This window comes from Anser cygnoides, chromosome 25 (assembly GCF_040182565.1).
Source record: "Anser cygnoides isolate HZ-2024a breed goose chromosome 25, Taihu_goose_T2T_genome, whole genome shotgun sequence".
NCBI classification, from domain to species: domain Eukaryota; kingdom Metazoa; phylum Chordata; class Aves; order Anseriformes; family Anatidae; genus Anser; species Anser cygnoides.
Window position 1 is genome coordinate 1,967,491 of NC_089897.1, and position 67,702 is coordinate 2,035,192.

The 67,702-nt window shown below is 54.6% G+C and overlaps 3 protein-coding genes and 1 long non-coding RNA gene across 14 annotated transcripts; 1 reads left to right on the forward strand and 3 right to left on the reverse strand.

Annotated features, from left to right (window-relative positions):
* Positions 1-4,952: 4,952 nt before the first annotated feature.
* On the reverse strand, positions 4,953-6,942 carry LOC106046151 (uncharacterized). 3 transcript variants are annotated; one of them, XR_007165854.2, is made up of 3 exons: positions 6,649-6,942; positions 5,615-5,720; positions 4,953-5,528 (listed from the first exon to the last, which is right to left on the reverse strand). It is a non-coding gene; the product is annotated as an uncharacterized lncRNA (long non-coding RNA). The 3 variants fall into 3 exon arrangements; XR_007165853.2 differs by having other exon boundaries at positions 6,738-6,935; XR_010826587.1 differs by lacking the exon at positions 6,649-6,942 and adding an exon at positions 6,411-6,547.
* On the forward strand, positions 6,387-36,710 carry BRPF3 (bromodomain and PHD finger containing 3). 6 transcript variants are annotated; one of them, XR_010826583.1, is made up of 14 exons: positions 6,387-6,524; positions 11,826-13,228; positions 14,188-14,344; positions 15,950-16,081; positions 18,129-18,257; positions 18,636-18,948; positions 20,222-20,488; positions 20,658-21,134; positions 23,514-23,607; positions 26,359-26,456; positions 28,504-28,601; positions 30,530-30,684; positions 33,390-36,141; positions 36,516-36,710. XR_010826583.1 is itself a non-coding variant. In XM_048070903.2 (13 exons), exons 1-13 carry the CDS (start codon positions 10,852-10,854, stop codon positions 33,571-33,573), a joined length of 3,549 nt encoding a protein of 1,182 aa, XP_047926860.2. In that variant the 5' UTR covers positions 7,675-10,851; the 3' UTR covers positions 33,574-36,449. The 6 variants fall into 6 exon arrangements, 1 of the variants encoding a protein (XP_047926860.2); XR_010826584.1 differs by lacking the exon at positions 6,387-6,524 and adding an exon at positions 6,553-6,673; XR_010826582.1 differs by lacking the exon at positions 6,387-6,524 and adding an exon at positions 7,675-10,893.
* Positions 36,711-38,949: 2,239 nt separating this feature from the next.
* On the reverse strand, positions 38,950-54,577 carry TBC1D22B (TBC1 domain family member 22B). Of its 4 annotated transcripts, XM_066983139.1 has the most exons (14): positions 54,391-54,576; positions 50,049-50,105; positions 48,740-49,056; positions 47,777-47,956; positions 47,211-47,281; positions 46,650-46,778; positions 46,152-46,217; positions 45,214-45,328; positions 42,350-42,456; positions 41,838-41,913; positions 41,408-41,535; positions 41,128-41,223; positions 40,626-40,714; positions 38,951-40,125 (listed from the first exon to the last, which is right to left on the reverse strand). In XM_066983139.1, exons 1-14 carry the CDS (start codon positions 54,444-54,446, stop codon positions 39,660-39,662), a joined length of 1,953 nt encoding a protein of 650 aa, XP_066839240.1. In that variant the 5' UTR covers positions 54,447-54,576; the 3' UTR covers positions 38,951-39,659. The 4 variants fall into 4 exon arrangements, with proteins under 4 accessions (XP_066839241.1, XP_066839240.1, XP_066839242.1 ...); XM_066983140.1 differs by lacking the exon at positions 50,049-50,105 and having other exon boundaries at positions 38,950-40,125; positions 54,391-54,577; XM_066983141.1 differs by having other exon boundaries at positions 40,114-40,714; positions 54,391-54,569.
* Positions 54,578-61,657: 7,080 nt separating this feature from the next.
* PIM1 (Pim-1 proto-oncogene, serine/threonine kinase) lies at positions 61,658-65,741 on the reverse strand. Its single transcript, XM_066982994.1, has 6 exons — positions 65,499-65,741; positions 65,302-65,408; positions 65,169-65,219; positions 64,205-64,571; positions 63,298-63,474; positions 61,658-63,086 (listed from the first exon to the last, which is right to left on the reverse strand). Exons 1-6 carry the CDS (start codon positions 65,578-65,580, stop codon positions 62,929-62,931), a joined length of 942 nt encoding a protein of 313 aa, XP_066839095.1. The 5' UTR covers positions 65,581-65,741; the 3' UTR covers positions 61,658-62,928.
* Between the last annotated feature and the right edge of the window lie 1,961 nt (positions 65,742-67,702).

The window sequence follows — 67,702 nt, forward strand, 5'->3', positions numbered from 1 at the left end:
AGTTTTGCAGCCTGCGCTGAATCTGGCCTACCTGCAGATCCGCTGCTTATTGGTATAGTCACCAGATTGTTCAGCGCTAGGCAGCTGCGATTGTTAGTTGTGATAACTTTGAACTACAGCATGAATATCTCCTTAGTTGGCATCTTCTGCCCTGTTGCGGTCAGACAGGTTCAGGTGGTTGTTTCAAAGTCCATCCCAGGGGATGTGTGCCGAGAGACCAGGGTCTTCTCTGTGCAAGAGCCCAGAGAACATGGTCCCTAAGGCTACATGAACATAGAAGGTACACGAGCTCAGTTATATATGCAATGTTTCTCCACTCTCCACCCCTTCTGTAGCTGCTGAGTCATTTTAGTTTGTTTTAGCCAGGACGTACACTTTCAGTACTCTTCTGATTTTCTTCTTTGCCTATGAGTGACTTCTGGTTTTGCTGTATAGACCGCAAACAAGGGAGAACTGCACCATGAACAGAATTTTTTGAGCTCTGGTCTTCACTGCGAATCAGACGAGGTGCCGGTGCGTTTCTTGCCTCTCTCTGCTGCAGTTCACGCTGTGTAGTGCTCAGGGTAGCCCTACAGCAACTGTAGCTTTTAGATATGACTGTATTGATGTTATCTTGCTGTAGCTGCACAGATGCTCCGCACTGATGCAGTTTCCCTTGGCTTGTATCTCTTTGGGCCACATACAGCCCTGTGCCTCACTGCACCTTTAGGTAAGGACAGCGAGCGCAGAACTGTTGCGATCTTCCCTCAATTCCCTTCAAATTCAACACTTCTGCTACAAAATACCCTGGAAAACTGGGCTGGAAGGCATGCAGGGGAATCCTCTTGACACGATTGTGAAGAACCAAGGTTTAATCGAGAGTAAGGGACCATCCTTTCTTCCTCCTGCTCTGTGTGATGCAATCTGCATTTTCCCTGACCAGTGGAAGGGAGAGGTTTCAGCTGCGTCAAACCCCAGTTGAAATATTGTCCCTTTGAACCTGACGTTTGACTTGGCTGCCGTGTCCACTGCATAATCTTTAACAGAGGTCAGAGAGCTCTGTGCGGCTGCCGTAAACATCTCAGCTGCACGTGTTTAAAGCTGCCCATGTTTACAGCTGCTTATGCCCCAGTAAAAATGAGGCTCGGTGTCTAGCAGAGGAGGTCCTCCATGCAGGAGGGTGTGCGCAAACGTACGGGGAGATGGCTCAGGACTGCAGGTAAGGCACACGGGTCTTCTGATGATACATAGCTGTGGCCAGCGAGAGGTGGACAAGGGTGTGACATGGAGTAAATCTGCAGCACAGACTTCTGGAGTACAGTGCTTTCTTTCAGAAAGGACCCATTCAGGTTGAAGACCACTTTAAATGGGAATTTAGAGCGTGACTTAACTGTCTTGCCACACTTCAAAGGGGGAGGGGGCGGCTAGGAAGACCTGAAAAGGACTGGAGTTTGCTGGCATTCTGTAATGACTGAGGGAGAAAACATTTCTGTGATAAAGTAATACACTGAACATCCTAATGGCAGTTGAAAAGGAGCCTCCATAGCTCTAAATAACCTGAGCTGCCATTCAGGACTTGTGTCTGACCAGAGGATGAGCAGAAGAGGTACTAGGAACTTCCAGTATCACTGGGCATGAGAAGAGTAAATGTGACCACCACAGAGTGGGGGTACGCAGATTTTGCTTTCAGAGCGTGCAAATACTAGTTCACTTGTTTCAGGTGCAGCACGTAGAAATCTCTTCGTTATCAGTCTTTCTACTGAATATACTTCCAGAAAGTATCGCCTGCTTCACAGACCAGGTTTCTGAGTATGTTTTCTGTTTTGTGAGTTTACACTGAACACTGAAATAGAACAATCTTAACAGTTTCCTGTGTGGGCTCCACACGCTGAGAGTCATTCATTCACTCACTGACCCTGCCGAGCACTCCGTTAGTACGCCACACATCCTCCAAGAGCTAAATACTATTTCTCTCTGCATTTTCCAGTATCTTGACAAGCATGGGGAGTGGGTGCTCTGCAAGCCCAAGGACCAGGGAGGTGTGCACGTTGTTGTTGTGTGTACGAGATAGCAGGAAATGTAGCTGGATGATAGTGGAAAGACGGCATTCAGTTACAGAGACCAACTGCCCCACGTATATATGGCACTTAAAGACATTTTTCACTGAAGAAAAATGAGCCACTTGAAAAAAAATAATTCATATTCACTTGTCATGTAAGGAGCTTGAAAAACACTTACTTGACAGAGACACTGACTCAGGCCAAGGTATAAAATACTTTAAAATCAGCACAAGAGACATGGGGTGCGTGACCCTGACAGACACTATTAGTCAAAGAAGAAATGATGTTATGCTGGGGCGCAGGTGCATCTATTAGATGACCCACACTGACACATAATTGATGTACATTCCTTTCGTTAGTTTTTCCTCTTGTGTAGTTTACATACTTTAAAATACAAAGTTGAGTGGTAAGAATCACTCAGCTATTAACTGAACATCCAAAATTCTGTAAATTAGGCCAGTCAGAAATATGCTTGCTATTTCTATTAAGGATGGACAATAAAAAATTATGTTGATACAATTCATTTGTGCCTACCTCACATAATGTACAGATGTCCATCATGAAATACTTGTGTTCATTCTGCATTTATTTCTGAGTTTAGGAAGCATTATTTTTTATTGTTACTTGGAGAGTGAAACCTTTGTCATAAACAATCTTTCTGTGCAAGTTTTTTGACAGCAAATTAGGTCTGTGAGTTGCAACTTTATGGGACAGATCTTATTTATTACGTACTTACTGTTGAGAGTGAGCAAGAAAAAGTGGATGAAACTTTTTTCTTCTTTTTTTCTTAAGAGACACTACAAAGTTATCGTTTTTGTTTTGTTTTTTTTTTTTAATAAGGACACGATATTCACCACATTTTGGCCACTACCTAGAAACGTTTCAGTGCAGAGCTTTGGAAGCATCTACAGCTTCTTAGAAAACCATACACTTATTTTTATCCCATAGGAAAAAGAAAGAGAATCTGTTTCGTATTTAATCTTTTCACATTCTAAATAAGATTAAACAGACGAATCATTTTCAGTTTTTAAGTGTGTGATAATGGGTTAGAAAAAAAAACCACAGGAAATTATAAACACATCTGAGAACTCTGCAATACTGCAAGAAGGATGGTGATGTTTTCATATTTCCATGTCTCACTTGCCTAAGTAACCAGGCAAAGTGTTCCTAATCCTCTGCAGTTGCCCGTATCGTGGGTCAGTGGAGTGCTAGCTGGTAATATGATTATGTTTTTTTTCCCCCAACTAAGAGAAACAAGACATGAAAGAAAACCCAAAATAGCCTGTACTAATTCATTTTTTCCCCGGAACGGATGGACACTTACTTCACTTATGTTCAAGGCCATCAGCATCACTCCACTGTCAAAATGTCAGTGTTTCCAAGCAATTGTGATATATGGGATGTTTTGCCTGATTTCTCTCTACGAGGTCATTTTCTGATCACATGGGTTTATACAGCTTTAAATACCATGTTCAGCCAATGCTGCTTCACAATTGATGCAGTCAGCATTTTGGCTGATTGATAACTCCTTTTTTGTTGGGTTGTGCTCTATTAAATAATACTGAAAGGTTAGTATTTACCTTTAACCCCTATTAATTTTCAGTTGAATGAGAGACAGCTGACTCCTTTTAGCCACATTTGGTTACAAAAATTATAATCTTCCTCCTATCAACCATAATGTCAGATCTTTCCTCAGAAAACTTTACCTGAAAAGGGTTTTAAGACTGATTTGCCTGTTAAGATTAAAAAAAAAAACACCATTAATTACCACTGGGGTGACAGCGCTGGGTGCTTGTGTCACCCCTCTGAAGTTACTGGGACTGAACAGGGTTAAAATATTCCACACAAAAGCAGGGTCTTAGGAAGTACAGCTGAAATATACTGCAGCTAAGGCTAATCACTTTGAGATATCAGGCTTTTGACCTTTAAGGTGCGCAAGTCCTTTTTAGCAATTGCATTAATTTCAGTGTTTCTGAAGAAAACAGCCCCAGAACAAACTGAGGCACAAATATAAAAGCATACTCGTCTTGAGGCTTAATGAATCAACAAACAAAAAAAGGTCACTTTTCAGCTTCCAATTACAAATGATAGTTTTCTCCCCTTTTAAGTGTGTTTATATAATTGAATAAATATGAAGAAAATTACAACTGAAGGTGCCCAGCTCTGTTTGAACTGTCTCAGCTGCTCTTTTTATTTGAAGCGACATGGCTGGTTTTGCACCCGTACCCTTTAGAAAGTAGGAGAGCAAAGAAATTAAATTAAGTTGTGCCTCTGGGATTTGAGATAAGTCCAGGATGTTTTTTCAAATAACACATTAGTTCCACAGCTCTATTTTAAAATTAAATGATGGATAACTTGTTTTGATGTTCTAACATATGGCCCCCAATCTTTAGAGATGTCTGTACATACTTCATGTTGTGCACGAGTCATCCTACCGAATTTAATAGGGCTATTCACACGGTTGACATTAAGCATGTATGCAAATCTTTGCAAGACTGGAACCTAATGTGATTATAATAAGCCAATTTCAGTGCAAATCTAAGAGTATAAAGAGCTTCAAAACTGAGGTCAAAATAAAAGAAGTTGCATAAGTTTGTCATATTAAAAAAAAAACACTGGAAAAAAAAACAACAAGAAAACCCTCTGTTGAAATCAAAACTAAGTTCTCACATAAAGAAGGGAAATGAGCTAGTGAAATTGCTCACTGCAGTTATTAAAATGATTTTACTTACAGTGTAACTGTCTTCCCAACACTACTCAGATGCTGAAACACCTATTTGATAGATTTTTTTTTTGTTATCTTTCATAGATAGGATTGTGCTTTGCATAGTTGTTCTCTGGGGGTTAGGTGGGATCTTATATTAAAGAGTATTTTATTTCTCTAACTCTTATTATTTTTCATCCATAAAAAAATCATAGAATATTTAATATTATATTGAGTCCTGATGCGTTAACAACAGATTCTTTAAAAAATATAGACAAAAAGAGTACTTAGAGGTTGCCATGTAAGATCTGTCACAGCATTACTGTTCCACACTAACATGTTTTCCCGTGTTTTTTAAGCTTCAACAAGCTCTGGTCCAACCGGAGTACTGTGCAGAACAGACTTGTCACAGGCTGTTTGGCTGCTCTCATATTCTGCAGTTAACATACGTTAAAAGACAAAAGATCCATACTCGGACTGTAAACGAGGGAAAATAACATTCAATTTTTCCTTCGAAAACAATTCAGTTAATTCTGTAAATTCAGATGGTAATATTATGCAATACTCTGCATGATCGTGAGTGGGAGGTGGAGTGTACATATGCACAAGTATGTGGTACGCGCTATAAAAAATAAGTGTAGGAGCTTCTGGAGTTCCTATCTCACCACTTATCTCAGTTGCAAGCGTAACTTCTTCCTCGCTCATTCCTCTCGGTCCCTCTCTCTGTCCTTCCACCCTGCCACACCCCCGCACATTAGAAGGCCATCTGGACCCGAAGTATTAGACTAGAAAATAAATACGGACTGTTATTATTCTCATCATTTGTTTGATGTTGCTTGTTTGGTCGAACCGTGGCAGACACAAGGCTTACATGCTCTCTGGGGGGTGCAGCCGTGCGGGCAGAGCAGCCGGGCTAGCCGGCGCCTGGCGTTGCTCCCAAGCAGGCTCCCACGTGTTTTTTAAGCACCCCACGCCTCCTGCAAATAAATAAATAAAATATGTATTTTTTTTTTTTTTTAAATGGGCGTAGCACGAAGGCACACTCACAAACCTGGGACAAAAACCGCGTTGCCCATCTCCGGGGGCACCTAAGATGGGTCCCTTGGGCAAACCCCAAGCTGGGGGGGGACGCGACGACTGTGTCCCCCCCCCCCCAGCCACCCGGAGCCAGCAGCAGCTCTGCAGCCCCCTCTCCACCATGCACAAAGTGTGTGTGTGTGGGGGGCACCACCGACATCCACAAGCAGCACCCCCAGCCATGACCAACCCCCCCCCCCCCCCCACCTCCTCCCCATCACCCCGCAACCCCCGGGGGCCTCCAGCTCGGCGCAGCCCGGGGGTGGGAAGGGACCGGGGAGGGGCGGGCGGTCCCTGCCCGCGGCGGGGGGGGGGGAGAGAGAAAGCGGAGCGGAGAACCACCACAGCAGCCCCCTCCCCCGCCTGCCCGCCGCCTTCCCTCGCCGCTCGGCCGGGCTCCGCCGCCACCAGCACCGCCACCACCGCCGCCTCCATCTTGTGCCCGTGTCCCCTGCTCCCCCCCCCCCCCCATCCCCTCCACACAGCACCGGGGGGGGCGCTGGGGGGCCCCCGGGAGGGATTTTTTTCTTTTTTTTTGGGGGGTGGGGGGGAGCAGGGAAGGAGGGGGGGGGGAGAAGAAGAAGCGGCACCGGGGGGGCCGGAGCGGCGGCAGCGGCATGAGGAGGCGGCGCTGAGGAGAAGGCGGCGGTTGCCGGAGAGGACGGAGCCGACATCTTGTGCCCTCCCCTCCCGCCGCCGGCTGGGTGAGCCCGTCCGCCCCAACGGGGGAGGGGGGGGGGGGGGGGGGGAGGCGGAAAGGTTTGCTTTTTTTAAAAAAAAAGACGGGAGAACCCCCCCCAAAAAAATCCTAAAAGGAGGCGGCAGCACCGGCGGAGAGCGCTGGAGCGGGCAGGTAACGCGGTGCGCGGCAGGCCGCGGCCCCCCCCTTCCCTCAGGGGCTCTCCTCCCTCACGCACCCCCCGCGCTGGGGTCGCGGGAAGGTGACCGGGCAGGGCGGGAAGGAGCCGGGGGGAGCCTCAGGCAGCGGGTCCGGTCCCCCCGGCTCGGTCTCCGCTTAACGGCCCGCGGCCCTCAGCGAGCGGGGGGCGGCGGCGGCGCGGCCGGGGAGCGGGGCCGGGCAGCGCCGCGGCCGCCGAGCCCCCCCCTGGCCGCCATCTTGGCTCCCCCTCAGCACGGCGCCGGTGGCGGCCCCGCCCACCTTCTCCCACGCTATTGGCCCAAGGCGGGGCCGAACGCGCCCTCCTTTAGGCCCGCGGCGCCTCGCGTTGGGATTGGCGGCGGGGCCGGGATGGACAGCGGCGGGAGCCAATAGCGCCTTGGCGTTTCGTGCGCTCTTTGTCGCTCCCCCTCCCGGCCCGCTCCGTGTCTCCTTGGGGACTTTTTTCGCACCCCGGGGTGCTGAGAACGGGCAGAGCTCATCGCAGCCGGCCGCCTCGCCCCCTGCACCCGTGGGCGAGTCCTTATGGCTGTGCAGGGTCCCTGCTGTGCCCTGCCCCAGATCTCTGGCTGCAGCTGGGGCTGCCTGTGGGGCTGCCATGGCCCTGGCAGCACCCAGGAGCTCCCTAGAGTTGCCCCCAGCTGGCACCTGCCACAGCTCCCCTCAGGGCGCTGTGACCAGGCTTCCCCTTAAACTTCAAACCCAGCCTGCCATAAACGTGTTGCACCCAACCATGTCCACACAGAGCTCCCCTCCTGCGGCCTGGCTCAACTCCCGGCGTGTGCCGCGGCTCCATTAGGTTACAGAAATATTCAGGGAGCGATAACGGTGTGTTGGAGCACGCCCCAGCTCGAAAACTCTCAGCAATTCCTGAGGCTGCTTCGTAGGCATCGGGGTGGACTCACGGGGTCTGGGGTCCGTGTGGGTCTGTGGAGAAGCATGGACATTGCGGGCACGTGGAGGAGTTTGGCCCTCTTGGCGCTCTGGGTTGGCAAGAGAAGGGGACATGTGGTGGAGAGGGGACGTGGCTGCCTCAGGCGGTTTCTCTCCTGTGGCATCTGTTGCAGTTATTTCACGGATACGTTTCTTAAATAGCTCTGTAGGTGCTCGTTCCCCGCTGCGCGGGAGCAGATTTAAAATCAGGGCAAACAGCAACAGGCGGCTGCCCAGGGCTGGGGCGCTGCCAGCGTGGGACGGCGCTGAGGAGCGGGAGGACGAACATCTCCAGGCCTCGTGTCTGACTTGGTGCCCCGGGGAGAGGCGCTTGCTGCTAACACCAGGCTAAGCCTTAACTAAACCTGGGCTGTTTAGGGCTGTAGAAGCTGTAGTCAACATGGTCAGGGTGTTTTGGAGTGGAGTGAGAGCAGCACTGTTCCCATCTTCTGCCTCCTGCCGAGGTCCAGGCAGCCTTCCTCTCTAAATCACTAAGATCTTCATCAGCAAGGGACCGAGCTCTTCTCTGGGATCCACATGCCATGCTGGAAATGGCCCAGAAGCACCCCCAGCATCACTGCCTTGAGCTCCAGCCTTGTGACCTCTGCAGGTTAGCAAAGAAACCTGGTGCTGGAAAGAAAATCCTTGGCCATCTGCATGGCGAGGCCAGAAAGAAGGGCTGCAGCAGGAGGGAGGGCTGGGAAGGAGACCGAGGGCTCCTGAGGTGTGAGCGGGTGCCTCTGGTCCTCAGAGGAGCGTTGCATGGGTGTAAACCACAGCGACATTTAGCCCTGTTAGAGGATCCACTTGTGCTGGATTTTTCCAGGCTGCATATACAATAGGGGCCTGTATTGCAATAAAATGTGGATCTCTCCCATTTTTTAAGTGGAGCTGTCTACCCCTCTGTAGTCATTTAAGTCTCCTGATGGGGCTTGTTTTCGTTAGTTCCCTTTTTAGACCCCAGGCATTTCTGGGCCACAGGTATGAAAACTGCTGCTCGAGAGAATTGAGCCATTTCTGAGCAAACTGGTGGGACAGAATTAAATTAAGCTCTGGCAGCTTTGTGCGTTTTAGCCACGTTGTTTGTTCAGTTGTGCTCTCTAGGAACCTATCCCCCTGTTCCTGGCGCAATACCCAGCGGAAATGGATTATGGGAGGTTTTTGGAAAGCCTTGAGCACACTGGCGACAGCAAGAGGACGACTCTTTGAACTTTCTGCTTTTACATCAACAACCTTTGTCCATGGTAGGACAGAAACAGCGTGGGTCGAAATAGCGTTTAACCCTGCTGAAGTCAAGTCTCTTTAGCATTTCAGCGTGCACGGATGCTGTTTGCAGAGGGATTATTTTTATATGCGGCTAGGAGATGTTTTCAAGTGTGCCAAGAAGATCAAAACATTCCTAGATTGCTTCTTAGAAGTTTCTGTGTTGCAGACAAGGTCTCAGTGTTCAGTGCAGTGTGTCTGAGTTCATTTCATGGCTGCTTTCAAGGCATTTTGGAGGTGGGTAGCTGTGTCTCTCCTAATATCTAGATACCTTTTAGAAATCAGCTGGCACGTCTTAGACCAGGCACTCAGTTCTTGCTGGCAGCAATTTCCATACCGTTTTAGATCCTTCTGTGTAGCGTTAAGTAATTGTGTGTTTTACAAATGGGCTGGTTTGTAACAGTCAGTTGCTGTGGTAGAAAACCCACTTGGGGTAATTTCTCCAGACAATATACTGATTGTTTCACTAAAGCTACAAGAATGCAGTACCCTTGTTGTTTCCGTCAACAGGTAAAATAACCCTTCCTTGGATTGCTTGGTTTGCTGTGTTTTTTTTTCTTTTTTTTTTTTTTTTTAAATCTCTCGTCTCTCTGCACTCCCAGAAATTGGCTAATGCTTTGTTTTTCCTGAACACAGTATTAATAATGAGTGTGGTCAGGTCATTCAAATTCCTTTATCCTCCAATATCTTTTTGTTCATGTAACGTTTTGCCTCCAATATCTTCTTGAGTTAAGAGAGCCGTATGTCAGCAGGGTTTTCTTGATTTTTCATCCGTACATCAAGCTGCCTTTATACCCTTGTTTAAAATTCTTTTTTTCCTGCTGGCTAAAGCAATTGGAGTTTGTCTGGGACAAGTTCAGTTGCATTTCTGCGGTCTGCTGATCAAGTGGCTGAGTAGAGTTTTAAGGCAAAAATCCTGGAAATCATGGTATCTATATTTGCAGGTGGAAATTGCCCTCTCATATTTTGCGTCTGAGCTTAAGCTGTGCTTTCAGACTCCATCCTTATGGGTGTGCTTACTGAAACTGGCACGTGCAGCTTATTTCTGTGGATGCAAAGGAGGGTTTAGAAACTTTTCCCAAAGCCTGTTTGTTTCTCAGCATACGTGTCATACCATGGCTTACTCTCATGGTTAACACAGCCAGTACTTTTGAGAGAAATGTGTCACTCCTGGAATTTGTTACTCCTTTCTTGGAATAACTTCATGAATTCTTGTAGGCACTGGTCCCGTGAGGTGCTGCTTGCTCTGACTCACACAAATGAGGTTTTGTGAGGTTATATCCATCACAGAGTAGAAATAATGCAACAGCTAAACACAAATTGTGTTTTTTTAGTGGTTTTTCTTGTCTGCAAGTCCCACAGAAAAGGGCTGCAAGAGTGGAATGCTCTAAATGAGGGTGAGGTGCTGGTTCAGGCCTCTGCGCAGCAACAGATAAGCTCTGGGCCGGCTTATCTTCTTGGGGAGATTTTACATTTGCTTTTATTTTCCTCCTCTCCCTCTTTCCTCGGCCTGTTTCCTCCTCAGCCTGTTTCTTCCCGTATCTCGTGTTCCCATCCCTGACGCTGTCCTTCTCCCTTGCATTACTCACTTGGCTTCCTCTCCACTTTCCCTCTTTGCTGCCTCCCTCCTTCGCCCTGAGACCGCTGGGCTCCTGCCGCTGTGTTTCCATCCTCCCCCAGCTCTTCTCATCGCTCCGGGCTTCTGCTTCACTCCCCCTTGCCGGGCACCTCCTTAACGTCAGGAGCTGACTCTCAAATAATTATCTCGGTTGCCGATTAGCCATTTGCGAGGGCAGAGCTGGCGTGGGCTTTTAGTTAAGGCTCTGTGTGAATACCATTGCACAGCTCCCGGGACAGCTCGGTCCAGAAGGTGTCTTGCTGCTTTCCTGCTTGTACCCCTGGGATCCTGCGTGCAGAACCAGCTCGGGTACCTGAACATGGATTGTGGCTCCAGAGGGGCTGATGCTGAGCCAGAGCTAGTAAGTCCATCTGGATCCGCGCTGCTCATTCCCCTTTGCTTCTTTGTAGATCCTGCCAAAGAGCAGAAGGGTTGCACACCTAGCACCCATTGCTCAGCTCATCCTGTGGTTCTTCTCAGGCTTCTCTGACCTTTTTTTGCATAACGTGAAGGCCATGGGTCATTTCAGCATGTTCTGTCTGCAGAGTGGTGTAAGGAACGGCTACATCTGCAGGAGAAGGGAAAGCAAAACTGGAGCAAAAAGAGCACTTTCTGCACCCGCAGTGTGGGAAAGGAAGAAGTGGCAGTGGCAGCCTTGAGGTGGGGAATGTGGGTGAGCTCCCTCCAGGACTGAGGGAGCACTGCTGGTTTTCTCACGTGGAGCTCAGCCACACACACACACACACAAAAAAAAAAAAAAAAAAGGAACTGCTTTTATAGGGCAGGAACAGCGCTTTCGTTTAGGTCTGGAAAACATCCAGCACATTGTGTGTGCTGTTGGGGATATAAAAGAAAAGTCACGGGCAAAAGAACAGAGAGAAGAACTTGGCCTGTGTGAGCTAAGTGTGTGAACGGTGCGAGCAGATGGAATCGGTACTGTTTGAGTTTCTGGGGATCTGAGCAGTTTGCTGACCTGAATGCACAGCGGAGTGTTTAGATGCTGTGCTGTAAAACACATTTCAGCTCTTCTCAGCTGGTTCTCTGGGGGTATGTACATTTCCTGGCATGCACGTAGAGAAAGTTGGAGGGTGCTGTGCGTTGCTGTGATATGCATTGCGAGAAATGATTGATAGATCTAGTCCTTCCTTGTATCTAAGAAGGTGAAGAAACCTCAGCAAGCCTGAAATTGCTGGGGTCTTCAGTGGAAATGTTTTTCTGTTGAGATGCCGTGTGACTTTTTTGATCTGTGCTGCTCCTGTCTGCTTGTCTTACGCTGGTGCTGGTTTGTTGCAGGGTCTCTGGGCCGCAGCAATGAGGAAGCCTCGGAGGAGGTCCCGGCAGAACTTGGAGGGGAGGCGTTCTCCTTCACCCTACAGCCTCAAGTGCTCGCCGACTCGGGAGACGCTGACGTATGCTCAGGCCCAGCGGATCGTGGAAGTAGACATCGATGGGCGGCTTCACCGCATCAGCATCTATGATCCCTTAAAAATCATCACCGAGGACGAGCTGACTGCCCAGGACATCACAGAGTGCAACAGCAACAAGGAAAACAGCGAGCAGCCCCTTTTCCCTTCCAAATCCAAGAAAACACCTTCCAAAGGCAAGAAGAAGGAGTCCTGCTCCAAACATGCACCAGGGACATCTTTACACCTACCCCAGCCCAACTTTCGTGTGGTGGACTCCTTCAGCCAGCCAGATGCCCCCCCTCTCCCTGCCGCCTACTACCGATACATTGAAAAACCTCCCGAGGACCTCGATGCAGAGGTGGAGTATGACATGGATGAGGAGGATCTGGCCTGGCTGGAAATGGTCAACGAGAAGAGAAGGGATGATGGTTACGGGACAGTTTCTGCCGACACTTTTGAGCTGCTGGTGGACCGGCTGGAAAAGGAGTCGTACCTCGAGAGCCGGAACAACGGGGCTCAGCAGTCCCTCATCGATGAGGATGCCTTCTGCTGCGTCTGCATGGACGATGAGTGTCACAACAGCAACGTCATCCTGTTCTGTGATATCTGCAATCTGGCCGTGCACCAGGAGTGCTACGGCGTGCCCTACATCCCCGAGGGGCAGTGGCTTTGCCGCTGCTGCCTACAGTCTCCTTCCCGCCCCGTGGATTGTGTCCTTTGCCCGAACAAAGGTGGAGCTTTCAAGCAGACCAGCGATGGCCGCTGGGCTCACGTGGTTTGTGCCATCTGGATCCCAGAGGTCTGCTTTGCAAACACTGTGTTCCTGGAGCCCATCGAAGGGATAAACAACATTCCCCCGGCTCGGTGGAAGCTCACGTGCTATATTTGCAAGCAGAAGGGCATGGGGGCTGCTATCCAGTGCCACAAGGTGAACTGTTACACTGCCTTCCATGTCACCTGTGCCCAGCGGGCCGGTCTCTTCATGAAGATCGAACCCATGAGAGAGACCAGCATCAACGGCACAACGTTCACCGTGCGCAAGACTGCTTATTGTGAGAGCCATTCCCCTCCTGGGACAGTGAGAAAAGGGGCTCCAGCTGCTGCCGGTGAGAGGCACGAGGACACTGTGAAGGAGGAGGGAGAGGAGGAAGCCAATTCTGGCCCTCCCAAAGGGTCCTTGAAAAAGAACCAAGTGAAATTGAAGCAGAAGATCAAAAAGGAGCCTGGCGATGCGACTGATGGGCGTTCGTCTGTGCCCATGGTGACAGTTGCACAAATTCCTTCTTACAGGTGAGTGTTGGAGCTGGACAGCAGGAGCTGGACGGGGTCTGTTTGAGGACTCGGTCCCTCTGATTGTTGAACTTGGAAGCACTCTCTTCAGTCAGGACCTGGCAATAACTGGGTTCAGATTGTGCTCCTCACCAGCGTTCTTCCCTGTGTCAGCGGCACACTGGTTTCCCTGCCTTGTCAAGCAGCAATCCCAAACTGTCATGTAATGCAGTATCTTCGGTGGTCCCTAACAGGCAAACATTTAAACTTCTCATTTCACAGTTTTTTTAATTCCTCCTTTTACTACAGCGCATGTCAAACCTGTCAGTGTTGCAAGCAGCTTTGAGTCTGGCTGTGTGTTTTTTCTCCCAGCTCTCTCGTGCAGAATTAGGTAGTGCTGAATTCTCATTTGGTGCCTGAGGAATTGCGGTGATGTGTCGCCAGTACTTCAACAGATTAGCTCTGAAAGACTGCTGATAAGGCACCGCGTATAATCTAATGAATGGTTTGAAAAGGTTAAAATAGGTACTATGTTATTCCTGGACTCCTGACAAGTTGGTTTCCCAGACTCCAGCTTCGTAACTTAAAACTTTAATGACCCCAGTAAAGTTATTCAGGCACTGAAAATAGTTCTTGCTTTTTCAGCTTTAGTTGAAAAATAGTTTTTTTCAGCTCCAAGTTACTGCTTGGAGCTGAATTGGGGATTGCGTACTTTGACTGTGCAGTGATGTACCTGGTAAGAGCCTCCAGCCAGGCTACTACTGAGACAGGGATATGCTCTGAAAAGCGAGCACGTACATCTTCACGGCTGAGAGGCCCCAGGTTGTACCAGTTGCAGGTGTGGATCGGAGCATGCATCAACACACAGCCTCAAAGCTGCCCACCATGAAGCCCCATCAGGAACCTGGTGGCATCACCAGGGTCTGCAGAGTTACCATTGCTTTGCAGCTGGCTCCATGACGCCTCTTTGCTTCCTTTAGGCTGAACAAAATCTGCAGCGGCCTCTCTCTCCAGAGGAAGAACCAGTTCATGCAGAGGCTCCACAACTACTGGCTGCTGAAGCGCCAAGCGAGGAATGGGGTGCCCCTGATCCGGCGCCTGCACTCGCACCTCCAGTCCCAGAGGAACGCGGAGCAGGTACCGTGCTGCGGGCTGGGCCCGCGCGGGAGGATGGCAAACACACATGGCCTTGAGCATTTCCAGACATGGGGCATCCACAGCTCTGGGCAACCTTTTCCCATGCCTCACCACCCTCATAGTAAATAATTTCTTCTGAATATCTGATCTGAATCTACCCTCTTTTAGTTTAAAGCCGTTAGCCTTTGTCCTATCACTACACTGCCTTATAAAGAGTCCCTCTCCAAGTGGAGGAGGACGGTGGCTCTTCCTGAGTTACTTTTGTTCTCTTGGTATGCTCATGCCTGAATAGCTGAATTAGTGTACCAGTGGGATGTCCCCTGTGCCACCAGAATTGGTGTTGATGAGCCAGCAGGTGAGAGTTTTCCACCTGAGTCAGGAGACCTGGGATTGTGCAGAGGCGTGACGGGCCCTCGGTAGCCTCATCTCTCAGATGAGTCAGAGAACCACGTTCCTCTCTCGTGATTAAAGATCCTCTCCTCAGGAAAATGGGTGTTAGCTCCAGAGTCCTGGCTAAATTCCAGTTTGGATCATTCTTCCTGCAGCTTGAATTTCTGACCCTCCCATGGACATTCACATGGAAGTTTACACATAATCATCAGCTCTGGACTTCTTTGCTTCCTCCTCTGAGCTGGCATCCAGAGTGACGTGATGCTGTTAAACAGCTCTGTGTGTGGCACAAGAAGTAGTTGGTGAAGTAATGAAGTAGTAAGACTCTACCCTGTGACACAGCCAGTTAGTAGCTATTGTGCGTGTTGTGCACGTTTAGTTTTACTGTAGTTGGAGGAATTTATAGGCTTTCAGTTTGCATCAAGACTGCTCTGGATGAATAATAAAACAAATATTTCCCACTCATCAGCCTGGAGCTTGGGGAAACTCAGCATTTCCTTGCTGTATTAAGTTAACAATTTGCCATAAGTAAGTTCTTAAAGACAAATGTTCTACGAATATAAGCCATTATGATCATGCAAAACATTTATCATCCTTCCCTTGGCAGTGAGGCAAAAGTATGTGCACCTCAGCTGTATCCTCAAAACCATGTGAAAAGCTGCAGATTTAGGAGAGGAAGGATGATTGCATTGTGAAACCACTGAACTGTGCCTTGGAAGGTGTGAGCTCATCTCCCCGCGTTGGCTGTCCCTTTGTGTTTTGGCGAATCTCTCTGGCTCAATTTCCTATTGGTTACAAAGAGGATAATAATAGCTTTTTTCTCCAATGCTTTTGCTCGCCTTGCCTTTGTACCGTAAACCCTTTGGGCTGCCTCTTCAATGCACAGCAGCCAACAAAAAGAATTTCCAGCCTCTGTAATGAACTTTGATATAAAGGCACGGAGAGCAGAAGTGAGCAAGCACTGAAGTGTTTTCCTAGAGTGTAGCTACGGTATGCTTGAGGCCTAACTTCACAGATAATGCAAAATCCAGAAAGGCTGATGTTGCGTTCGTTAGACAGCTAAACGCTGCAGGGAGGAGGCGACATAATCTGAACAAGAGACAAGGAGAGAAGAGTCAGGCTATTAGAGCAGTGCATGGGGGACACCTAGAAAAGAGGAGAAAACAGAGGAAGCCAGTTGTGGTTTTCATCTCGCCCCGCTGTTATGTGTTACAGAAGGAGCAGGATGAGAAGACCAGCGCAGTGAAGGAAGAGCTGAAGTACTGGCAAAAACTGCGGCATGACTTGGAGCGGGCACGGCTGCTCATCGAGCTCATCCGTAAGAGGGAAAAGCTCAAACGGGAGCAGGTAGGTACTGTCAGGCAGCTGCTTCAGTCCCATGCAAGCACCCTGTGTTGCAGAAGGCAGAGGAGCACGGCTTTTTTTTTTTTGAGCTTTTTCCTCTTTTCATAGAGTCTGACTTGGGGATGTGCAGGGCAGCCATCTCTTGCTCAGCATCTGTGTCAGTAACAGCTTCTGCCCCAGGACCAGTGCTGGGCTGCAGAATGCTGGGGAAATGTGTTTGCTAACACACTAACAGTGAATTGTATTCATGACCTCCAACACCCCTCCTTTTTCTGTCCTGGGCATGGACTAGGTGTTCTGCAGAGTAGAAATTGGATCTCCTTTAATGTTTATTTCAGGATTTTGGTAACACCCTCTCCAGAAAAAGGCCTAAATCACAATTCTGCTCATCATTTCTATATCTAAAAGTTCCGATGTTTTGCCCTCTAAGTATCCTTTTTGAGAAGAAGCAGTTTTAAGGTGGAGACCATTCTCTAAATTTTCCAGTTCCCTCTTTGACCTGTGCGCAGTTGCACTGGTTAAAGTTACCTCCTCTGCTTGCCAGCTCTGCCTGTTGAGGGTCTTCCCTTGTCACACCTGGTCGGACGGTGCAGCCACAGCTGTGCTCTCTGGCACAAGTATCTTCAAGGACAGCTTCATGAAGGACTCAGCCTGCACATAAGAGCCTGAATGCATGCCCTCAGGCGTTGCCTGGGTGCTCTCCCTGCTGCTAGGCACTGCAGGGAGCCAGGCAGAGTGAAAGCAGCATCCTCTGTGATCATGGCCCCTCTGCAAGCTGTTTTTTTCATGTCCAGAAACTGCCCATGGCTTTTCTGGAGGCCTCTTGATGCCAGCACTGGTTCATCTGCTGTGATATCTCTGATTTATGGCAGTGGCTCAGTCCTGCTTGCTGTGTGGACATATTTTAGGTAGGAGGATTAAAAAAAAATCACTCGAGCTTTGTATCTGTTTGCTTTTGATATCTCGGTGTATCCATATCTCAGTTGGATAAATCCGTAAAAGCTTTTTGAAACTCCAGCGTGCTTTAGAAATGGATATGGTATCACAGAAAAGTGTATCTGGTTGGAGCTCCAGCCCAGCCCAGCCTTTAGGTGAGTGGCGGGGATGTTCCAGAGTTCTGACTTTGTTCAGGTTCTTTCCTGTTTTGGAGGAAGAGTGTGGTCATGCTGTTGATTTAAAGGTCGTTTTATCTGCCTTCATTCATTCTTTTATTGATGCTGTCTTGTTGCTGAGCACATCAAATACAGTTTGCTCTGTGTAAACAGTCTTGCTTTCCTTTCCTATTGAAGTGGTTGATTTAATGACATAATGATGGATTACAAGATCAAAGAAATTAAAACGTTAAAGGAGAAATAAATACCTCTATCCTTTCCCAGTCTCCTTTGAATAGAGTTTCAGTGTAAGAGATCAAACTGGTGCTACAACTTGTTTGCTTGAAATCAAGACAGCATTAGGGACTCCATAAAGAATGGAGTAAGAAACTGTGCTAGGAAACTCGCGTACTTCTAACCATTATTGTGGTGTGGTTTCTGCCTTGAAGTGTGAGAGCTTATATCTTAAACTTTGTTTATGCTCACTCGTCTAATTATGAGTGTTGTTGTTCGTGTAAACGCCTACATACTCTTAACTTTTTTGTAATGTTGCTAATTGGCGTAATATCTCGAGGCAGGGAGTTCTATAGGATAATTTACCAGGCATGAAAAACTTCTTCCTGTTCTCATTTTTAGTTCTATTCTCTTTCAATTTTATGGGGTTTCCTCTTGTTTGGCTTTATGAGATGGGGTGAAAAGGAGTTCCCCACGCAAAAAGTCTGGACTCTGAAATTAGGCTCTGCAAAGTGCTGTCTGCTAATATGCATCGTGCACGTGGAAAAAACAAACTGTTTGCCAGAAATTCTTCAGCAGTGAGTCTACCAGGCCAGTGGCATGATGACCTGAGGTTTCCACCACTGGGTGCGGCTGGGTTGATGATTCAGGAGAAACAAGAGGGAGACACTATCTGCATATCCTGTCCTCGATAACCGTGCTCATCGCCGTTTTCCCGTTCTCAGGTCAAGGTTCAGCAGGCTGCTATGGAGCTACAGCTGACGCCTTTCAATGTCCTTCTGCGCACAACGCTGGACCTGCTGCAGGAGAAGGATGCTGCCCAGATCTTCGCAGAGCCTGTTAACCTAAACGAGGCAAGTCCCTTTCCTAGGGGTGTCTGACGGGTTGGAGATGAGGTGTTGCTGGGCAGAAGCTCGTGTGCTGTCGTAACCCGGGCAGCACAAACCACCTTGTCCCAAGCTGCTGGTGGAGTGAAGAATATCTCAAAGAGGACTCACAGTGTGGGGATCCTTCCAGGCCAAAACAGGGTATTGTTTTCTGGAAGCTTCAGCGCATCTCAGACAAGTAATGTTTTGCGGAGACAGGATGTGTCTGCCTTGACTGGGTGACACACAAATAAACTGCTGGCACTGCCCCTTGCAGGTGGAAAGGGCGTTCAGAGTGCTTATGATGGATGCGCTCTAGTTGGCTAGTAAATGGTTTTTGTAATTGTACAGGTTTTATATGTTTAGGTTCCAGATTACCTGGAATTCATTTCCAACCCAATGGATTTTTCCACCATGAGGCGGAAGCTGGAGTCCCACCTGTACCGAACATTGGATGAGTTTGAGGAAGACTTTAACCTTATAGTTACCAACTGCATGAGGTATAATGCTAAAGACACGATTTTCCACCGAGCAGCTGTCCGGCTCAGAGACCTCGGAGGAGCGATATTGCGTCATGCACGGCGGCAGGCTGAAAACATCGGCTTTGACACTGATGTGGGGATTCACCTGCCCGAGTCACCCAAAACTGAGGACTTTTACCGCTTTTCTTGGGAGGATGGTGAGTGTTGATTAACTTTTACTTTCTGGATAGATCATAACCATGTACTTTGTTCTGAGCATGTCACACAGCCTGTGTGAAAATCATAGCCATCATACAACATAAAAAATGTTTCCTATCCATGTATTTACCTGAGCATATATCTAACTCCTTCATAGCCTCAAAGAGCAGGTTTTCAGGTGAGCTGAGCTCTCGAAGCTAAGTGCAACTTAGTTCCAGCTCTTTTAGTGCATATCTGCCTCAGAACTTTGTACCTGCCTATGTTATTTGATTTGTGCCGTGGGTGTATCATAAATTGGTATTTTAAAGAAGAATGCAAAGGTGGATCTAGGATTTTTGCTCTAAGGAAAGATCACATATTTCATTGTAAATCAAAGCAATAATCATTATATGCTTGTGGCTTGTTACAGAGCCAACTCTGTATTGTTCAGGGGTTGAGACTATTTTCCTTCTCAGTTTCTGTGATTCTCTTGGTTGCAAATGTGACAAATAACGAGGGAGAACTGAATGAGAAAACTAACATGGTTTCACCCCTGTTTGAGGATTGCGCAGGAGGTGCAAAGCCTTCCAGGGTATGCAACAAATGGGCAAAGTATAGGCCAGCTAGATTAGACGGAGCCCTAAGGGCTGGGAGGAGATGATGTGGCATTACGGTACTGGGACCCAAGCAATCCTTCTAGGTGAGACTTTCCATTCACAACGTGACCCCAGCCATGCCCAAAGCCAAGATCAACATCTCAAGAGGCAGATCCCAAGCACCGGTTGGCGATGGTGTACAATTGCTTTGCTAAACTTAGTGCAGAACACGGCTGCCATCCAGCACTCGGAGCTTGCAGTCTGTGATTCATTTCCTAAATGTTTCAACCCCCTTAAATACAGATAGTCTGTTACGAAATTCGGGTTACTGTATGATAGGGCAGCCCTCAGCTGTCTGCCCTGCTCCAGCAGTTGCTGGCACTTCAGCAGGCCCGTGAAGGACCTGGACTGTGAGCTGTCTTGTGTAGGGTGCAGACACGTGTTCTTCCACTGCCATCCCTGGGACAGTAATGGGAACTGGAGGGCAGTGCAAGTTAAATCAGCTGCTCTTTACCCAGTGGAAGGAAGTCCGAGCTCCAGGGCTAATAATTTGTAAATCCCCAAACTAAAGCAACTGGTTCATAAATAGCATCGATGGTAATGAGGCATGGCTTTGGTCCCAAATAGCAGCAGTGGAATTCTCTTCTCTGAAAAGCCTTGCTCCTTCCCTTCACTGTTACAATTTCTTTTGCTGCAGTGGATAACATCCTCCTGCCAGAGAACCGGGCTCACCTCTCCTTGGAGGCCCAGCTGAAGGAGCTGCTGGAGAAGCTGGACATGGTGAGCCCCATGCGGTCCAGTGGTGCCCGGACGCGACGCATCCGGCTCCTGAGACGGGAAATCAACTCCATTCGGCAGAAGTTGGCCCAACAGCAGAACAAGACCATGCCCAACGGGGAGCCTGTGCCATGGGAAGAGGGGCTGGATAAAACGTTGAAGGAAGAGGATGAGGAAGGGGAGAAAGGTGAGAGGTCGCAACAGGATTTTACTTCTAACTTTCCTAGTGCATGTTGAGAGCCAGCGCCTGCTGTTCCTCCTGTCTGTGGCTTTAGTGGAAGACAGGAGTGACCCTGGGTAGTTTTGAGAATAACTCTTTCTAAAATGTTCAAGCAGATTCTTTGTTCCTTTATCAGATGATGCCAAGCCCCCGCACCCTCCCACCCTGGAGCCCACAGGACCCGCACCCTCCTTCTCGGAGCTGGAGTCTCTACAGGACCCTCCGACGCTCAAACCCATCAATGAAAGCAAGTCCTTGAACCAGCTGCAGAAGAAGGTGATGTCGGACAGGGAGTTCTTCGACAAGAAGGCGCTGCAGCGGGAGAGCCAAGCCTTCCAGCGCCTGCTGAGTGACAACGGCCTGAACGGACTCGCCTTGCCGCCTGCAGACACCCCCACCAGCCCCCCCTTCAGTGGCGTGGGCCGACGGACATCTGTCCTTTTTAAAAAAGCTAAGAATGGGGTGAAGCTGCAGAGGGGCTTGGACTGCTCCCTGGAGAACGGGGAGGACCATGGGCAGAGCGACAGGGAGCGACAAGCCCGGAAACGGCCGCAGAGCAGGAGTTACAGCGAGAGCGATGGAGAGAAGTCGCCCAGGCAGGCAGGACAGAGAGGTGATTCCTGGGGAGTTCTCTTCCTTTTGTACACCTGGAAACTGCTAGGTAGGGCTGGGAGAGTGGGAGTGCTGAGGCCGGGTATATGTGTTTGCATGTGAACTGCTCGCCTGAAACTCACTTTGTGCTTGGAAGACACACAGTCGCCAGAGCCAGAAGTGCCTAAGGAAAGCCTCACCTCTTCTGCAGGTTCCTAAAACGGGGCAGACAAGACATGTCCACGATGAGTTGCACCTCTTTTCTCCCCTGACTATCCTGGAGTTTGTGGTAACTTAGTTCAGCTCTAGACAGCTCCGTTTTAGACATTTAAAGGTAACAAGATGAAACCCAAATTGGGTTACAAGTAATTCTTCCTTTCACCAGTCTGCAGGGCTGCTGAGAGAAGGAGTTTGCCATTTTTTGTAGAGCAAGCCACCATGCCCAGCTGCTTGAAAAGATGTTGAATGGCCTGGCTGGAGATTCCAGGGTCCGTAGTAAGGGTTGAGAAGTGTTGGCATTCCTGTCCTCATGGGAAACTTTGCGTCGAGTTCTACTCTGAGCTGAGGAGCGAGGGTTTCCTTCTGCAGAAGTGATGTGTTTGTTTGGAAGTGTGCAGTGGACCGGTAACACAACACTTGTGTAAGACGAGATGGTAAACACTGCTTTTAAACCAAGCTGTACTCTCAGTTCTGAGACTCAGATAAAATTAGTGAGAAGACCAAACAGGTTCCTTTTCGAAGGAGACCTGTAAACAAGAATAAGCAGCTGAGATCAAATTTAGAAAGATTCAAGGTGAAAAGGAACATCTGAGTGACAGCAATGTGATTTCTTTCCAATTCTGTGTTAACAGCCATCGTGGGACAGCTCCCATGTGTAAGGCTTGACAGCCCATACCTCAAATACCATCTTAAAGTTATTTGGCTGTCGAAGGTTGTTCGCAAATAGAGAGTGGGAGGAAAGCAATTGCACATTGGGGTTGACTTACCAGGACAGGTTAAAGGAAACGTGAATATCTTCTCCAAAGAGAGGCTGCTAGTTGAGGGACACACTGTCATTGTGTGCCAGTAATTAAAGCAGAGAGGAGTTACCCACAGTGGATAAAGCTCTGAATGAGAAGTTGAAATTAAAAAAGGAAAAATACAGGAAGGGTGCTGGAAAATCAGTGATAACTAGGCAGTCATATTTTTCCTCTGCTGAAGAAGCACTGGTGTGTTTTTTTTCCTGAATCGCAGCACTGCTTTGGTGATTCAGTGCCTTTGACTGTTTCAAACACAATTGTTTCCTCCTAACTGGAGGGAGTGTCTGGTATGCCAGGTCACTGTTACCACAGAGGCAGGTCAGCGTGATCGGGGTTGTCAGACCAAGGTGTTGCCCAAAAATACACTCCCTGTGGCAGCTGCAGTGTTAAAGCTGGAAAAATAATAGTGGCCTTGACAAGATTTTGCCCTTTGTGTGGCTCAGGGACTTCTGGGGAGCCTGCAGGAAACCTGGGGACTGTTGGACCCCTGTGCTGTGTTTAGGATGGGTAAAGGCAATGGTTGTCTGCCTGCTTGTGCCTGCTCTGCTTTTCCTGGGGCAGTGTTGGGTTGGTGCTTGGTCTTGGGGGTTTTTCCTTCTGCACCCCTGGGAGGTTTGGTTCTTGTCTAAGCCCAGAGGTGAAGCCAGCTCCCTCTGTAGGTATCCCTCTGATGCACGGAGCAGGAAACCTGGCAGCAAAGGTAAGATTTCCAGTGCAGTCAGTGCCTGGGGCAAGGAATTGAGATATTCCACTGCAGTGACATTTGTACTGGCCTGAGAGGAAGAGGGGGGGCTCCTACCCAGGGGGAATTTGCTTCCTCGGTGTCTGCTCTGCCTGTTGGAAAATCTCATTTTCAGATATAGAAGCAAACAATTTTTCCTAGAGAAGTTTTGTTCTCAGCACGGAAGCTGTAACCAAACAAGTGACGGGTTCCTGTGCCTGCTGCATGGGACCAGCCTGGGAGCCAGGCCTGGGGTGAGGCAGGGATAAGTCAGTGTGAGGCTTCCACGTCTTTTCCAAATGCACCTGAAGCCAGATGAGCAAGGGCCTCACTTCCCAGCCTGTGTCTGGCCTTGCCCGGTGAGCTGCGTGCTGCGTGGAGCTCTCCTGTACCATCCCCAGGCACTCCTCCAGCACTCGCTGCTTCTTCAGGCAGCCCAATTTCCCACGTGTGGGGAGCAGAAATACCTCTCACTGGTCACCTTCGGGTTCCAGCTGAGCCTGGGCAACTCAGAATTTCCCTCTCCTGTTGAAGCACTCAGCATCTTTGTGACTGCTCCTGCCTTTCCAGGTCAGCAAGCAGGGACCCTACCCGAGTTCTGGCAGCGTTTCTGTGTGTCGTTGCTGTTTCTTGGGGCTGATTCCCATTTGTCTCCTGGCAGGAGTGACCAACGGCTTTGCGAAGCACGCAGAAAACGGCTCCGACTCCGAGTGTGGCTCAGGCCTGGGCGGCGGGCTGGTGCTTGAAGCCTGCAGGTAAGACCCTGGGCTAAGCTGCTCCCCCAGAATATCTCCTCTCTGGATTTATTGGCCTGGGTTTGTCTTTCAACTTCTTTGTTTAAAACCCAGCCCAAATAGTTATTTTATGTGTTGAACCTAAAGAAAAAAGCTTCTCAGGCTCCATCCTATCCTCTTAAGCTCTAGGTCCCAGAGCACTGCTTGATTTTTCAAGCAAATGGGCATCTGTTACACTCCTGTTTCTCAGTACGTAGGCGTCCTCTTTGCTGATGCGTATCTTCCTGCGGTTCTTGAGAGCCAAGGCCAGAAAACCCTTTGATCCCAAATGGCCAGCCCAGCACCACAGGCAAAACTGAACTTCTGCCACCTACTGAACGGCTGCTTTCTTCCTTCCAGAAGTTTAAAAGCAGAACTTTAAGGCAGGACCGAACAGACTGAAAGCAGACGTCTGTATTTTGGTCAGATGCAGCAGGTACCGTGGTGCCATACCCATTTTCCGGGCTTATCTCCCTGTCCATCCCTCCTCACGCTGACTTTACGCTTCACAACCCTTTCACTGCACAGTGAAATCCGTGTCATAACAGCGTTGTGCCAAAATCGTGTGCAGCGTGTGCTGTGAGTGCAGGCTACAGGGGCAACTAGGGTTGATGTGGGTAATATTTTCAGTGCCTTAAACAGGTCATTGCCCTCTGCTTGTCTTTGATGGTCCTGAGGGTGATGGCCTGTCAGTAGGGAAGTACGTTCAGTCACTTTATGCGTCCTTCCAGTGCGTGTGCTCAGTTAGTCCTGTAAAACCCCGGTGCAGTGGTAGCTGGGCACTTGAGATCGTAAAATTCCCCGTGCACACCCATAGTTAGGACTGAGACTACAGTTTGCTGTGTAACAAATTATTCTGCAGCAGGGTTGAGTCCCAGGAGCATTTTTGGAATGAAAACTTCAGTCTGCTTTGCAGAGTGATCCTAAAAGTTAGCTGTCAAAAGAGGTGTATAACTTGTACAGCTAAGGTTTGGTTAGTGTCTCCATCATAAATCGGTTTTCAGAGGCTTAAAATTTGGCTACAGCACAGCTGGTTTGGGGTTGAAATTGACATTTTAACCCTGGAGCAAACTTTGGGGGGATCCCTGTGTTCTTCATCCAGAACTTTTGGAAAAAAACAAATGTGTGCATGGTGGAGCAGCAAACAAGAGGAGCTGGCATTTTGTTAGTTGGCCTTTTAACTCATGAACAGCTTTGTTTAAAACATGGTTTGGACGGAAAGATAAGCCATTATGTGCCTTAATTCCTTCAAGTGGTTCGGCAAGTACTTGGAAAGGCCCGAGGCAGCAGGCAGTGCGAGCAGTGTCCTACGGGTATGCAGAGCTGTGTTTTTGTCTCCTTTCCTGGTGTTGCTCGAGGGCCTCGTGGTGCCCGTGCCTGTGGAAAGAGGCCAGGCCTGGGTTTGGAGGGAATGAGCTCTCTGCGAGGGCAGGAAGTGGTGGCAGAGCGATCCCACGTCCACTGCCAGGGGCTGGGCAGCCCCAGGGGAGCAGGCAGCGCCCCGTGAGTTACCTCCCTTAGCAGATGCTGAGCCCCTTGGAGGCAAAGGGCCTCCGACGCTTCTCTGAGCTGACATCCACCCACCTCCTCCTCTCTCCCCTTTTCTCTGGGTTTTGTACCCAAATCTACAGCGTGATCATCACTGCCTCTTCTGTAAGTCGGATATTGCCACGATCCCCACGCAGGTCTCACAAGAAACTATTGCAGTAAAATACTGTAAGTCGAGAAGATGCATCGATGGCAACAGAAAGCGGAGAGCTGGATTCATGCTGGGTTGTAATGTCATTTAAATGGGAGCCCTTGAGTCATGCAGAAATCCTTCACGGGGTGAGGATGAACTCAGAACAGGACAAGGAGCCAGAAATTTGCTTTCAGACCGTGTCTCAGTCTCATGGCCCTACTATATTTACCTCAGTTTCCCCATCTGGAAGTGAGAGAGACAAAACTGAATTCACAGGGGAGCATGGGGGCTTGTTAGTTGATGTTTGCAAAGTACTTTGAAGATGAAAAGTGCGATGTAAGTGCTTATTATAATAATTGCAAGCAATTCACATAGCAAAAATTACATTAGAGCTATGTGACACCCACAAAACAAGGAATTAAAAACAAGCTGATGTCTCATGGAGAACTTGTACAATTATTCTATTTAGGAGCAGCTCTGTTTACTGCTTTTTCTCCACTCTTTCTTTTTGAGCACCAAATACACTCAGAATGGGGTGGTTATTAGAGAATTGTAAAAAAATAATTACGAGAAGTGAAAAAAATACGATTGCCTAAGATGGAGATGGTCTGCTTTCTGAAACGTGTGTAGTAGGGAGGTAAAAGGATGTTCAGAACTTGGGCTGATAGAGTTCAGTTGCTGATAGATTGGCATCGTACCAGAGGGCTGCTGTCCTCTCTGAAGTCTGCACACAACCGGGTGAGCCCACGTGAGTGCTAAACATCACGGCATCACCTCTCCAGCATGAAGTCCGTGCTGGGTTTCTTCCTCACGTTAATAGTGAGGTTTGTATGAGGCCCCCCTCATCACTCATGGAAAAGCTGGGGTAACGTCCAGCATTGCTGCACCAGAAGAGACGTTTTGCTGAAGTATTCGGTGTTCTTTTCACATCAGGGATGCACCAGTGCAGTGATTTTCCACTATTTTAAACAGGGGAATCCATTTATTTGGCTGTGTGTTCAAGGGTAATCTGTTTTTTCCTAATGCCCTGCTTTTCCTTTCTGTTCTACCAGTGGTTTGATGCCTCCCAAGCGAAGTCGAGGGAAGCCAGCTCTTTCTCGGGTGCCCTTCTTGGACGGTGTGAACGGAGACTCTGATTACAGCAGCTCAGGTGAGAGCGGCTCACAGGGACTCTGCTTTGGGGAACACCTCGCTCCTGCCCCGCAGCACGACAGGGCTGAGACCCCACCTGAAGCAGGGGGAGCAGGTCTCAGGGCGTGTTGGGAACCAGCCCCAGGAAGCACGCAGATGGCACGGTCAGGATGCTAACCTGCCCGCGTGTTATCAGCCTGCTTTTTACCAATTTATGCTGTTGCATAAAAGGTTTCTCCTGCTTTCACTTTTGCTGATTGCTTGTGCCCTGTGTTCTCCTCAGATTTTCTGTTGGTCTGGTGTAATGTGTCTGGCACGGCCTTCTTCAGATAAGGGACTAGTTCTCTTTAATGTTGCTGCAATACAAACAGTAAATGATAATTACAAGAGAGGTCTCTCTGGAGATGACTTCATAGCTCTTCCCTCTTGTATTGCTATCCTTGCTTTCAAGGTCTTCGTAACAGAGTCATTGCCTTTGTCAGACTGCGCTGTCCAGTAGTGTAATTAAGTCACACTCCTCTAATGCTCCCCAAGGCAACACACCATTCTTCCAGCACTCACATGGCCAGATTCTCATCTTGGTTACGGTGTGTCATTGATAGAGTTATTGCCGGTTTACGCTGGTGTCTCTGAAAGAAGAATTCAGCTTTGGCATCCCGGTATGCCCGTGCCCTTCTGTACAGCTCCTGTGCACTGGCTCCTGTCTCCGCGGGAGCTGTTATCATCCTGGACCCTTCGTGCTCAGCAATCTGCTTTGGAGATAAGCTTACAGAGAGGGGCTGGTATCGGGAGAATTAGAATCACACGATTCTGTGCTTTATAACATCGTTTCATTAACAGAAGAAATGCACTTGGAATGTAATAACGGAGAAGCGCATCAGATCTGCCTTGGCAGTGCTCTCATTTGGGTTGTATTCTGCGTATTCTAGATTCAGTTTGACTTGTGGTAAAGTCGGAGTATTGACCATTCCCCCCAGAGGAAGCACTGCTTGCTGTAAAATTCACAGTAATGAAGATTGCTCCTTTTCCAGGGCCAGGAGCTAGCAGATGAGTTATTCATGTCTTGAATAGATCTCCTGCAACATTTCTGACCCGAGTTTGAAAAAATTGGTAGCTAACAGACTTCTGTCAATGAGAAGCGGGCATTTCCTACAGAGATCAAATACTCTCAACGTACGTGACATCAGAATTGGCCGGGTATTTGTATTTACAAGGAATAAAAAGGAGCTCTCTGAGCAGAGATCCAAATCAATCTCAGATACAGCTTCATCAGTTCCATTGAGGGTGGATTTAGCTTGGTGGAGCGTAATGGACCAAATTCATCACTTTTATACCCATTTGATTTCAAAAATGTTACAGCTATTCATTTCAAAGCTGAGTTTGGTGAACCTGATCTAATGGAAAGTGTCCCTGGGGGTGGAACTGGACGGTCTTTAAGGTCCCTTCCAACCCAAACCATTCTATGATTTCTCTGATGTTATGATTCCACATGTGTGCATGGGCTTAGACCTATGATTTAGGAGAACAACTGTCTTAAGGCAGAACATAACTTTACGGACAGACCATAAAAAAGGCTGGACATTCACTGTAGCCAAGCTATATCTCAAGGCACGTTAAATTTATCATAAACGTACTGCAGAAGAGATGCGTGTCTTACCACGTATGGATGTGGATACCAAATGTATGTAGGTTCAAACAATAAGTGGCTTTCCATTTTGCTCTCTGTCTTTATTAAGAGAAATGGTTTGGAATTGTGCATTTGTGCACGTCACTGACTAAATTTATGCTTTTTTGTGACAAATAAGTGGACAGCAGGTTTGTTCTCAGTAAAAGTGAAATTCCAGCTCTCTGCTTGCTGCCTAACCAAACAGGATAAAAAAAAATTAAACAGAAATACTGTCAACGTGTTTTAAGTGCAACAAGTCGTTCAGCTGCTTTAGCTGATTGCTACCAAGACAAGGCGAGCCATCAGGACTGGGTTAGGTGACAGGGTGGTTTCTTGCATTATTGCAACCTCCGTGCTGGTACCTGGGCCCTTGTAAGCCATGCCTCCTTCTGTCCCTTAGGCAGGACTCTCCTGATGGCCTTTGAGAGTCAGGCTGAGCTGGAGCCCTTGGAGCTCGTGTGGGCCAAGTGCCGTGGCTATCCCTCCTACCCCGCCTTGGTAAGTACCTTCTGCTCTCTTGCAGTCTGTAGCAGCAGCGCAGGTACCGCAGAACACAGTGCCAGTGTGCAGTGTAGCCAGACAGAAAAGGAAAGCTTCTGAAAATCATGCGATATGTGGGTTTTGTTTTTTTCCCTTTTCACAGTTTATTTTCCCTGTGCTCATTGTTTCAGAGCCCTCTCCTCTCCCTCTCCTCTCCACAGTACTATAGGAATGAGAAGACTTAAATTTTGTGAAGGCAGGCACTGGGTGCCACTGGTGTCTCACTGCCCATACATTTTCTTACCCAGTGAGCACAGCTGTATACGTAGGTGCCCAGCTGGCCTTATGGTATATATAGATCCTCTTGCAATAGCTGTGTGTTTGACTTGAAAATGAGAATGTATGCATGTTTCGGAACCTAGTCCTTTAAAAAGTGTTTAATTGATATTTATCCTTTTTTAGATATTTAACTATTACTGTGAAATCCATAAACTTGGCTTCAGTGAGCACCATGCTCAGTTCCAAAGTAGGATAACATGCAGCTATTGCTCGGAAGTGCCAGTAGCACTGCAGGCTTTTAAGTGCTTGTTAAGTTATCAGCAGAGAGAGATTGCTGAAGTAAGTATATAACATTAGGTAGTCTGACCGTGTCTTCTTGTTTCTGCTCCTTTTCAATATATCCCTTGAGACGCGGCTCTTCCAGCCGTCTCTGCTCCATGTAGTTTCTGCATGGCTGCAGCCGTTCCCCGAAGTACCTTTATGGTTGGGATCACTGAGAGAGACAGCGCTTGTGACTGCTGAGAAATTGCAGGGGGTTGAAAGCAAGTGTAGTCGTCACGGAAATTATACAGGTCTCTGCATCCAAACAGCAGAGCTGTGAAACCATGCGTAAGCTGACACAGCGTGTATGCCCGGCCGTGGCTGAGTACAATTCTGATGCTGTCAAAAAGAGCAGATTCTGCTAGAAGAGTGACCCTCATCCGTGCTTTTACTCTGGGTGGGAATCCAGAGGAGAGAACAAATTTGGATCTGCTTGCCGTATTGGCCAGCCAAAGCATTTTGTTGATCATGATGTGGCTACAATCAAAATTAGATTGTGCTTTAGCATGGCAAGGTTGCCCAAAAATAAAGCTTTTTTTTTTTAACAGCAATGTGTTGTGGTGGTAAAGTGGCTTAATAAAATCCTACAGCTGGCCAGTGTCAAAGCCAAGCTGCTTTTTCTAGCCCTTAGAAGCCAGGATCAGGAGGCAGAGAAGACCTAGTATTATATCCGCCTTTCGCTGCTTCATTCCCCTCCTGTGATCATCTAGCACAAATGTTGGACACTGACATTTCTGCTTGATATAGGGACAATTGATGCATTTGTTGTAATTTCTCTCCAAAATGACTCTAGTCTGCGTTCCCCTAGCCTGGTAAATCCAGCATTGCTTGTCAGTTCTCTTAAATACTGGGTCTGATTCTGATCTAATAACAGCATAAATCTCAGCAGTGCCACTAAACTCGATCGAATTGCACCAGAATGGAGCTGTTGTGAAATAACATTATGCCTGCTGAGTACAGCAATGGTCTTAAATTTATTGCACAGGTTTGGAGAGAGGGAGGGAAATCCTTTGCTGAACACAACCATGCTGAGTTTGTGCTTAATTACCGATTAGCATAAATGCATCTGCAGCCACACAGAGCCACATACTTCTGTCCTTTCACGTTTTTTTTTAACATCAGGTGCTTGGCTGTTGGGCTGACTGGTTTCCTTTCCAAATTGAAGCCTTGAGGATAGGAGAATTTGTTAAAAAGAGCTGCTGAGATAGAGCAAGCAGTTTGCTTACCCATCCTAAGTAGGTTTTAACCGTCTAGCTTGGATAGATGGAAAGAACAGGAAAAATAAATGCATTTTCTGCAGTGCTTGAAGGGCTTTGTGCTTAAATATCCTTTCCCTCTGTCACTAGATAATCGATCCCAAGATGCCGCGTGAGGGTTTGCTCCACAATGGAGTCCCCATCCCAGTCCCGCCCATGGATGTGCTGAAGCTGGGGGAGCAGAGGCAGACAGAGGCAGGCGAAAAACTCTTCCTCGTCCTTTTCTTTGACAACAAGAGAACCTGGTGAGTGCATGCAGACAGGCGGGGGCCTGTGGTGAGTGCTGTGGCAGAGAGGGAAGATTTAACATAATCTTTGGTGTATGGCAGCGTACAGAAGTTATTGTTATGATGATGTTATGTGTAAATCAGAATTTAAATATGCAGCAATCGAGAAAAGTCTAAATGGGGAAGCCGCTCTGCTTTTCCCTGGCCCAAGAACATGACATTTGACCGCTCCATTTGCATGCTGAGCAGCACGACAGCCTTCACCCAGGGGTCACAGCACCACAAAAATACTGAGACACATGAAGAGCCAATTTAGTGGTCAAAATCTATGGCAAATTATAGGGAGCGTTTTACTTCAAAACACAAGCAGACTCGGCAGCCAGTTTCCCTGCTGCACAAAAGATTTGCCAAGAATCTCCAGGGTAACATTTTCAAAATGCTGGATTTTTTTCCATATTTAGACCTAAACTAACAGCCTGAGTCTTCAGAGGTAGCGATACCTGCAGTTTTCAAATGAAGCCGTGGAAGATGGAAAATGTAGGTGTGTAAGCACCTGGTTGAGGGCAAGTGAAATATCTCAGAGCCTTTCACTATTCTCAGACAGACTGAATCTGCTGATTTTAGTGTCAGTGGCTGACCAGGCTCGTGTGGTAGCAGTAACCCAGACAGATACAAAAAGCCACAAACCAATGAAGTGCCTTAAAAATGAGCGATAAGGCTCTGAAATCAGCATGTGAAACAATGGGAAGCTTGTGAAATTGGAGCATTGTGCTGGAAGAGGTGAGTCCCCGCAACGAGGCAGGCAGCCGTCTGCTGAACCTGCTGGATTATTTAACCAGCAAATGCAACAGGAACCAAGCAAATAAACAGTAACACAGGAGTTGGTGTCTGCCTGCTGCTGGGATCAAAGATCTGCAGGGTTTAAACTGAGGACAAAGCAGATGCTGAGCAGTTGGGGTGCACATGCAAATGGAGGAGAGAGTAGACTTGCCTATTCTTCTCTTTCCTCTATAAAACGAGACACCAACAGTCTAAAAAGGAGCCTCACAGGACTTCGAGAGCCCTCCTCCTCCTTCGTCTCCTTGATGCAGTCTTTACCTGCATCCCTGGAAGGGATTCTAGGGAGGTAGCAGCCCTGCGAGGGTCAATATTTCTCCTGAGGGCAGGGAAGGGCTGGAGGAAGGAGGCGAACGCTGCCCAGAGGCTGTGCTGCAGCTGGAGGGAAGGTTCCTGGGGAGAGAGCAGAGCCAAATGCACAGCAGGTAAAGCAGCAAGGGGAGCCTTGCCTCCTGCGTTTTGGGGCTGCAGCAGCGCTTTGTGCAGTTAAAGAGGTGGAGGCAAGGGGCAAGACAGGCAGGAAAAGTGTGTGCTCTCTTCTTGGGAAGCTGAGAAGGGTTGGGGTCACGTTTGCATCACCTTATGAGTATCTTCATGTCCTCTGGAGAAAAGAGGTGTAAAGACACACACACCTGAGGCTTGTTATTTGTACGCTGCATTGTTTCACTTTCCCTGATTACCGGAACCTCCCGATAACAGGGCATGTTCTTCAAGGAGGTACTAATGATTTTTAGCTGGAAATCAATGGCAGTGTCACACTTCCCCTCGCTGTAGTCATCAGTTTTGAAAAATCTAACTCCAAGTTTGTAATTGAAACTACCTGCCCAGTAAAAATCAACATTTCCTCTATTTTGCCTTGCTGTTACTGAAGACAGAGCTCGAGTGGTTCCTGACATTTTTAAGTGGCCACTTCTTAGATCCTTGAACACAATTTGTACAAAGCCAGAGCATCTCAGCAAAGTCCTAAGACCCCGCTTAGTGCCAGATCCAAATTCTGCTGACTTCAGTGAGGCTGCAGAAAGGTCACAAAGACAAAACTTAGCCCCTCATCTTCGTGGTGAAGGTGCGCTTTGCTGCCCTGGGTTGGCTGTGTTGGCTGGCTGGGAGACGCATTGAACCGTGGCCGAGATTTAACTCCATGGGGCTGGAGTTCATTAGGAAAGATGTCGTGTTTCTGAGTGTGCTAATTAACCTGGGCTAACGACTGCACAATAAAAACTCGTGTAGACGAGGCACTTGCAGTGTTGGTCATCGTTTGGTTGGGGTCAACTTGGGCTTGGAGCGTGTCTCCTGGAAGCTTTGGATGATACTCCGATCATTGTACTTGCCCAAACCGTGATGCTTACAGACTCCTGGAAGAAGGCAGAGCTGTCTTGGTGATAAAAACTTTCCGCAGTGGAAGTCCCTGTACTTGCTCTGTGCGGAACACAAGTTTCCAAGTTTCCCTGGAGCTCCAAGGAGAATTTACAGCCTCGAGGAAGGACAGTGGAGAAAAACCTGTGCTGATGTAGGAAGGCATTTTGGCTGCAGTTCTTCCATGGCCAATGCAGGCATTTACACCTTCATAGTGTCATTGTGGGGTGTTAATTTAAAAAAAAAAGGTAGATCATCTGAACGTAGCTGCTCCTGGGGAGATGACAGCCAGTGACTAATTGCAGCTGAGACCTGCGGGGAGTGCTTGAGGAGCTGGAGCACTTGGCCTTGTCTTGGAAACTCTTGGGACAACCTCCTTGTCCTGAGCCAGGCACCTCGGAGCAGTCAGCCTCCCGCAGAGAGCTCGGGTGTGATGTTGCGAGGTCAGGATTCCTCCAGGTATTTGCTCTTCTTTCCCCGGCCTTTCTCTTCTCCCTTGGTGATGGGGGTTTTGTGCTCTCCTTTTATCGCAGGCAGTGGCTTCCGCGTGACAAGGTGTACCCCCTCGGCGTGGACGACACCGTGGACAAACTGAAGATGATGGAAGGCCGAAAAACCAGCATCCGCAAGTCTGTGCAGGTGGCGTACGACCGAGCCATGATTCACATGAGCCGCGTGCGGGGAGATCACCCCTTTGTTACGTCTAATTATCTGTAACGGGTCAGGGTAGCCAGTCCTCCTCCTCCAGACCCCGCGCTCGCCAGGGGGGTCAGAGCAGACCGCTCGGGCGCTGAGCAGCCGGGGGCTCGCTGCCGGCGGGGAGCGGGGCGGCTGCCACCCCCTTCGTGTCCTCGTGCGAGGTGCGCCGTTCCCAGCAGCCGTCAGCACTCCTCGAAGTACCCTGACACGTGCCAAAAAGCCTGTCCAGCTTCTTTCTGAATGTGTCTCGCTGAAGAGCTGGCAGGAGATGAAATGTATTAAGTCTACAGGGCCGGGAGGAAGGTGTTGGGAAAAGCTGCTGGGCGGCGGGAGCCAAGGTGAGCTGATGCAGCGAGCAGAGCCCAGCGCTCGGATGTTCGGACCCTCGCCCCTGCCTCCCCCGTGCCACCAGGGTTCGCAGTCATCAGCCAGCCCTGAGCGATTCCCGGGAACCCGTCACCGCTGTAAGCAAACCAGGATCCTTTATGGAAATCCCAACTGGACTTTTCTCGTGCCAAATTTACCCTGACCATCACTGGCCTTTTTATTTTTTTTTTAGATGACATTGCTTGTCCCATCATGTTCAAGGAATTGTGGCTGGGAGTTAGTATCACGCTGTTCCTGCCTACGTACAGTGTTTTCATGTTCGATTTCTTGCATTGCATTTAGAAAAGTTTGAGATATTTTGGTAACCTTCCCCTCTGCTACACACACGTACATGCACAGATGCACAGAGCTTTAAATATAAAAAGCAAATTATCTGCTTTTTTTTTTTTCTTTTTTGGTGTGTGTTTATGTCCTAGAAATTTCTTTGGTAGTTTCAGATTTAAATTCTGATTTCCATGACTGTGCTTGTTCCAGTCACGTTTCATATCATGGTTTAGTACAGAATTGAGTCTATAAGCAAAGATAACTTCCTTTTTTGAAGAAACAAAACTAATTTTGGAGGTGTCCAATGAGCTAGAGCAGCTTTGCAGGCACTGAGGTTGATCAGGGTTGGAGGGAGATGCATCGTTTGTGTTGTTTTATGCACATTTGGTGTGAGGCTCCTCTTCCTTTCTTCCTTCTTTTCTGTCTCTTTCAAGTTTTCCTCGGGCTTGGTTTGGGTTGAGACCAAGCACCAAGTAGAGCACACAACCATTTTGCCTTTTCGCCTTCTCTCACACACGTCTGTCCCTTCCCTAGTGTGTGGGTCTCCAGCGTTGTCATCATTAAAAAAACAAATAAACCCAGCTCTGCTGACAACCCCTGTTTTTTTTCTGGGTTTGCACGGCAAAAACAGGGACAAACGATGTTCGGAAACAGATGACAAAACCTTTTCTATTAGCCAAGGACTTTTGATTTCTCTGATCTCTTCTGTTGTGTATCCCTCTTTGCTTTCCCATTTTAAGAACCAAAGGTGCAGAGCAAGATTGTAGATTGAATATCACCATTTCGCTTTTTAACTCGATATTTTTTTATTATTTTAACTTTTTCATACTGAAGAGAATGTGGGGTCAAAATAATAATTAATAATAATTAATAATAATGAATAGTGGGGAGTAATCACTGCCATTTCTACTTGGTCTACTTTTTTAAAATACCACTTCTTATACATTGGGACACGGAACCACACTTTAAGGAAGATTCCTGTAACATATAGAGATGGGGCATAGGATTTTGTAATAATAATAATAATAACGCCTACGGAGTGTGGCTAGGGAAGGATGTTGTGTATATAGTTGTAAGATATTGTTCTAAATTATTTAGACCTATTGTCACCATTCTTGAAGTCCTCAGTTGTGTTGCTGGGTCTTTTATATGCACACGGTGTAATTTATTTCGAGGAACATACACTTTTCCAGGTGGTAGCTCAGCTGTGGACTTGTGACCTGTGTATATGTTCTAAGATCTTGGGATTTGTTTGTTTTGTTTTTTCTTTTGTTTTTGTTTTTTTTAATGACATTTTAGGATTTGGATTGGCTAATATCCTGCTGTTGCTACGGGACCTAAACGTTACTGTCAGTCTGCTGTAAAGCACAGATTGCTCTATTTATTGTAGAAAGTGAGTTTATTTGCTTTCTAGAACTGTTTATATCAGATGGTATAAGAGAGGTAATATGAAAATCTATGCTTGTAAAGAAAAGAACAAATGCTAATTTTACCTACTATAATCTGACTGTCTGAGACTATATTTTCTCTCTGAGAAATAAATGTTCTAATGTATAAAAAAAAAAGAAAAAAAGGAGTCCGTGCTAGTGTTGTCCTGACGTGCGGGCCTCTCGGGTGCACGGGGATGGCAGGCAGAGGGTGCTGATGCTGCGGGCTCTGCTCTGGAAAATGCTGTTTCTTCCCTGGTTGATGGGAGCCGAGGGAGCCTTCCCAGTCCCTCGGGCTGGCTGGGGGGAAAGCGAGGGTGTCCCCGGCTCCTGCTCGCTGGACGCCCGCGGCCGTGCGCTCTTTTCTTCCTTTCCTTCAGCAGAGGATGCTCGGCTCGCCCGGTGCCAGTGCAGGCGACGCGGATGGGCGTATGGCCCCGAAGAGGATCCACGGGGAAGGAAGACACGGAGGGACTAAGCCCTGTGTCGCCTCGAACGTCTCCTGCAGGTGAGTTTTTCCCTGTGCAACGCATGGAAGCGTTGGGTTCTGCATGATGGGATCCCAGCCGGCACCGTGCAGGGCAGCCCTCTGCTTGGGGCGGCTGCAGAGCCCCAGAGGGATGGCAAGTGGGAAATGTGGGGCTCGAATCCCATCTCCTGGCAGTGCTCGTGGCCCTTAGTGGGCCTGGGGGCTCCTGCAGTGCAGGGCCACGGGCTGGGAGGCTCGCCAGCAGATGGAGACAGGAGCCGAGCGAGCGGCCGCAGCAAGGGCTGGGCTCTGCAGCATGGCTCCTCCGAGCATCTCCCTTCCCTAATGAGCATCTCCCCTAACGAGCATCTCCCTTCTGTCTTCCCTAACGGGCATTTTTCCTCCCTGCACAGGGCCGTGCTGCTGCGGGCAGTGGCACACCACCAGGACCCTCTGTGCAGCCCCCGGGCTTGGCTGCAGGCTGCTCTCCGAGGACACAGGTATGGTTCCCATCCACTGCGAGCGCTCCCCGTGCAGGGCCAGCGGTGCAGATTTCCTGCTCTGATGCAAAACCCCGCTGGAGCCGAGGGACTTTTTCCCTTCCTTTTCCCCACCCCGCTATCAGAGGACCACAGCACCACAAATGGCACGGGGGCGGTGTGCGCGAGGAAAAGGGTATTTGGGCTTTGCAAGGGGTCGGGTGGGTTAAAACAAAGCCTTGCCTCTGTCTCCACCTGAATTTAATTTAAAGGGAACAGCATGAAGAGCTCAAACACGATACCTGGGGCAGCTGAAACGGGGCAGGGCTGTGAGCCTGACGGCAGCTGTGGCTGAGGGATATGGGGGAGCTGCAGCAGCATTGGGCACGGCTGACCTGAAGGCCCCCAAAAAAAACACAAAAAAGCACAAAAAAAGCACAGCTGCACCGGGTGTGACTGCTCCGAGCACCCATCCTGCTCTTCCAGTGCTGCCTGGCCACGGGCACCATCCTGGGATGCCTCAGCCCTCCCCTCTGTGCCTTCCCAGCAGTCTTGCTGGGGCTGTCTTACTGCAACTTTCATTCCTTAGCCTTGTAAAGCAGAAACAAACCCCGGCTCACCGTCCCTACCCTCTCTGGGCACAGCTTGACCCAACAGGATGGGTGAAGTACAGCGTGGGTCTCTGCGAAGGCTTTATGGCGACCTGTTCTGGCTCAGCGAGCGTTGCAGATGTGTGAGGCGGCATTAAAAAAGGTGAGGTCCTCACTTTCTTTTTAATGTTTTCTACCTGTTGCAAGAAGCAGGGGAGGATGGGGATTTAGGAGCAAGCGGGGCTGGTGGGAAGGCTGCGACGCGGGAGCAGCGCGCGGTGTCTTCCCAGAAGGAAAGCACCGAAAAACAGCAGCCGTGGCCCTGCATCAGCCCACCCGCCTATTCAGTTCCACGCTGGCATTTTCGGTTGGAATCATTAGATACTAATAAAATAGCTTCCCTCCACCTCCTCCTTCTCCTCTTAACAAATGAAATGATGACTTGGGGAATTACTCTGCGGCTGTAAGGTTTCCATGACAATGGCACCTTCCAGGCGCTCCAGCAGCGGCTGGCCCCAGCCCCGGTGCTCGCCCCCAGCTTCTCCCCGTGGGCCAGGGATCGGGGAAAGGAGCCCAAGGAGCCAGGTGAGGATGTTTAAACTGGGGCAGGGCAGGGAGCCAGCCCTGGTGGTGGAGGTAGCCCAAAAGGGCAGGGTGAAAGGAGGTGGTGGGGTTTTATTTTGGGTAGTCCGTGAGCAGGGGGGTGCAGAGCCTCTGCGGGGTTGTGCTGGGGGCCCCAGCAGCGTCGCCTGCAGCCCCTGGCAGCGTGCCCCCCCCCGACAACAGGTCCTGAAAAACCCATGGGGGTAATAGGGCTGAGCCCCCTGTTAACACCCCACAGCCCGATTGCAGTGCATGGGGCAGGGATTTAGGGGCTCGGGGCTGCCCCAGCCCCCCCGGCCCTTTTCTGAGCCCTCGGGCTGAGCTGATCCGCCCAGCCCAGCGGCCACCAACAAACCAGCGCCTTCCAAAGCTGTGTAAAGAACCAGGCATTTATTGCCTCACGCCAGCACCTCGAGGCTGCTGGCCTCGCCTCTCTCCCTGCTGGCCCCTTGCAGCCGGAGGGGACCATGGGGCAAAGCACCCTACTAAGCTCCCCCCGAACGACTGCTGCATCTCCCTGCGCCCTCCGATGTCCAAATCCAGGTGGAAACACTTCTCCTGAGCCAGGCACCCACGCAGAGCAAACCCAGCTCCCTCCTAGCCCAGGCTCATCCCCACATCCCTGCTGGGCACGGTGTGGCTCACATGCCGGCCGCCAGGCACCGTCAGGGCACCTGGGGGGGGAAATATGGGGAGAAAGGCTCAGGGGGGCAGAGCAGGGAGGGCCAGGGAGAAGCAGGGGCCAGGGGATGGAGAACAAACCCCAAGCCCCCGTGCAGTCCCTGACCCAAGCCCTGCGGGGCAGCCCAGGGCTCCCCCCGCTGGGTTTTCAGTACTGCCACCCCCAGCCTTGCTGGGCGACCCCTTCTGTGTGGTTTCAGTTCTCTGAAGAAAAAAACAAAACCATACTGCTTTCCCCCGGAATGGTACAAAAAGGAGAAGTTCCAAATTTTATGGATAGGAAAACTGAGGCACAATGGAAGAAAACGACGTGCCCGCAGCCCCCTGGGGCCAACCAAAGACCTGCCCCCCCCAGCCCCACCGCAAACACCTGCCAGACCACGCAGCTCAGCCCGCAGTTGGGTTGTTTTGGTTTTTCCTTTTTTTCTTTTAATTAGTCATGTCAAACTACCGGCTGCCAGGTCTGTCTCAGAGAAAACAAAAGGCACACCCGAAAATAAAGTAAAAGTCTAAATACCTGAGAAAAAAAAAAAACAAACAAACTCCAGATCAGGAAAGCGATTTCTTGAGACACTGTTTGGAGTTTTATTGGCAACAAGGCTCTGCCTTCCACATGCTTGGCCCCGGCCTCACGGCCCGCTGCCTCATCGCACCGGGCACCCCCCCGTCCTGCCCCAACAAACCCCACTGGGGTCCGGACCTGCCCCCTGCACCCTCCTGCATCCAACCCCGGCAGGACAGGGACAGGACCCACCCGCGGAAGAAACCAGCCCAATAAAACATTCACGATTGGTTTCCGTTAAGAACCGAGGGAGGTGAGGCCAGCCCCGGATGCGTCCACTCCCTGGGGAGTGCCGGGGGCAGCCAGCGCCGGATCCGGGACCGTTTGTGCCCAGGAGAGCCCCCGGCGGCACTGGCACCGCTGTGCCCTGCGGTGCCGGGACCGGGCACCGTACCCTGTATCTCCTCACCCTGCTCTCCCCCAGCTCCCCCTGGGAGCTCCCCTTGCCTTTAAACCCCCAAATCCCCTTTGCGCGGGAAGCCTTGAGATATATCGACCGCACAACTCCCTGACAAACTCAGCACCCAAAAAATACAGCTTGGGCTCCCCCTTCAGCTCCAAGGGGGGGTCCAAAGCCCTACGACGCCGTACCCAGGCAGCCTTCACAGCTGTGGAGAGGATGGGAAGAACAAGGGATGCATGTTATAAATATAAAATCATATCTGCTACAAACAGAAGACTTATATTGTACATCTTTGACCCATATACACAAGAACACAATATACACAGAACGCCTTGGAGGAGCGGGGGCTTTGCAGGGGGCGTTGAGGAGGCCCCCGCACCCCCCACGCCAGGAGGGGCTGTACCGACGGCACGTCGGTCGCAGAAGGTCTCGGCGAGCCGACGAGCATCATTCGAAGCACGTGTGGGTGGAGTGGTCCCCCCGCCGTGCCCACCACGCCGACATCTGGAGGAAGGCGAAGAGGATGGAGAGGAGAGGGCAGAGCACGAGCAGCGCCCTCGGGAACCCACAAAGTGCTCGGGGTCTTCGGACACTCGGAGTGAAGCCAGGCCCTGAGAAACTTCTTGCCCTGCAGCCCCGGGGAAGGTCTCCGGCCAGGCAGTCTCTGATAAGGCATTTTCGTCTGGGAGTTGGATCAAACTGCGTCTGAAGAGAGAAGGGACCGGGATGGGGCAGCGCACACGGGTGCGAGGCGGCGAGCACGTGTGTATGCGTGTGCAGCGGTGGGCAAACACGCGGCAGCAAAGCCAAGGCAGTCAACAGCTGGACAAGCCCTGGGCAGGGGTGGGAGAGGACAGGAGGGCTCCGTCCTTGGCTCAGTTTTTCTGCAAAGCTGCCCCCGAGCCCCTTCGAGCCTCTCTCCCTGGCTCGGGCCACCGGCACGGCATGAAATACTGACGGTGGTTGGAGTGGCACACCAGGCGCGTGGAGTGGCAGACAGGCACACAGAAGAGTTAAGACAAATCGATGTGAGCTTTGTACAGCGAGGAGCAGCTCCCGGCTGGAGTGTCCGAGGGACTTGGGGACGACAAAATGCCACAGTGATCAGATCGGGCCAGGAGGAGGAGGTGGGCACAGGGCAGAGGGGGGAGTCGAGTCCTGGCACCTATCGGCGGTAATGATTGGGAGCGTCTGCAAACATGTACTTGAGTCTGTAGGCTTCAGCGAGCAGGAGTCCGATCTCTTCGTTGCCCCAGTGTATCGTGGGCAGGTTTTGTAACAACATTAGAAGGCCCTGAAAGAGGGGAAGATGCTTAGTTTGGGGGCAGTCGAAGGCAGCACACAGCTCCAGAGCAGGCTCAGGGCACAGAGGCAGCAGCACTCAGTGACTCTCACTCGTCCAAAAGGCTCAGAGGCAGCATGAAGGAGTGCTCGTGTCCCCCTCTGAATGAGGGGAGCGCCTCAGATGCCCCAAACCAGGATGGGGCTTACCGCAACCAAAGCTTGAGCCCAGGGAAGGGCTGGTGTTTGATGTTTGCAGCCTCCAGCTGAGCACGGAGGCTCAGAAGTTACTTTTAGGCAAAAATCCCGAGACCAGACGACCTGGGAGCCAGTCCTGCGATGGTGGGTGACCAGGTCCACGCTGGGCCTAGGGTAATTCCCTCCCCTCTTCCCCAGAGGGAATCACCCCCACTCCCAGGGACTTACTTGGAAGTCTTCCTCATCTAGGATCTCCTTCCGCCACTTGATCAAGAAGGCGGCGCAGACGTACAGGTGGAAATGCGAGAATCCCTCCGGCTCCGACTGCAGACAACAAAAAGCTCTGGGTCAGCTCCCGCAGCTCCGCGAGGCACAGACATCCGATTGTCCCCAGCTACCTGGGAAAGGCCCAGGGGCACGCTGCTTTGTTCCCCTCCTCTCCCTGCTGCACAAGACCTCCTCCCCACGCTGCACGGGGAACGAGCCCCACAGCGAGCGGCCTGCGTACCTGGTAGGTGTCCCAGAGGCGGATGGTGCAGCGCAGAGGCAGCTCCCTCATCAGCAGGTTGTTCATCCAGCGGAAGGCGAACTGCAGGTATTCGACCTCGTACTTCCTAAAGTGGTTGTGTACCTGCTCTGAAACAGCACGTTTCACTTACACACCTGGGGAGCACCGTGCCCGAGCTCCTGGGCGAGGCACTGCCCCCAGCACACCGGCTTCCTCACACTCCAAGGCTGAGACCTCCTCCCAAATGCCTCCGCTACTCCCCCTGTGCTACCTCGCCAGCAAAGTCCCATCCCCAGGGGCTTTTTGGCCAACCCAAACTTCCACGCCTTGTAGGCGAGCATCAACCCCCTGCGCTAAGGGTGCTACCGGCAAAGGGAGCCTCACGCTGCTGGAAGGGCTCCCGCCCTGCCCAAATCCCCTCGTCACCTACCATCGATCCGGCTGACCAGCTCCTCCAGGGCTTTGACTTTCTTCTGGATCCCCGGCTGTGCAAAAGTGTAGTTATCCTGGGGGGAGAGGCTATCGGTCAGAAGCAGCAGATCTAACACCTAGAAACAACCCACGCCAGACGCCCAGCTCTGCAGGAAGCCAAGGCAGGCACCAGGCAGCGAGACGTGGCTGCTGAGCACCGGGATCTGCCTGCTGTGAAGTCCCCGGTGGGACAGCGCTGGTTGTACAACTGCAGTGTCTTATTTCCCCAGGATTGTGCCCCCAGATCAGGCCCAACGAAGCAGAAATCTCTGAAACGCTGGGACCTGCTGTCAGAGGACAAACAGCCAGGCAGAGCCTCCTCGATTTTAAACGCTAGGGGTGCTGCAGGTCTGCCTGGCTACTCAAGGGCTGTGCCAGGGATACGGAGCTCTCTCACCCAGAGACAGAGAAGACAACGGTGCTGTACCTACCCCAAAAAGGGGGGGCTTCCCTGCGGCCCCAGAGGCTCACCTGTATCCCGTCCAGCAGTTTGCTCATGCACCAGAAGCTGTCGGCTTCGATGCTCCGTAAAACATCCTGCGACAGGTTCGTCACGTCGAAGTTCTCCACGTCCTCCTCTGCAAAACAGATGGGGAAGAGAATCAGGAGGGTGGGGCTCACGGGGACAGCCCGGGGCTTTAAGGCTGACTGCATGCAGCTGCCCAACATCTCTGTACAGCAAAAGTTTCCAATTCCAGCACGGAGCCTGACAGCAGTGCCGTGTACTGGAGGGACTGCAGAACCTCTCCTCCTCGAGCTGGGCTAAGAGGAGAGCTCCAGCCAGCAGCAGCAGCCCCGTGCATGGAAGAGCCTTGCTGCAAGGGCTGCGTTTGGAGCAGAGACGCCCCCGGGGAGGACAGCAGCCATCGTGCCACTGGCAGAGACATCTGCAGGAGCCGTCACCGCTAAATTGAATCAACGGATGGCAGGGCTGAACGGGCTCATTTCCAAACCCAGATGCTCGGAAGTCAGAACAGGCATCTTTGATCCTGCTTGGAAAGGAGCACGAGATGGAGAGGATGAGCTCAGGGCCACCGTCTTGGCTTAGATAGGCTGCCAAAGGTCGGCAGCACCGTGAAAACCGATGCCACCAGATCCTGGTGGCAGAGGATGGGAAGGGACGGACGGAGCAAACAGCTCCAGCGCTGCTTCCACCTTGGGCAGCGCTCAGCTCCAGAGCATGCTGCCCTGCAGAGCTTTAGGACAGGCACAGGCTTCAGCTGCAGTAGTTTGATCTCATACTGCAGAAAGCTGCTTCCCAGCTGTAGGTCATCATCCAAAATTACCAGTCACTCCTCTGCAGCACCCTCAAAGGCTCCAGGTAATTAGCAAGGCAGGCAAAGCCTCTGCGTAGCAGGTATCCATCTCGTTTCCTTATTAACTTCCCCCACAGCAGGAGGAGCAGGGACATGCTAAGGACTGGGTCGAGGCCACACGTGTACAGCCAGGACCAGAGGGAGGGGAGGCTCAGCCACGCCAGCAGCCCATTGCTGGAGGCGAGGCTGCTACGTGAGACGCCAACAGACCGAACAGTAGGAGACCAAGGCGTCAGGCTGGCCTCGTGCCGAGCAGCTAACCCAAGCCTGTGAGCTCCCTCCTCCTCCGCCTGCCAGCTCGCAGCAGGTCACACACACACCCCACGGTGCCCAGAAAGCGGCGATGGCCCTGCCGAGGCAGCCCTTCAGAAGCTCTGATGCCCGAGGAAAGGCAGCTGAGCAGTGGGGCCAGCAGAGCGGGTCCCTTCTAACCTGAGGCTCTGCGTCCTGCGGACGACAAAACCGCTCAGGAAGGAGAGGAGGCACAGGAAACCCGATGGGTTGATGATGGAGCAAAAGGCGCTACACAGCACTGAGCGGTACCGGTTCCTTCCCAGCTACGCTGCTGATCTTGTCCTCGAACTCAGCCTGCCACACGGCCAGGCCAGGGGCAGGTAACCACCGAGGCAGACGTACCTCAGGCTTCTGACCTGAAGCCTGGCTTCGAATCCCAGGCTCTTAAGACAGAAGGGGATGGGAGATGTTGCTGAAATGTTGCTTCACTAAATTCAACTCAAATGCAGAGGTCACAAGCAGAGTTTTTTTTTTTTTTTCCTCCAGCACAACTTTCAGAGACGGCTGGAAGGCCACGCTCAGCGAGAAAGCTTCAGAGGATAAAAAGGGCTGGAGGATGGCAAGCAGCGTGGCCCCAGACAGGTCAGTGCAGCACGAGCTCGGCAGCCACACGCAGAGGTGAGCCCCTAGCACGACCCCAACAACACGGTGCATGGTTAGGAGAAGTCACAGCAGGTACCCGCAGGCAGCTCCAGCGCTTCGGGGCAGATCTCTTCCTGCACAGACAACTCGCTCTTTACCTCCCAGGAAAGAGAATTCACTGCAGGTGGTAGCAGAGCCCCACGCTGTGCTTTTTTTCCCTCCTTCGGACTGCAAGGAGCAATGGCACGTCGCAGACATCAGCCCTGGCCACACGGGCTACCACGGGGGAAACCAAGGTGGCTTTCCTCTTTGCAACGTCCTCAAAGGCCACAGATCACTACTGGCTCACAAAGCCCTGGCTAGGAAGTGGAAGGTTTCCAGTGACTTCAACGAGCTTTGGATCAGACCCTACAATATTTGTCAGGCAGGATTTCTCTGTCACTAATGGAGTCTTAGGAAATCCTTTTTCCTCCTCCTGGCAGTGAAAAATAAGAGACTTTAGGCATAAGGATTACGGCACCCTGGCGTTTATGTCAACCCCAAAACACAGCTAGCGCTGGGGAAAGAATAAAAACCCTCTAAGTGAAAAGGACTTGAGCTCGGGCTGAAAGCACCGGGCTGACAAGAAAGCCACAAGCAGCAGGGAAAAGTCGAAACTCTCCGCTTGACAGACACACCTGTACTGGCAGCACAGGACAGGAATCGTTCTTTAAATGGTTTATTTTACATTCTCGGCGGGGTCTCTTTATACTTCACTCTCCCTAGAGCAAGGGCGAGCTCCAAATTCAGGCTCTGAGGGGAAGATCCTCCCCCTCCCCCAGCTCTGGGCACCGGGCCTTTGACAAAACTCCCCCGGTGCCTCCGAGGCCCCATCCTCCTCCAAGCCAAGCACATTGAAATGCAAATCCACCCCGAGCACTTCAACTTGCGAGGAGCTCAGCGAGGTTACCAAACCGAAGGCGACTCAAGCAGGCAGCAAAGACAACTCTGAGGTCAAGACGCATCCCCAGCGTGACCCAGGAGCTGCGGAGGAACACATCCCCTCCAGCAAGGCGAGCTTTTGGGATGCCAGCACCTCGCACCATTTCAACCGCTGCGGTTGGGAGGCAGCTTCAAGCAGCGACCGTCACTTGTGTCACTTACCGACGTATTCAGAGAGGAACACAACAAAGAATGGAGTGACCAGGTCATTGATGCCCTGCACATAGCCGCTGGCTGGGTGTCGAATGGCCCAGATAAACAGGATTCTTTCAAAGATCTAGGGGAGAAGGAAGGAAAGCAGGTACCTGCGTTAGCCGTGCACAAAGGAAAGGCAGAAAAGCAAAACCGCTAAGCTCAGAGAGCAAAGGTCATGCGCTGACAGGCTCTTCTGCAGCAGTACGGCTAAGGTAAGAAGCACGCCAGCCCTAAGAGAGAACCCTCTGTGAGCCACAGGTTCCCACAAAGCCAATCCACTCTTCCCAGAGGAAGAAGCCCCCGTCTCCTCCTCAAAGCCTCTGCTTGAAGAGCCGCAGAAGGCAGCTTCCCAAGAGCCACACGCCGTGCTGAACGTCACACGGACACCTACGGTCGTTCTCTGGGCTCCTGGTCCAGCAGCTACCAGCACAGCGCTCCCAGCGAAACGTCACGGACCAGGGCAGTTCCCCCACAGCAGCTTCTCCGCCAACAACCTCGGTCTGTTATTACCTCCTGGCCACCTCTCACACCCGGCCCTGCCCGGGTTCCTCACAAGCCACTTCACACGGAAGTGGTTTTGTAGCAAAAACACGACCGATGTCCTGCTCCGCTTCAAAAATGTGTTTCCAAAAGGCAGCTTCAGGACTCTGACCAACCCTTGGCTACGTTTTGTCAAAAAACAAGGTTGATCTCATAATCCTCGGTCTCTAAGGCTGACACGTTTCCCAAACCTGGGGCACAACCAGGCAGTTTAAGCAGGAATTTGCTGATCAGGAGCCATCGGGAGCTGTCAGGCAGGGAGGTCCTACAGAGCTCGCTCAGTCTGAGGGCAGCGCTGGGCTGACCCCGCACACAAACAGCCCGACCCCACGGCGACGTGGGGCAGGAGCCTCGCTCCCCCTTACCTCCTGGACGAGCGGCTGCTGGAAAAGGGGGATGAGCGGGTTGGTCCTTGGAATGTCGATGTGGATCTGGAAAACAGCACAGGTTGTACGCACCAGCCATACTTCCAAGGGGCACAATAACAGCACAGGCCACCCAGCGGCACACCCCAGGCAAGAGCTGGGCTCGCTGACGAGCATTGTGAGGGTACCGATGGCAGCTGCACAGAGAAAGCCATCTACAATTTTATCTCCGGTCTCCTTTGCTCAGGTCTGGTGATCAGAGGCGGGCTGGGAAAGAGCTGGGGTCAGAAATCCCGTTATTTTGGTCAATTTAGGGGAGGATTAATCCAGAATTTGTAAGGAAGAGGACAGAAACGCGGTGCCCTGTCCCTGAGGGGAAGGCTCCTACCAGCTAACGGGCAGAAGTCAGCCTAGCACGACCCCAAGTGCACGGGCAAGCAGCAGCCAAGGGGAGGAAAGGGACGCAGCAGGGCAGAAAGCCGGGCAGCGGGGGGGTACCTGGCGGTAAGTGTCTTGGTGGTGCTCCTCGTTCCGGGAATCGTAGTACTGCTGGATGAAGCCGAAGTACTCCTCCCGCTTGCGCTGCAAAGTCAGCTTCCGCCGCTCCATGTTGGCGGGGAGATAACCCTGCGGCAGGAAACCCCACGTCACGGCAGACCCTCAACCCCGGCCACAAACCAGCCCCCGAAATCCCGCCAGGCCGCTGCGCACCTGGAAGCGTCGGGCACGCGGACCCTGGGGCCGGGGAAAAGAGCGTTTGTGGGTTTGGGCTTTTTCCCAGCCCCCAGTGCCTTTTCCGAGTTGGGTACAACCCAACTTTCCAGGATTCGGTTTCCCAAAAGAGAACAAACCACGTTCCCAGCACCTGCTCGAAGAGGATTTCGGCGATTACGCTCCCTGGCCAAAAAACCTACAGCTCGCCCGTAGGCTGGGCAGAGGAACAGCACGAGCAAACCCGGCCCTGGGACACACGAAGGTGTAGGAACGCGTGTCCCGAGCTCAGCCCAGGCTGCCACATTTCCCCTCCCGACTCCTGCCCCGCAGCTGCTAGTAACTCACTGAGAGGAGACGCCACGTCACGGGCCGGACCTCCCTGGGCACGCCGGGCCAGCTGCATTTCCTCAGCTCATCTGCAAACGGACAGTGGTGGCAATGGATTAGATCCTAGGCGCGTCCAGGCACCACTACACCTAGAAGGAGAGGAAAGCCCAGTCTGCTCCTGCAGGCTCTGGAGACACTGAGCCTCCACGAAGGCTCCAGGTCGGCAGCGACCGGGGACGTGGGCGCGCAGGGACGCTTCCAGCCCGCCGTGGGCTGCCGGGGCTCCGAGCCGCCGCTCCCCCTCACAGCTGGGCTCGGCTCTCATGCAGAACCCAACAGCCCCCCCCCTGTGGCCCCAGCATCATTTGTGAGACGGAGAAAGGCTGGAAACAGGCAGGCAGCAGGTGGAGGAGGTTATCATCTGCCAACAGAGCGATTCCTGCGGCTACCCCGCTTGTAGCGTTGCTGGCAGGAACTTTTTCCAGCCTGGAGCAGACGCTGTTTCAACCTGTAACCGTGCTTTTTCCACGGGTCCCCCCTCTGCCTCCTCCTCCCCGCCCACAGGCGCCCCCGTTGCCACTCACCCAGGTCCGTGTTGTGGCTGGAAAGAAGCTGCCGGAACTTCTCCAGGCGGGTTTTCTCCCTCACCGTCATGGGGGGAGCACCCGAAGCGTTTTGGTCGGAGATTCGGGCGACGAGAGGAATGACGGGCCGGAGGGGGAGGGACTGCTGCTTCTGAAGGGGGCTCCGCACGCAGGCCTCCTCTGCGAGGAACAGGGGCCACGGTGAGGGCAGGAAGGGGACGGCACCTCTCCGACCCCACCGTGCTCCGCTGACCACTGCCGGAGGCTCGCCACTGCAGCTGTCACCTCTCCTCCCCAGTCCCAGCACACAGAGCACCGGCGGCCCGCAGAGATCTGCTGCTGCTCTTCCATCGCTCCCCCTCATTTCTTTCCCTTCCTTCCTCCCGCGTCCCCCCAGACCTGCCCAGACTTCCCCCACCACGTGCGAGGCAAGGCAGGAGGAAGCCGCGGGGACCCCCAAAGGAACCGACCTCCAGACCTGCCTCTCTCACCTCTCATTTAAACAGCAGCTGAGCTAATTGCGAGCGCAGAGAGAGGCGGCGGAGGGCTGCCAATGCCACCTGCTGGCAGCGGGGACACCCAGAGCACGGCCTGGGGCAAGGCAGAGGGAGCAGGGGCCGATGCCTGGTTCCCTGCCCGAGCTGTACCCGCCGGGCTCATCCCAACCTCGATTAAAGGCAGCACATCGCGACCAAGAATTTAAACTTCCAAAACCCCTGAGAGCCCAGGAAACGGGACCCTGGAGGACAGGGATGCCTGTATGCAGGATATCGAAGCAGAGATTGACGTGGAAGTGGAAGAGAACGGTTCCTTGGAGCACAGGATGCTACGAAGGAGCGAGCGAACGCCGCTGTTGGGCACACGCGTTGTGCCCCAGCCTCTCGGCCACCACACGCGACAAGCAGCAAGAGGCTGGGCTCAGCAGTCAGCCGGGAGAGCGCAGGAGCCGGAGGCTGCTCTTACCGGCCGTCCTGGAGAGCTGGGCCTCGCTGCTGGACTTGCTGACCTTGCAGTTGGTGGGCACGTCGCTGAACGCAGCCGGGGCCCGCTCGGGCTTCGCCCGCAGCTTGCTGTGGTTCTCCAGGACCTGGGCCGCCGTGGCCTTGGCCACTTTAGAGTTCAGAGTTTGCAAAGAGGAGGAGGAGGAGGAAGAGAAGTCCTCGTCTTCATCGTCGCCGATGTCCCAGGCATCGCTGGTGTTGCGGGCGAACTCGTGGAAGCTGGAGGCCTTCTTGCTTTTCATGGGCAGCGCGTTGACCTTGGAGCGGTCCTTGATGAAGCTGGAAGCCAGAGAGAAACAGCATCAGAGCCGTGCCGTCAGACCAGCCTGTTTTCTTTCCTTCCCTGTGCCCTAGCTCCAAGTAAGCTTCTTCCAGCTTCCCGGTTGCTCCTCTCAAACCCAGGGCATGCGCTGAGCCTCTCCAGCCTGCCCGAGCCGGCGCGCTATCAGGGCACGGAAGGCCACGGTGCCAAGAAGCAGCTGGAGAGCTGCCAGGCTCCTCGGCTCAGAAGGGCAAACGAGAGAGAGAGAGAGGCGCACAGCTCCTCCAGCTCTGCCTCCCCCCAGTCCCTACAAAAACCCAGGTACTAACACACAGAAAAAGCCCTGCGACCTGGGGAGAGGCATGGCAGAGCCCGGACAAAGCCCGGCTGCGCCCCTCGACGCTGCTGGCAGGGGACCGACGGGGCTGTTCCTTCCCTCGGGTGCAGGAGGAGCCCTGGCATTCACCCTCACGCCGCAGAAGTCAAAGTCCACCAGCCGAAGCGTCACAAAGAGGGGAACCGTCACCGCTACGCGGCCCGGACAGGGACGAGGAGGCCGCGCAGAGCGGCGCTGCCATCCCGCTGCCCGCGCCCTGCTGCCGGGCGCCTTCACCTCGCCCTTCCCACGGCTCTTCCCTCTCCAAAGGGCACGGGCGCTGAGGAACGTGCCCGTCTCTCCTTTGCTGTGTCTGAGGCAGATTTCTGCCTGCAAAGGGCGCCAGCAGGTGAGATTCCCCCGCAAGCTTTCACGGAGCCCAGGGCAGCACCGCGCGCCCCTGCTGCTCTTTTTGCACGTGCCCAAACCGCGCGGGGCAGAGGGGACGCGCAGAAGCTGCGGGGCCATGTCGGCATCCCCAGCAACGCGGACTGGGACACGGGCTGCCAGCGAGAGGGAGGAGGGGGAGCGTTGCAATTCCAGGGGACGCTGGAGCCCTCCACCTGCTGCAGGACCAAGCCCCAAAGCTGCACAGCGAAGGGGCTGCGGCCCCGGGAGGTACGCGACACTCACTTTTTGGTGAGGCGGGGATCCAGGGGAGGATGCTGCGCTCCGTAGACAGGTTGAATGCTGCAGGAAGAAAGAAAAAGGAGACGGTGCAAAAAGCCCCAGGGCACCACGAGCAGTCTGCTCGGCCTAGACCGGGGCCGCGCTTCTTGCGCGCTTTTGGGAGCCCAACGCAGACCGAAAGCAGCTTCAGTAAGCTTCTGCCGTCAAAGCCTCAGAGCCAAAGCGCCACATTCAGCTGAAGATTTGGTCTTTGCAGCCGCAAAGAGGAGCCTTGTTTAACCTCTTCGGTTCTCTCCAGCCTGAGCTGGGATTTGGGATCTCGAGCCGGGGGGCAGAGAGCTGCCCTGTGCTGCGCCGCCGCCTCCCTCCCCCTCACCCCGCATCTCAACGCCCTCCCCGAACACCGAAATTCATCCTCCCCTCCCTCAGAGGGCTTTGCACGTTTGGGATTTCACACTCCTGAGCCCTCCGGAGCAGGGGAGGGCTCTGCCCGGTGAGGCTGGGACACCTCAGCGCTCGAGCTTCGCTCCCCGCGCCGACGCTCAGGCTGGCAGCCAGCACCAGAGCCCAGCAGCCGCCGGTACGGTCCGGGGCTCGACGCGGGTCCAAATCCCAGCTCACAGCAGCCGCCTCCCGCGCGGTCTGCTGTGAGACACGGCCCCGGCCCCGCCTGCGAGGGGACAGGGAGCCCGAGGGCTGCACGGGGAGCACGGCCTCAAGAAGGAGCTGGCAGGCACATGCACACCACTGCTCCTCCAGGCTCTGGCCGCGAGACAGATCCCGAGCCACGAGCTCCCTTCGGGTAACCGCTTGCAGCCGCCCCGCGAACCAAGCTCGGGTTAAAAACAAGCCCTTCGCCACCCCCCCGGCACACAGCTCGGGGACAAGGGACCCGTTCAGAGCTGGCACGCGAGGGACGAGGCTCCAGAGCTGGCCGGGCTTTCGGGAGCCGCAGATGGAGCCCGGCAGGGAACCAAGCGGAGCCCGGCCGGGCCGGAGGGGGGGCGCAGCCTGGCGCAGCTGGAGAGCAGGCGGGGGACGAGCGGATGGCGGGGAGGCGTCGGCAGCGGGTCCGGGGGGACGGGAGGGACGTGGAGACCCGGGGCAGGGGCTGGAAATGAGCGCAGAGGAGAAGGGGCTGGCGCTGGAGGCCGGGGCGAGGGGTGGGCTCGCTGCGGCGGCCGCCGTGCTCCGTGGCTGGGGGCGCTGGAAAGGCTCGCCGCGTTCACCCGCCAGCCATCGAGCCCGGGGACGAGTCTGCTGGGTAATTAGCATCGGGTAATTAGCATCGGGGAGCCAGGGCGGCTATCAAACAGAGGCGCCCCCGTGGGTGGGCACGGCGAGCGGGTTATCGGGAGTAAGGAAAATGACTCACGGCAGCTCCTCGGGGCCAGCAGCGCCTCCGTGACCCCCAGCGCCGAGCTGGCAGCACCCTGGGAGGGTGGGCACAGCGCCGCTCTCCGCACGGGGACCGGGAAAAGTCCCCCCCCAGCTGCCAGCAGACCACCGCTCCGACGAAAACTACACACGGGTCTGCATGGCAGCCGCAGGAACGGCGTGAGGAAACCCTTCCCCGGTGCTCCGAAGCAATCGCTCGATGCCTTCCCTACTAGCAGGGGGTCTCGTCTCCCACGGAGCCCTCTTTTCGGAGCACGAGGTCCCCCGAACGAAGCCCCCGGGCTGCTCCGAGAGCACCGCGCACCGGGCTGGGCTCCTACACGAGCGGCTGAAGGCGACGCCTCGCTTCCAGCGGGCCGAGCTGGGTGCCACCGTCCCGCATCAGCGAGCGCCGCCGCCTTCCACACTTGGACTGCTCGGGTTTGCTGAGTCCCCCCCCGCCTCCCCGTGCACCTACGCAGAGGTTGGCACACGCAACCCCTACGGAACGGGCTGGAGAGGAAGGAGAGGCGGGCACGCACACACACACAGAGCTCTGTCTGTGCAGAGAAATAAACAAAGCAGCTGGGAAGGAAGCAGCGCCGACGCCGGGACTCACGGCAGGTGAGCTCCGAGCTGGGCAAACACCCACAGCTGCCAGGTGGCACCTTTGGGCCCGCCAGGCACCCCGCGTCTGCTCCCGTCCCCGTAACCGACCCCAGCAGGGCCCCGAGCCCACAGCCAGGGCCCCGAGCCCCACACCAGCACGCCCCGCGTCTGCGGCTGAGAAACCCGAGGCCGGGCGGCCACAGAGCCCGGCGGCACTCGGCGCGCGCTTCATTCACTCACCCCGCTTCTGGCTTTCCCTACCGCGGCTCGAATTCGCCGTCTCCGAGGCTCAACCCCGCCTGCAGCCGTCTCCGCCTGGCTCGCGCACGGGTGGGAGGCTCGGGGCAGGCACCCCGCCGCAGCAAGCGCCCCCGGGGAGGAGGTGAGACCCCCCCCCCCGTCCTGCTGCGGTCTGAGCCCTGCAGGACGAGGCCATTTTCCGTCCCCTCTACATTCAGCGCCCGGTACAACCGGTGACCCTGCTGCGTTGTGGTACTGGCGTCACAGGATCACAGCAGGAATCGCGCTCACAGAACCTCGGTGCCATCCCAGAGACCTTACCCGAGCAGATTCTGATCCCCCTCCCACCCCACTTTTTACACCAGCACGTAAATAACACACACAGTGCCTTACTGCCCACCTCTCCGAAGGGCAGGGAATAAACACGCGCACAGGGATGTACAGGACCAACCCACCAACGCACCCCAAAAAATTACAGGGGGGGAGAAATCCCAACGCAGAAGCCCCGGGGCAGCACGGGAGGCGTGGAACCACGCTTACCGCTTCTGCCACACGACCCTAAATTGAGAGGGGAAAAAGCACCAACTAAACGCACACGAACCCAAGCGACCCTACTCATCCCATCGCGGCAAACGAACCTGGCGCGGCCTCCGGATCGTCCCGAAGCCTCCCTCTGCCCGCTTGGGGCAAGGGGAGGAGGGAGCCAAGAATGGGGGAAGACCTTGCAGAGTTCCCACCAAAAACATAAGGGGCAGCCCCACGCCCAGGTGACGTCCCACCTCCGCTTTCCGTCCCCGCTGCTGCCCTTCGGGGTCGAGGCCCGAGCCCTGCCCGTAACCGTTCCTGGAAAGGACGGGGGGCGCGCGGGGCGGAGGAGGCACGTTAACCGGCCCCGAAACGCCCCGCGGGACAGCGGGGGGATCTGCGAAGCTGCCTGGAGGCAGGGGAGAGCTCTGCCGAGGACACGTCGCTGCAGCTCGGCGGCGTCTGGGCAGGGCCGCCTGCCTCCCAGACCGGTTCACCTGGCCGCAGCGTCCCAAGGCGAAGCGGCTCCGAGGCAGCGGCTCGGGGCGAGGGCTGCGGGGACGGGGAGGGAACCGGGGGCTGCACGGCGCCGGCCTCTCCAACCCCCCAGGAGAGGAGAGGGGGAAATTCGCCGTGCCGCGGCCGGGCTCCGTCCCACCGACAGCAGGGTGCCGGAGCGGGACAGAGCCCGAGCGAAACCCCACGGGGATCGAACGGCCGATTTCGCACCGTGCCCGGCCAGCAGGAGGGGAAGGGCAGGGTTCAGATAAGGCAAAACGAGCACGGAGGCGGCCCGAGGAGCGCCAGACGCAGAACCCCAGAAGGCTCCTCGGAGCGGGGGTGTCCCGGCCCCCCCCCCCCCCCCCCCCCCCCCCCAGGACACTGGGGTTTCGTGTCTGGGGTAAAGGGTTTGCAGCCCCCCCCCCCCCGGTGCGCCCTGCTCCCGGGGCCAGGCGGGGAGCGAGCCCGCAGCGCCGCCGCCCCCCCGTCCCGCAGCGGGGTGCCCTCGGCTCCCCACAACGTCCCCGGGTGAACGGGGAGGCCTCGGTGGGAAACTTGGGGAGGCCTTCACGAAAACGGGGGTGGCCCATAAGGGGGCTGGGGTCTCCTCGGTGTCTCGGTGCAGGGTCTCGGGGGGGGCTCAAGGCCCGTCCCCCAAACCTTGGGGCCCCCCTCAGACCTCCCTGCCCCACAGCACCACGTCCCCCCCCCATACGCCACTCCCCTCCTCCCCAAAACCTTCCACCCCCCAACAAACCCCACAACCCCCCCCCAAAAAAAACCAACCCCCCCAAAAAAAAACACCCCCCAAAAACCTCCACAGACCCCCCCAAAAGATCATAACTCCCCCAAAAAAACACAGCCCCCCCCAAGACCCCCACAGCCCCCCCCAAAAAAACCCACAGCCCCCCCCAAAGACCCCACAGCCCCCACAAAGACCCCACAGACCTCCCCTGAGACCCCACAGACCCCCCAAAAACCCCACAGACCCTCCCCCCAAGACCCCACAGTCCCCCCAAAGACCCCCACAGCCCCCCCCCAGAGACCCCCCCGACCCCCCGCAGCCCCGTTACCGGCCGGGCCCGTTGCCCACCTGCCGGGCAGCTTGGCGCTGCGCTTCCAGAAGTGCCGCCCGCTCTCGGCGGCCATGGCCGAGGGGGGGGGGGGACGGGACGGGGCCGGGCAGGGCCCGGCCGGCCCCGGCGCAGCGGCGGAGCGCGGAGAAGGCCCCGGCGCCCCCCTCCCCGCCCCCCTCCGCCTTCACCGCCGCCCGCTTGAAGCCGCCGCCGGCGCCATTTTGGTTGCGGGCGTGGAGAGCGCCGCCATTGGTCGCCCGCGATCCGGTTCCGGAGGCCGGGCCAATGGGGAGCAGGGAGGGGGAGTGACGTCATAGGGGGAGGGGAGGGGCTGGGGAAGGAGGGGAGGGAGTACTTGTGTGGGGGGTGGGATGTACCATCTCGGCTGCTGAGGGGGGGAGGATGAAAGGATGAACCATTATGGTTACTGTGGGGGTGGGATGAACCATCTCGCCTGCTGTAGGGGGGGAGTGGGGAGGAGTATTTAGCTCCGAGAGGAGCGGGGGGGGGCTGGCAATGGGCGCTGTGGGCGGGAGGAACCCCCCCCCGCGAGCCCCCCCCCGCCCCGCGCATGGTTGGGCGGGCAGGGTTAAACAGCGCCGTGAGGGCCGGGAGAGACTATTCCGCTGCGCGGGGGGGGGGGGCTGGCAAAACCACGGAGGGGAGGGGGAGCGGGTTAAACCACCCGCGGCGCGACGGGGGGAGGTGGCGGCGGGCTGAACCATGAAGGGGGGGGGGGGGGGGGCTGAGGGGTGGCGGGGTCCCCGGGGTGCCCCCCCCGGTTGCCATGGCACCCAAAGGGATGGGGGGGGGTCGGGGGCACCTCACTGAGCTCCCCAGGGGTCGTCCCCTCGTAACGGGGGCGGGCGTTATAGGGGAGGCCTCAGTGAGGCCACCTGGTGAGGTCACCTGGCGAATAAACGGGGATGAAGTGGCGAAAAAGCGCAGGTGTCAAAACAAATAGAAACGTAAAGTTATCAAATCAGTAGGGTTGGAGAAGCCCTTCATGCTCACCTGGTCCAACCACCCCCTACCACCACTGTCACCCACAGAACCCTGTCCCCAAGCACCACGTCCAACCTCTCCTTGAGCACCCCCAGGGACGGGGACTCCCCCACCTCCCTGGGCAACCCGTCCCAACGCCTGACCGCTCTTTCTGAGCAGAAATGTCTCCTCATTTCCCACCCGAACCTCCCCTGGCACAACTCGAGGCCATTCCCTCTGGTCCTATCCCTGGTTATGTGTGAGAAGAGGCCGACCCCCAGCTCCCCACACCTTCCGTTCAGGGAGCTGTAGAGACCAAAAAACTAAACACAAAAATAAAGAAAATAACCCCCCAAACCTTCCAAACAAATAAAAAATAACCCCCCAAAACAGCCTTTGCGGTGACATCATGGGACCCTGGCTGCCCCCTGGCATCCCTGAGGAGAAAACCCCACCATGGGGGCAGCCCCTAGCACCGGGCCTCAATGGCGGCAGGCGCAGGCCGCGTTGTGTCACCAAAGGCCTTGGGGACATGGGGACGTCCTGCTCCTGGGGGCAAGGCGCAATGGCCCCTTGCTGCCTCGGCCTCAATCAGCAGTGCCTGGTGGCTGGCAGGGCCGTGAGTCGGTGCCGCACCCCGTGCCTCAGTTTCCCCTGCCCGCAGAGGGCAGGGAGCCCCTCGGGGATGCCTCGGGCGCTGGGACACCCGAGTCCGTCAAGGGACGGCTGCCACCCCCAGCCCTGCTGTCCCCGTCCCCTCAGCATCGCCGCCCGTCTCCGCCGAGCACCGTGGGGAAACCCTTCGGGGTGCGGGAGGGCTGCGTGTGCTCATCAAGGGAGAGGAAAATAAAAACAGCAGGCGCGTTTCTGCAGAAAATTATTATTTATTTTTTTTTTCCGAGGACGGGGCTGACGGCAGAGGGCGGCACAGGCTCGTCGCAGCCACGAGGCCTGGCCTAGCAGCTGGGTGCTGTGGTGTAACTCGCCTTGGTGCTGCTATGTCCCTGTCAGGTGCTCTGGGAGATGCAGGGAGATGTTTCGGGGCACGGCGTGGCCGGGAGCAGAGCAGCGAGCCCAGAAGCCTGGCAGCTTTCGGTTCTGAACAAGAACGAAAGCCGAGAGAGAAGAATCGGTTCCTTTTCCCATCCTGAGGCTGAAGCGGAGAAAGGAAACTTAAAACTAGCAAAAATAGAGCATTTTGAGGCTCCCAGCTGCAGGGAGATCAGTGCCATCCCGGTCGGGAGGGCAAGCAGGGCTTCCAGAAAGGGGCTGGTCCGAACAGGGACAGAAATACTGCTCCTTCCAGCCAGAGCAACGTGGCCAAACACGTGTGGTCTACAAGGTGTGACCGGCAGCGTTACCGCAAATCACCTCGTCCCGTAACGCGACTGCAAACGCCGCCCAAATGCAAGGAATTTTCCCTGGTTTGGGACGCGCAGGTCCGAGGCACCGCAGGGCTGATTTCCACGCGCACGTGCAAGGCGGCGGTGGGGAAGTGGGAAAGCTCGGCGTCTGCACACCGAGAAATGGAAACCATCCCGCATCGGAGCAGGAGCCCTTGGTGTCGGTGGGAGGCTGTGCGTGTCCAGCTGTCCTAGAGTCACTTCTGGCCCCTGCAGGTCCCCGCAGAGCCTCCTCCAGGTGCCTGCTGTCCCCTCCAGCTGGGCAGGGTGGGTTCCCTTTGCTGTCCCTCCCCAGCCTGAGGGATAAATCCTTCCTGGAGATCTCCCTCCTGCTTTTTAACAGCAATTCGCAGCTCATCTTCTCATGCTTGGGTGGCTGGCTGTATCAAAGACCGTTTGGAAACACCCTGCTAGAGAAACAGGAGAGTGACCTCTCCGGCCTGACGAGGGAGGGTGGCTCGCTGGCTCTGCTCCCCTCCCCAAAAGACGGGACGGGACAAAAGGGATGCCAGGGACTGAAATCCAAGTGATGGGACCAAAAGGATGCCAAGGACTGAAATCCAAGTGGTGGGACAAAAGGGATGCCAGGGACTGAAATCCAAGCGATGGGACCAAAAGGATGCCAAGGACTGAAATCCAAGCGATGGGACAAAAGGGATGCCAGGGACTGAAATCCAAGCGATGGGACCAAAAGGATGCCAAGGACTGAAATCCAAGCCCTCCGCATCCGTGGCTGAGCTTTGATTGCTGTCAGGTCTCAGCTGGCCAGCATGTGCCAAATCCAGCCAGACCCATATGCTCAGGGGGCATCGACACACATCCAAGCACGCGTGTGTGCACTCCTGCACCCGTGCACACGCACAGGGCTGCTACAGCAAGCACTGCGCTATGGGCAGTAGCCTGGTACAGATCACGGCTGCCGTGGCACATCCGTGCCGAGCGGTGGGGAGCACAGGGGCAGTTTCCATTGGGGTCGGTACTGACGGGTTGTATCTGCGCTGGGGGGCCCTGCCCTGCTTTCTCACCAGCCCTGCCTGCACGTTTTGGGGGAGAACACGAAGGATTTCAGTGTGGGTTGACCTGAAATGACATTTTGCTGCTTCTGTTTTTCTCACAGCTTTCGCAGCAGGGTGAGATCTCCGCTCTTGCAACCCGCTCTCCCTTCAAACGCTGACACGCACCCGTGTGTCATTTCAGGTTAACTGAAATGGCTGCTTCAATGTGAAACAAGAGCTGTTGTTTCATTTTTCGGGTCGCTTAACCCCCTCCTAACTGTAACAAACACGGTGATTAAAAACATGAAAATTACCCTGGAGGAAGGGGACAAAAAGCTTGGAGAAGGATGAAAAACACCGATGACCTCTTTTAAAAACATCCCTCTTTAGCTGAAGTTGCTAAATTTGACTCAACGTTACACACTGGAAAGCTTTTGCGGTATGTTTTTTTTTAATGGTGAATAAAGTGTTTCTTCCGCATAAAAACCCCCACCAACTCTCGGGCCGAGTGATGCAGTTTCGGTGTGTCACGGAGGCAGCATTAGCTCAGATCCCGCTCTAGGGAAGGTTGTTGTAAACCCCAAGTGGCATCACCGAGCCGAAACACGAGGCTCCGGTACCGAGCGGGGCTCCAGGTGCCCGAAACCAGCACCTGGTCCCGCTCGCCTTTACACCACGGGGTTTTTGGAGGTGTGGGAAGGGGCGTTTCGCCCAAAATTCATGCGGTTTTCTAGGGCTGAGATGGGTGCAGGGCTTTGGCCACGGCTCCTGGAGGACGAATCCCCTTGCCTGGGGGATGTGGGGACACCACGGGGCTGAGGCTGGGAGCTGCTTGGTGGCCAGTCCCACCCGAGGAAGGCTGCGGGCAGCACTGAGACCGCCGCTCCTCGTGGTCACAGCTTGCTCCTTCCCAAGCCATGAACAAACCCGGGAACCTCTCGCCGCACGCTCGCACTTTCTCCAGGCTGTCATTTCACTTTTGGGAGCGATAGGGCAGGGAAAAGCAGGCAGGCTGAGCCCTGCTCTTAACGCTCCACCACAAAAGGTCTCCGGCGAGTCGGGGCACCGTGCCTCAGTTTCCCCACATGCCCCGTGGAGATAATCCTCTTGCCACACGGGACGTCGGCGAAGCTCTCCGAGACCGCCTCCTACGAGGCTTCATTACCGGGGAGCTGGAGCCGTGGGACACGCGGCTCGCTGATAATTCATCTCGTCCTAAGGCAGGTGTTTAAAATAGCTCCTGTGACTCACAGCAATGAGAAGGGCCAAAGGGTTTCCGCCGCCGCCTCGGGGGCAGCGGGATGTTTTCCTCGCAGTGGGACGCGGGGCGAGCTGCCGCCTCCAAGCCTCTGCTCCCCGGCTCCCGCTCGCCGGGAGCCTTTTCTCCGCAGGGCTCGTGTGTGCCTTCCCGGCCGTGTCAGGTGTTCGGCTGCCGCTCATCTCCCGTTCCCAGAAAGGGACGTGGAAAATAGAAACGTTGCTCTTGCTGCGGCTTCCCCGGCCAGTCCTTTACGCATCCATCCCCAGCCAAGGTGCTTGGCTGTGAGGATGGGAAGCCAAAGGTGTGCCGAGCGCTTTGCAAGCCCTCAAATGTCTCTGTGTGACCCCAATGCTCCCAGAAGGGGAGATCGAATGGCCTGAAATCTCATCCTGGTCCTGTTCCGCCCTTTTTTTTTAATTCTTTTTGAGCGTGGGTGCTTCCCACGCTGAAAAAGAGCAGCGAGGAGCAGTCGTGGAAGGGAGGTGGGAGAGCGATGCTGGCTCTGGATTGCTTCCCGATGGATGGCTTCTGTGGCTTCCTTCATAGCTGGTGTCCCCAAAATGGTGTCCCACATGGAGAAACGGGGGCAAAAGGGCCATTTCCTTCTCTCCAGTCCCTTTCCCACTCATGGGCTTATGACAGGTGGCTCACGGGCTCTCTCCTGGGGGTCTCTTGCTGCATGCAAGACACAGCGAAGGAAGAGTGAGCGACTGAGCAAACCGAGAGAAAAGGAGAAAGAAAAGCAGGTGAGGAGGAAGCCCACAGCCTGCGATGGATTCCTTACAGAGTCCGCAGCACCCCTCACCCTGACGCAAAGGCAGCAGGAAGAGCTGGAGAAAGCAAAAAAAAAAACAAACTTCATCTTCAGCCCAACCCTGCCATGCCAGGAGGGAGAAGGGAAACCCACGCGTGCGGATCAATGGGCAGTGATGGTGCTGGGGCTGATTTTGGGTCTCCTATCCCATCCACCCTTTCCAGGGGTACGGGACGTGGACACGGAGCTCTCAGCCACACACACGAAGGCGTTAAACCCTTGGCAAGGCTGGCGCACAGGGATTGCACGCTTCCAGCACCCAACACTCGCACCCAGCCCGTGCCACCAGCGGGCACCCGGGCAGCACTGGGTGCCCCGGGGGGGGGGGGGGACACATCCAACGACGGCACCGCTCCCCTGCCGTGGTGCGAGCAAAATCGTCAGCAGCAGGCGGAAACGCGGCGCCTATCAGCGCCCCAGCCCCGTGCAGCGTGCCGGACCCGCTCGGCCTTTCTGCGGCGAGTTTTCTAAGAAACGCCGCAGCAGTTAGCGAGCGTTTACGGGAAGGGTGGGCCGTGCGCAGCCCGGGCGGCCGCGATAGCGTTTCGGGGGGCTCAGGCCCCCTCGCTGCAGCTGGCGGTGAGGCAGGAGGTTTGCTTTCGTGTAAAGAGCAGCTTCCCGGATGGTCCGGAGGAAAAAAGCAAGAGAGGAGGTTAAATGCAAACCGCATCTCAAAATAGGTCTGAACTTTGAAGCCGTTCGGAGCCGCGCTTCCTGCTCCGAGCAGCCTCGAGGAGGAGATGAAAGATGCAGCTGAGAAAAGAAAAAAAAGCAAAACAAACAAACCGAGTTAACGCTTGCTGCTGAAGGCAGAGGTGCAGCAGTGACACAGCGCACGAAGTCACCGCAAAGCTGGGGACGTGGCTGTGGGGCCCCCCAGTCCCCTCGCGGCAGCCCCACGGCTTGGCGAAGAGCTCACCTGGGGTGACCTGGGGAAGGGGCGCGCGCTGGGAGGGGGGGTTTTAAGCAAGAAATATGCGGGGTGAGCCAAGGAAAGGATGGCCCCGTTGTGTCAGGTCTGGCCAGGGGTCTGGGGAAGTGGTTTGCAGGATGGTCAGTGCCCCTTTCCGTGGGGGCAGGAGCCCTCCAACCCATCACGGTGCCAACCATGGGGGTGGGAACAGGGCTTGAAAATTGTCATTGCGTCAATATAAAAAAAAAAGTCCCAAGCAAAAATTATAATACAGAAAAAAAAAATTTGAAAAAAAAAACCAGCCCCAAAACTGAAACGCTGAGGAGCTGGGAAGTGAGCTTGGGCAGTTTGGAGGGTAAAAACTCGAGCGAAGCGTTACCGCTGCTGCCTGATAGCGACCGACTTCTCGTAATCCGGAGATCGACTTCCTCTCGCTCGCCGCGCTGGAGGTGGGGACAGCACGCCGGCGGCTTTCTTCACCCCCCCGGCACCCGGCATGCAACGCACGCTCCTCGCCGACGGAGCCGGAGCAACAGGATCCGCGTTACCCAAATTTAATTTGGCTGACAACATCCGGCGTTTCGCAAGGGCGCTTTGATGTTTGTTTACTCGCCGGCCCGAGCACATGCTCGGCGCGGCCGCCCGCGGATGAATGGAGACGAAAGGGCTCCACACCCCTTTGATCTCGCTCCCAGGAGCTGGAGACGCCCGCGGAGGGCCCAATCCAGCCTTCCCCGTGCCGCTTTGGGACCGGCGAGCCCCGGTTAAGGAGCATTGGTTTGGGTCCGGGCTGCGGTGGGCGCTGCCGTTCGATCGCTCCCTCCTCTCCGCGGGATGCTGGGGACAACGCGGCGCGGTCGCCGGTGCCCCCCTTCTCCTTCCCTCCCCGCAAGAAAAGGGGTGTCTCCGGGGCGTTAAGTGATTTAAGTTTTTATTTAAAACCGCATGTATAAAAAAAATAGGATTTCTGAATTCCCCTGTACAATATTACCTATTAACAAAAACCCGCCGGCTACACACTGGTTACATGGACAGACTCGACAGCGCGGACGGCCCCGCTTCGGCACGCGCCGGGTCCCCCCCGGGTACCCGTGGGGAACGGCGAAAATCCTCTGCAAACCCCAACGGGCACGTGGCAGGGCACAGGTTGGAGCAGGGCCGCACGCAGGCGGCTGCTCCACGCCACGGCCAGACATCCGACGGAAGCACGAGGTGAAACAGGCACCGGGACGGAGGCGGAGGGGAGACCCCAACGGGAAGCCGGGGATCAGCAGCTGGAGAAGCAAGGCATGGGTCGGGGACCCACGGGAGTTATAAATAAATAAATAAGTTATCCTAGTGGCTAGGACTCTTCCTTTAAAACAAAACAAACGAAACAAATCCATGAAAATAAATTAAAAACAAAAACTGGAAGGAAAAAAAAAAAAAAAGGTAAAATGTTACCATTATTAACAACTGTACATCAAGCTTTGCTCCTGTATAACTCTGTACACACATTTACAGCTCTGTTGGGTTGCATTGTTTGTGCATTCGTGAGGGCACGGGAAGCAAAGAGCCCAAGGAAGAAAGTCCCCAGGAGACGGCGGCACGCTGCGGAGGTGCGGGAGGCGAGACGTCGCCCGCGCGGCTCCCCAGCTCCATCCGCCCGCTTTCCTTTTGCACGGGGAGAAGAAGTAGCTCGGCGCCCAGGCGAGTCTCGGAAAAGCAGCAGTGTAGGAAAATTCAAGTATTTCCTCCAGCACAGCCAGGATTGCAACTGAAGGCACTCGAAGACGGTGACGGCAAAGAAGAGAGCTAGTCGGCCGCGGCACTGCCCTGCCCTCCCCCCAGGTCCCCCGGTTGGAGCTTCTCTCGCAGTCAGGGCTCCGATCCTCTCGCAGTCCCAAATTCAGCAGGCCAGGAAGACTCGTGGGAGCCCCCAAAGACAAAAAAAAAAAAAAAATCCAAAAAAAAAATATTTTTTACTGGCGAAACATCAAGTGAGACAGGACCATTCGGTTCAAGTCCGGGACAGCTGGGTTGGGTCGCGGCCACCGGCTCCGGTGGGACCGAGTCTCCGAGTCGGCCGGGCTCTGGAGCGAGCTGTGCGTGCTCCGTGCGACGCTCCCCACCCGGGGCTACGGTCCCCAGGAGGAAAAGTCCGCTGTCCTTCGCTTCTTAGGGCCAGGAGAGGCAGGGAGAGCTGTTATTTGCCCGTCTCCTGGAGCAAACTGTGCAGGTGGATCTCCGTCGCCTTCTGGGGGAGGTGGACGCTTTGCATCCAGGAGTGGTTGAAGATGTCTTCGAAGGACGGCCTGTCCGAGGGGCGCAGGGACAAGCACCACCTGATGAGGTGCTGGCACTCTGGGGGAGAGAGAGAAACCACCACGGGGGCGGAGGTCAGCACCCGTCCTCCTCCGAGCTACGCCCAAACCCAGCATGGCTTTTGGGGGGTCAGGAAGGACGGCACGACGCGTGCCACCAAACCCCACCACCGCCCCCCGGCTGGTGCCACCCCCGAGGCTCGCGCGCCCCGGCGCCGCCTCCCACCGCGCGCCGCGGAGCCGGTGCCCACCTGGCGAGACCCTCTGCCTGAAGTACACCTGGCCCTGCAGGATCTCCTCGTCCTGCTCGAAGGGGATGTCCCCGCACACCATGTCGTAGAGCAGCACGCCCAGGGACCACACGGCCGCCGAGCGCCCGTGGTACCGGTGGTAGCGGATCCACTCCGGCGGGCTGTACACCCGCGTACCTGCGTGGGGGACGGCGCCGCTCGTCACGAGGATGCTCGCCGGCCCCAAAACCCTTTTCGGGGACCGCGGTGCCTCGCCCGAGCGTCTTTAGGGTGGGTGATGGTGGTGGTGGTGGTGGGGGTGTCACCGTGCGACCCGCCACCCCCCGCGCCGCCAGCACGTGACTCTTGTTTACAAACTTTGGGTTGTAAAAAAAAAGCCACCGGGGCCGAAAGGGGGCAGCACGGGGCCGGGGAAGGCTGGGAGCCGACCGTTACACGCAAAAATAAAAAATAAAAACCCAAGGGAGGGCGGCGGGGGAAACCACGCCTTTCCCCCCCCCTCATTGCTCCTTGCCAAAAAAAAAAAAAAAAAAAGCAAAGCAAACAAGGGGAGCGGAGCAACGCAAGCCCTTCTGCGGCTGCAAACCAGGTTTTGCAACACCCCCCCCCCCCCGGCAGCTGTTTTGTTTTTGTAGGGCTGCCCCCCCCCCCCCACCCCCCCGCCCCAGCCCGGAGCAGGTTGGTTGGGCGTCTGGGCTGACGCCGGGAGCCGGCTCCCATTTCACAACATCCACCCCGTGCCAAAAAAAAAAACAACACAACACAACACAACTTCGCCGGGCGGCTGGGATAATTCCTGCCCCCCCCTGCTTCTCTCCCCAAGCTGCTGCAATAGGGGAAAAGCCGGCGGCGGCGGCACCCGGCGCGGGTTCGGATGCTGGAGCATCCCCCGGGCGCGCGGTCTCACCGTCGAAATCGGTGTAGACGGTGTCCTTGAGGAGGGCGCCGGAGCCGAAGTCGATGAGCTTGAGCTCGCCGGTGGAGAGGTCGATGAGGATGTTCTCGTCCTTGATGTCGCGGTGCAGGACGCCGCAGCTGTGGCAGTGCCGCACGGCCTCCAGCACCTGCTGGAAGAGCCCCCGCGCCAGCTCCTCGGGCAGGGCGCCGCGCTCCGTGATGAAATCGAAGAGGTCCTGCACCGGATCCGGCCGCTCCAGCACCAGCACGAAGCTGTCGGGACGCTCGAACCAGTCGAGGAGGCGGATGACCCCGCGGAAACCCGAGCCCACCTTCTTCAGCAGCAGGATCTCCATCGGCACACGGGTGCCGCCGGGCTGCGGGGACACACGGCGCGGTCAGACCCGGGGTCCCCCCCCCACCCCCCCCGGCCAGGGGGGCTCCGGTGGCCCCCCCAACCCCGCAAGTGCCCCAAGCCAGGGATGCTCCGGTTCCCTCCCCAAGCCCACCCAGACCAGGGATGCTCCAGTGCCCACCCAAGTGCCCCAAGCCAGGATGCTCCGGTGTCCCCCCAACCCCCAAAATGCCAAGCCAGGGATGTTCCAGGGCCCCCCAACCCCGAAAACGCCCCAAGCCAGGATGCTCCGGTGTCCCCCCAACCCCAAAAATGCCAAGCCAGGGATGTGCCGGTGCCCCCCAACCCCAAAAACGCCCCAAGCCAGAGATGCTCCGGTGGCCCCCTACATCCCCCCCCCCCCACCAGGGGGGCCCTGGCTCCCTCCCCAGCCCCCCCCCCCCAAAACAAGGGATGCTCCTGTTCCCCCCCCCCCAAAGCACCCCCATTACGGGGATGCTCCGCTTCCCTCCTGACTCCCCCCCGCCCAGGGATGCTCCGGTTCCCTCCCCGGTCCCCCCCCCGCCCAGGGACCCTCCGGTGCCCCCCCCCCCGGTGCCGGTGCCCCCCGCTCACTCACCAGCTCGCCCCACTCGGAGATGCGGTCCCGGGCCACGTGTTTGATGGCCACCTGCGGGGCAAGGACCGGCGGCTGAGCACGGCGCTCGCCCCCCAGGCCGCCACCAACCCCCCCCCCATATCCCGCCGCTTACCGGGGCGCTGTCGGAGAGGCGGATACCGGAGTAGACCGAGCCGAAGCCGCCGCTGCCCAGCAGCGGGCCCACCTGGTAGAGCTTCTCCAGCGGCTCCTTCTCCTTCCCTGCGGGCGAGGCACCGGGCATCACCGCGCCGCTCCCCAAACCGGCGCCCAACGCCGAACCGAACCCGACCGAACCCAAGCGGGGCTCACCTGGCGGCACCTTCCCGGCGTGCAACTCCCCGCCGGGCCCGGAGCGGAGATGGGCCAACGAATTGATTTTAGAAAGCAGCATCCCGCTCCCGTCCCCCGCCTCCAGGGCCCGAAGCTGACCGGGAGCCAGCGGTGCGGCTCCGGTAACCGGGCAGCGGAGCTGCTGCGGCGGCTGCTGCTGGCGGCCGGGGGAAGCCCCGGGCGGGCGGCGGCGGCGGGGTGGGGTGTGTGGGGGGGGGAGGTGTCGGTGGCGGGGGGGGGGGGTTGGCGGCTGCTCGGCGCGGTGCCGGGCTCCGGTGTGGCGGCGGCGGCCCCGCGCCGGCCGCGGGAGTAGCGGGAGGCGGGGGCGGTCCCGGGAGAGCCGCGGGAGGGGGCGGGGCCCGGCCGGGGCGCGCCGAGAGCCGAGGCCACGCCCACCCCGCGGCCCCCTCAGCCAATAGGGCGCGGCCCCGGGCGGAGGGGAGAGCGCGGCGGGCAACGACGTGGCGGGAAGGAAAAGGCGCCAAAGGAGGAGGGGGGGGGGGGGGAATATGGGGGGGGGGGGGGGGGGGGCGGGAGGGGGAGGGGGCCCTGCGGGTTGGGGCCGGGCGGCCCCGTGGCGGCGGGGCGCTGTGAGGGGATGGGGGGGGGGGGGGGTGCGGCTGGGCTGGTGGGGTGTGCTGAGGGGTCGGGGGGGACAGGGCATCGCCAGGGGGTCATGGTGTCCTGGGGGGGGACAGGGTGTCCTCAGGGGGCCATGGTGCCCTCAGGGTGTCATGGTGTCCTGAGGGTGTCATGGTGTCCTGAGGGGGGGCACAGAATCCCAGAATCAGTAGGGTTGGAGAAGCCCTCCAGGATCATCTGCTCCAACCACCCCCTGCCACCGCTGTCACCCCCTGAGCCATGTCCCCAGGCACCACGTCCAACCTCTCCTTGAGCACCCCCAGGGACGGTGACTCCCCCACCTCCCTGGGCAACCCATCCCAATGCCTGACCGCTCTTTCTGAGCAGAAATGTCTCCTCATTTCCCACCTGAACCTCCCCTGGCACAGCTTGAGGCCATTCCCTCTGGTCTTATCCCTGGTTATCTGCAAGAAGAGGCCGACCCCCAGCTCCCCACACCTTCCGTTCAGGCAGTTGCAGAGAGCAGTGAGCTCTGCCCTGACGTGGCATCGTCAGGGGAGACATGGCGTCCCGAGGGGGGACGCGGTGTTAGCGGGGAGATGACTTTTTCAGGGGTGACAGGGCATCGTCAACGTTGACGTGGCATCCTGAGGGGTAACAGGGTGTCCTCAGGGGGGACACGGCGTCCTGAGGGGGACACCCAGCCGTGGCAGGGCTGACAGGTGCGCCCCCCGCCATCCTGCACCAACTGGGAACCCAACGCGTGCCCGGGTGCCGCCGGCCCCTGCCGGGACCGGCCGAGGGACGCACGGGGTCGCAGGCACCGATCTGACCGCCCGGCCTCCCCCTTCCCATCTGGGCAATGGGAATAACCCCGACGGGGCGGATTTGGGATGCTGGCAGCCCACCAGCTCGCTTCCCATCCATCCGGTGGCACCGCAGCTCTTCCCCTTCTCCAATTCCAGCGAAAAACCCCAAAGCAGCTCCAGCCTATTAATATTATTATTATTTGCATTAAATTTTGCAATTTTCTGGCTCTCACAGCCTCTCCCGGCCGCCCCGCACCATCACAGCCTTTACTTCATCGCTTCCTACGAACCGCAGGCGAACCAGAGCCTGAACTTTTCCCTTTTCTAGTAAAAGTGGAGGTTCCAGCTGGGGGCTCTTGACTAACAGCCTTTTTTTCTTTTTTCTTTTTTTTTTTTTTTCCTTTTCTTTTCCGCAGAAGTCACTGGCTGAAATGCTCCGCCGAGTTCCAGAGATAAGATAAATAATTTACTGGATGGAGGTTTCTGATTACTCACTCTGTTAGCATGTAGAGCAAAGAGCTCCGGCCGCTGGGAGCTGCGCTGCTCCAGCCGGAGCCCATCTGGGCTCCTGCGCCCGAGCGGGACCGAGGAGTTCCCAGCATCCCACACATACTTGTGGGATGAATTGCCGAAATTGAATGGGTTTTACTGGAAACGCTGGTGAGCGCCGGGCTCTTTTCGTATTTCTTTTAAAATAAAAAACGCCGGGACGCCACCCAGCCCAACCCGAGAGCTGCGCGCGGGCGATGCTCGCTGCCTCTCTGAGAGCCGGTGGGAGATGCAGCGCATCCT

Excerpts from the sequence above, each read along its gene's own strand:
- TBC1D22B (XM_066983139.1), bottom strand. The coding sequence starts at position 54,446 with ATGGCCGCCGAGAGCGGGCGGCACTTCTGGAAGCGCAGCGCCAAGCTG. Across the intron at positions 46,218-46,649 it reads ACCAAGACACTTACCGCCAG|ATCCACATCGACATTCCAAG; the intron begins GTACCCCCCCGC and ends GCTGTTTTCCAG. Across the intron at positions 41,536-41,837 it reads GCTGGTCAGCCGGATCGATG|AGCAGGTACACAACCACTTT; the intron begins GTAGGTGACGAG and ends GTGCTGTTTCAG.
- BRPF3 (XM_048070903.2), top strand. The coding sequence starts at position 10,852 with ATGGATTGTGGCTCCAGAGGGGCTGATGCTGAGCCAGAGCTA. Across the intron at positions 10,894-11,825 it reads CTGATGCTGAGCCAGAGCTA|GGTCTCTGGGCCGCAGCAAT; the intron begins GTAAGTCCATCT and ends GGTTTGTTGCAG. Across the intron at positions 13,229-14,187 it reads GCACAAATTCCTTCTTACAG|GCTGAACAAAATCTGCAGCG; the intron begins GTGAGTGTTGGA and ends TGCTTCCTTTAG.
- PIM1 (XM_066982994.1), bottom strand. The coding sequence starts at position 65,580 with ATGCTGCTTTCTAAAATCAATTCGTTGGCCCATCTCCGCTCCGGGCCC. Across the intron at positions 65,220-65,301 it reads GCCTCTCCGACAGCGCCCCG|GTGGCCATCAAACACGTGGC; the intron begins GTAAGCGGCGGG and ends CTTGCCCCGCAG. Across the intron at positions 64,572-65,168 it reads TCTCCGAGTGGGGCGAGCTG|CCCGGCGGCACCCGTGTGCC; the intron begins GTGAGTGAGCGG and ends GTGTCCCCGCAG.